Source organism: Castor canadensis, chromosome 12 (genome assembly GCF_047511655.1).
Source record: "Castor canadensis chromosome 12, mCasCan1.hap1v2, whole genome shotgun sequence".
Classification (NCBI taxonomy): domain Eukaryota; kingdom Metazoa; phylum Chordata; class Mammalia; order Rodentia; family Castoridae; genus Castor; species Castor canadensis.
In genome coordinates, this window is record NC_133397.1 from 81,092,150 (window position 1) to 81,148,637 (window position 56,488).

Here is a 56,488-nt window from a genome sequence, read left to right on the forward strand (position 1 = left end):
TTCTGAGTACCTGTTACAGTCTGTGATTGCTAACAGGAAGTCAGCCACCATATCCACATTTCAGACTGGGGGATGGCTGGGAGGGGTTGATATCTTCCCAGCCTAGCTGAGGCTCCTTTCTTTAAGCAACCTTCCCAAAAGTTGCCCCCAGACCTCAAGCTTTTATCTCATTGGCCAGAACGTGATCATAAGGCCACACATAGTTACAGATAGTCTGGGAAGCATGGTCTCATGGCTGGGCACTTGCTGCCTGGAGTAAAGCTGCTGTTCTGTGGCTCAGGAAGGAGAGGAGTTTGTGGACATTGTGGGAACTACATAATTTGGGACTTCTAGCTCTCATTCTTACTTTACTCTGCGGGTGTTCACGTGCAGCCCAGCATGTGTAGATCATTTTGTGTGACTCTGGAGGAGGAGGGATCCCTGAGTCTCTGCCCTGAAGCCTATTGCCACCAGCCATGCCCCTGGATGTGCTTCCTTATAAAGCAGTTTCCTCTTCCAGAGACTGGAGTCAAAGCAGGCCTCTCTCATGTCCTCTTGCCCCAACCTTTTCTGCTGGTCTTTTAATCTGGAATCTGATCCTTTTACTGTGTGAGGGTCTTTTTTTTTGTACTGGGGATTGAACCCAGAGTGCTTGCTAGGCAGGTGCTCTACCTCCACAGCCCTGTGTGACAGTCTTTGACTAGTGGTTAGAAGGTGAGGGAAAGTGGTTGCCTCAGAGGAAAGAAAGCTTCACATCGAATGTCACATCCCTCCAGTCATTCTCAGCCTCTGCCAAGGAGGGATTCTTCTGGCTCTGTCCTGGGCAAGCCCTCCTATCTGCATTGTTGCCTTGGTCCCTTGTGCTGAGACAGGTGCTTTATAAAGAACAGAAATGTATTTCTCACAGTGCTGGAGGCTGGGAAGTCCAAGAGCAAGGCGCTGGCTCAGGTTCACCTTCTTGCTGTGCCCTCATGTGGCAGAAAGCAGACGAGAGCAAACCCTCACCTGAAAACCCTTTTCATTGTTATTATTTTCTTGATTGGAGTTTAGAGGTCATTTCCATGAGGGCCTTTCACAAGGGAGGAGCCCTCATCACCTCTTAAAGGTACCCTCTTAATACGCTCACCATGGTCTTTAGTTTCATTGTCTGAGTTTGGGAGGGATACAGCCAGCCACAGCAGTTGTCTTGTCAGGAGTCTCCCCCCATCTCGGAGCCTGGCACTGAATACCAAGACTCGTAGCCTGACATGATAGGGAGTTCTGTTTGGGGCTAGCATTTGAGCAGCTCCATGTGCACAGCTCTTTGTTGTCACTCCAGGTACTTCGAGGACACAGTGCACTTAAGAAAGAACCATCCTGGGTCCAGGCTAGCCTCTGCCTCTCACTTCAAGTTCACTTGCCTCAAGAACGTGGCCTTGTTAACCTCAAGGCCCTCAATTTCCTCAAATGCAGAAGGAAGGTTTGGCCTTGCTGACCACTGAGGTTGACCCTTGGATCCACAAATTGACTGCCAATCTCCATTGATTGAATAGAAAGGTCAGCTGCCCACACAGGGGAAGGCTGAGTTCTGTCCAGAAAGATCATTCTCGCAGATGAGGTGGGGCCAGAAGCACCAAGGCAGAAGTTAGGGACAGGCTTTTTGCCTTTACAGGCAGGGTCTTCCTGGCTACAGAGGAAGAGGACAAGAAGCCAAGAGACTGGCTTCAAGGTCAAGGCTTTGGTAGATGGCCAACTGGGCTCAGGCCAATGCACAGTAGGGGAGCTGTGGTGTGATTTACTGCACCCTGGAACAGCCTACTCTTCCAGGCCCAGGAATGCACTCTGGTGAGGAAGGCATGGGTCCAAATGGGGCCATTGATAAGGGGGTGTGATAAAGTGGGGATTATGGGTGCCGGCAGAGCAGAGCCTAGAGAGGAATAGCTATGGGATATGCTGGAATTAAGGATCTAGCCCAGTCAGGGAATGGGTTGGGAATAGGATAGCCGGGCATACATCATTTCCAAGTCAGTGTGAATCAGTGAGGTGAGGTGCAGGCCAATGGGTGGACAGAAGTTTGGCTTAAAGGGGTGGCAGCAGTCTGAGCAAAGCAGGAACTAGATAAGCAGGTGATACCAAAGCGCTGTGAATGCAAGTCTCAGCAGGCAGCAGCCTGGAGAAGCTCAACAGTAAAGAGAAGCAATGCAGAGGCAGAGTAGCAGGAAGGAGGAGGCCTCTGCTCTGGGGCATTGGGAGCCCAAGCATTAGGGTCTGGAGGCAGAAGCTTCTGATGTCAGCTCAAGGAACCAAGTTCTACCAAACCATAGCTCAGTTCCCCCACACCAGGTTCAACAGGGTTCCTCTGGATGGGTGGACGTCAGGCACCTCTGGAATCCCTTTATGATTCTGGCAGGAAATTCTGAAGACTTAGTGGTACCCACTATAATGTGCAGTATCCCTGGGCCTCTGCACTTCCCAGTAAGCCAAAGGCAGTGACCTGCCTGTCCAGGAGCCCAAAAGCTCAAGTTCTGCCTGTATCATCATGAACAATGGCCCACATTTCCCTACTTAAAATACTTTAGGGCCACTCCATGTCACCACAATAAAGTTCTGTCCCACCAGGTATGGCGGTGTGTGCCTGTAATCCCAGCACTTGGGAGTCTGAGGCAGAAGACTCTTGAGTTCAAGGCTAACTTGGGCAACATAGTGAGAATCTGTCTCAAAAAAACAAGGGCTGAGGATGCAGTGCAGTGGTAGCATACTTGCCTACCATGCACAAGGCCCTGGGTTTTGATCCCCACCACTGCAAAAATAATATGATTAATTGAAAGTAAATAAAGAAAGTTCTATCCCAAACATTTGGTGACCATGACGGCTGACAATGCACCATGTTCACCAACCCCCCATTTCATTTTCCTCTCCCAGCAGCTGGGGAAGATTGCACTTTGCAGCGGGGTTGGGCCGTGTGACTAATTCTGGTGAACAGGCTGTAAGTGAAGTAAAGTGGTTGCTCCCTGGCAGAAGCAATGCAAAACAGGTGTGAGGTCTGTATTAGTCCATTTTCTCTCTTCTCTCCTCCCTCCCCTCCAATCCCTCCCCTCCCCTTCTCTCTTTCCTTTCTTTTCTCTCGCTCTTTCCAAAACAAAATCAAATTTATTCAGCAGACTCTTTAATTAAGAAATCCTATAAATCAGGACTACCACAGTTTCAGATACTCCCTTGCAAAGTGTATAATCAATAGCTACATCTGGAGGATGAACAAGCCATGGATTCTTTTAAAAGTTGGTTTAGCTATCTTAAAGTTGGGGGTGCACCCTACTAAAATACTATCAAGTGTCACAAGGGTAATTTTCCTCTGGAGAGTCACATTTTTTAAAAAACAGGTTTCAGTCACTCACAAAAAACTGGCAGTTGAGGAGCTGCAGAGGTCCAGGCCCACGGCTCCAGAGGCCACAACAAAAGAAGAGTCCAGGGCTTTCACTTAACCTCACAGACATCAGAAATAAGGAAAGTGGATTGAGAGGACAGATTATTTATGACCATTTCTGAGAAAGCTGGTGGCATGGCCAAGAGTGGCCTAGCAGGAAGAGGAGTTCTGGAAAGAGTAAAGCACAGACAAAGCATATATCTCTCCCAAGTCCCTCTTTGCCTGAGACAGGACTCTTCTTGGAGCAAGAAAAAGACACCTGGGTGAGTTAGCTCTCCCAGGAACCCCACAGCCTCCCATTTACTGCAAACCTGTCCTTGAACCACAGGAAGCAAGGTCAAGTCATTTAAAAGTCCACATTCAAATTCAACTCTTTCTCACCTTTGAAATTCTCTACCTCTCTGCAGTACCCATCTCTGACCTCCACCAGCCACTAAGTAGGAAAAGGGGGTGAAGCCAAGGCTTTGACATTCTTCACCCCAGAATTTCTTTGCGCAGCAATTGTAGCACCATTTTCAGGAAGCTCTTCTACCAGAAAATAATGAGCAGATGTATGCTTATCATTAGTTTCCAAGTATTGTTAGAAAGCTCTCAGGATTCCCGCCCCTCTGAGCCCCATCTTTAAACAATCCAAGCACGCGATGTCCCAAGGGCTAAGAGTCGAGTACAAGTGAATGCAAGTAGCTGCCATAGTTCTCCCAGTTTATCCCAGGTCCTTGGCCTGTGTGGCCAGGAAAATCCTCATGCAAGCACCCTGGCCAGTGTACTTCTCCATGCTTTATGTTTTCTCTTACAACTCTGCAGGCTTAATGTCTCTCCCCAAATGCCTCCCAGCAGGGTGGGCTGTTGCCCCAGGATGTAGACAGGGGCTTCTGCTCAAGGTTGATGGACTTTCCTCCTCCAGGAGCCTGGATGAGAGCAGGTGCCTGAGATGGGCAGGGTGGGATCTGATCCCCTGTGGCCACCCCCGTAGTCTATTTTCTGTTCTGTTACTGTAATGAAATACCTGAAGCAAAAAAGAGGTATATTTAGCTCACAGTTTTGGAGGATGAAAGTCTAAAGAGCATTGCGTTGGCTCTGGTGAGGGCCCCTTTGGCTGTGCTACATCATGACGGGTGGCATCATGGTGGGGAGCACCTGTGAGAGGAGTCACGCAGCAAGGCAAGAAGCCAGGGAGTGGGAAGGGGCCAATAAAAACCTCCCACCTCAAAGGTCTTACTACCTCTTAACATGACCATATTAGGGACTATGCTTCTAATATATGAACCTTTGCGGACCAAACCACATCTGAACCAAAGCAAGGTCCCATGGCTCCCTGCCCCTGCAATGGGGACCCAAAAGCCGTGTGATGTTATACTATACTGACACCTCTATCAGTTGGATTCCTGGGTCTTGGCAGAACTGCAAAATCTAAATGTCCCAGGCACAGCAAACATACACACTTCAATTCCAGTGAGTGGTAGTAGAATATGCCACCCCAAAATGTGCCACTTGGACAAAAGGATTACCTTCAGCTAATAGCAACTTGAAAAACAGCAAATACATGAAGGGACATCTAGGCTCACACTGTAATCCTAGCTACTTGGGAGGTAGAGATAGGAAGGATTGCTGTTAAAGACCAGCCCAGGCAAAAAGTTTGTGAGACCCCCTATCTCAATCAATAAAAGCTGGATGTGTGTTAGTGTGTACCTGTCATCCCAGCTATGTATGAAGCATAAAGGGGGCAAAGTGCAAGGCCCTATTCAAAAATGCCTCTGGGGCTGGTAAAGTGGGTCAAGTTGTACATTGCCTGCCTAGCCAGCACAAAGCCCTGAGTTCAAACCTCAGTACTGCCAAAAAAAAAAAAAAAAGAAAAGACAAATGCCTACAGCAAAAAGGGCTATGGTGTGGTTCCAGTGCCTGCCTGGCAAGCACAAGGCCATAGTACAACCAAAAAAGGAGGGCATTCTAACTCCCCTTTTGTTTTTGTTCTTGTCTTGAAGACAAGAACTCCTATGTGAAAGATGCCCTCACTTAGCAGAAGAAAAGGAACATTCTTCAAGGAGGAGTCATAGCTGAGAGAATACAAACAGATCTTGTTAAAATGCTTCTTATCTTTCTTTAACCTCCCCACATAACTTGGTCTCTTTTCCAGTTATGTATTATGCTCAACATAATATAAAACATGGAGGTTTTGTCAGTTCTTTGGGTCTTTGTTTTCTTTCAAAGGCTCTTGTGTCATATGAAACTTACACTAAATTTGCATGCTTTATTCCTGTTCATCTATCCTGTATCAACCTAATTTTCAGGCCCAGCTAGGACCCTAAGAGGAGAGCGAGAAAGTTTTGGCTCCCCTTTACCCATAGCATCAGATGTTGACCAGAGTGAAAAATAAATCATCATGGGATTAAGGCATTGAAGGCTGGAGTTAACTTGTTACTGAAGCGTCACCCACACAGTACTAACTACAGCCACTGTTGGAAGCACTCCAGGCTTCTTCACACGCTCACATGGTCAGACTCTTACAATCAGGCATCAGTTGTGTCCAGTGACATCCGCCATATTTCTCCAACCCCACAACATAGCCCATGGAGGTTGTCTCTGCCCTCAAAGTGCTACAGTCCTTCACGCTTCTTCCTCTCTATGGATGTACATGCTGTTCCCTGAACCAAATGTCCTCCCATAGTTTTCCACCAGCCAAGCCTCCAACTGTGCCACCCAGACTGGGGCCCCAGGGCACTTGAATATCTATCTGCTTGGTTGTGCTGTTCCTCTGACGGTTTATGTTTTCTGTCCATGTTTCCACTTGACTGTGTGTTTCTGAGCAATGAGTCCATGTCACTGGAAGCACTCAGAGCAGGCTGGACAGGCTGTGGCTCAGGGCAGGTTTCCTGTGGAAAGGCCTCACTTGGGATAGGTCCATCTAGAGGGTACATGTGCTAGCCAGTTTTCTTTTATTTAACAAACACCTGAGATAAATCAACTTATAAAGAGAATAGGTTTATTTTGGCTCACAGTTTGGAGGCTTCAGTCCATGGTCACTTGGCCATGTTGTTTTTGGGCCTGTGGCAAGGCAGCACATCATGGTGGTCACATGAGGCAGAGGAAGCTGCTCACTTCATGGTGACCAGGAAACAAAGAAGAAGAGGAGGGGCTTTCGAACTGGAGTTTCAATATCCCCTTTGAGGACATGCCTCTCCAGTGACCTAACTTCTTCCTCTCCCCGCCCCCAGCCCTCTTCCTAAAGGTTCCACTACCTCCCAATGGCACCATGAGATAGGGACCAAGCTTTCATCACAGGGGTCTTTGGAGGACATTCAAGATCCAAACTACAGCAGTACATTTCCAGGCAAGAGGTCTCAAGCCTCACCATGAACAGCCAGAGGGAGCTTCATGAAGATCCTCTCACTTGGGGATCCCAAAGACTTCCTCAGACCCTTCCCAGGGTGCCTCCCATGAGCTGTCCCCTCTGACAGGCAGGGGAGGGGTCAGTAAGATCTCTCCACTCTAGGCCCCAATCTGCCTCCCCATCCTGAGGCCTCTGGTTGTTTCTATGGCAACAACTTTACAGCTTAACATGGTAAGGAACTAGGTGATGAGCTGGGGTGCCAGCCATGGGTAGTGTCTAGTCTCAGACTAAGGGCTGCAGGAGCATGAAGCAGCAGCAGCACCTAAACAGCCTGCTCTAAGCTGTGTATTGCAAAGGAAAAGGAATAGTTAAATCCTCTCTTTCTCTCTGTGCATGTGTGTGGTGTGTGTGTGTGTGTGTAGCTAAAATAAAGAACTATAATTTGGAGTTCTTACAAAAAAACTTGGACAAAGGTGACTTTTCCTCCCCCTCCCCTGAAAACAAAAACAAAACAGAAGCCACGAATGTGACTTGAAGTTATCCCTGCATCTTTTAAAAACAATTAGTCCAACAGGTAACAAGACATCACACATAATGAGGCAAATGAGAAGCACAGAGCTAAAAATAATTCCAGGCGCATTTTGCCAAGAATTCAGCAGGCTCTTCAGTCCACACACCTTCACTGAGGCACCCACCATGTATCCACCCCGTGCTACAGCATGGATGAGTGGAGAGACGGTTCTGCAACTCCATTCCTAAAACATAAAAAAGGAGCAGCTCACATCAGCAACAGCTGTTGAAGGGATCAGAATGCAAAGACACACTAAGGACAGGAAAAGAGCATCATTTTCATGTTGCTTTTGTCCGTAGACCTGGCTTCTAAAGAGACCAGCCACCTTATTCTCTTCTGAAACAGGTTGAATGGAAATCCTAGCTCACACGTCAAGGTATGAGCTAAGAAAACAGACACTAAACCTGTAAATCCTCCCACGAGTTTTGAAGGGATGGAAAGCAAAATACTGAGATGGCAATACTGGCCAAAATATGTATCCTGTTGTTCTGCTCGGACAGTTGGCTAGGAAAGTCCCAGGTTCCCCTGCCCGGATTGCTGCCCTGGAATCCAGCTGGTAGGGTCATGGCCAGAGGTCTTCTCAGCAACACTGGGACATCACAGAGCCCTTGGTTATCTGTATCTTCACCTGAAAAGTTGGGATGTTAGTAGTCCCTACCTCCTCAAGCAGAAAGGATAGCAAGTGTGTTCAAAAATTAAAACCTTGCATGCATGTGGCACATACTCCACAAATGCTGGCAATTGTCAGGAAAGCCCAGTGCTCTCTGACACAACAGAAGGGGAAAGCCACTGTGCAGCGGTGCCTCTGTGCAGGAGGAACCATCGAGGGGTGATCTTTTCCAGACACCTCCACAGGGCACCGGCTACCCACACACTGCCCATTCCAGGACAAGGCTACATTTCAGCAGCACTGGGAACTTGAACAGGGCCTACAACAAAGTCTTTTGGATACTGCAATGGTGCTACAGATGCATCCTACATATGGTTTTTTTTTTTTGGAAACAAATAAAAATGGTTTCCAGATGAGCCTGGTGAATTAAATAGATAATCCAGGCAACACTGACTATTCGAAGGTGACGGTGATGACAAACTACCCTACTTAGCAACTCAGGGGCTGACTGGGGCCTGATTGGCTGACCAACACTGCCACCTGGTGATGATGGCCATAACTACAGGGAAGTTCTTAAAGAGAAACAAACCTCGAAACAGAGCAAAATCAAAACTGAGTCCCTGAACATCAGCCCTGGAGTCCCAAAAACTGTAGGCAGTTCCTGTTTACTGTTTGCCAAAAATTTCTCCTGTAGTTCAGCTAATTTTATATATTCAGATAACTCTAAGCTTTTGCTAGACTGTTAATAGTTCTTTTTTTTTTTTTTTTGAGACAGGATCTCACCATATTGCCTAAGCTGGCCTCAAATTCATAAACCTCATGCCTCAGCCTCACAAATGCTGGGATTACAGGCATGAGTCACCACACCCAGCTCTTTAATTTCTTTTTAAACTCAGAGACATAAGTCATATGCACATTCACATCTATTTATATTAATTTTAGGAAAATTCTATATTTGCATACATATATGTATAGTCTTAACTATATGTTTCTGACAAACAGATACACATATAATCCATACCTGGAAAAAGATAAGGAACATTCTCATCTCCCTAGAAAATGCCCTGCTCCCTTTCCCAAGGAATCCTTCCCTAAGAAAAAGGACTTTGCTGCTTTCTCTCACCATCAATTGGTCTTGCCAATTTAAAAGGCATCATATAAGCCGAGCACCAATGGCTACACCTGTAACCTAGCTACTTGGGAGGCAGAGATCAGGAATATCACAGTTCAAAGCCAACCTGGGAAAATAGTTCATGGGACCCTATCTAGAAAATAACCAACACAATAAAGGGCAGTGGAGTGGCTCAAGTGATAGAGAGCCTGCCTAGCAAGCTTGAGGCTCTGAATTCAAACCCTACTGTCACCAAAAAAAAAAAAAAAAAAGCATATAACATTGTACTGTGGTATTCTGACTTCTTTCACTCAACAAGCAGTTTCTAAAATTCATCTGTGTATCAGTATCTTATTCTTTTTATTGTGGAGTAGTTGTTTGTTGTGTGAACATACTATGATTTGTTTTTCTATTATACTGCTGATGGACATTTGGACCATTTCCAGTTTTAGCTACTATGAATAGCAGAACTAGGAACATGCTTGCAGAAGCCTTTTTGTGAACGTGTTTTCATTTCTCTGGCAAACATCCAAGAGTCAGACTGCTGGGTCAATGGATACCTTTAAAAGAAACTGTCAAACCATTTTCCAAAGTGGCAGTAACAATTTTACCATTCCACTAGCCGTGTATTAAAGCTTCCTTTTAGTCTGAAAACTGGGAGGAATCCAATTGTACAGGAGCTGCAAAAGAACGATAATAAGTGTTAACACAAACAATTATGTCAGTGTTAGGTGAAATAAATATTCTCAAAAGTTCACCACACTAAAAATGGAAATACTAAGGGAAACACAATAAATGTGTGCATGAAAAGGTAAAAGACTCCCCTAGGTCAAAACCTAAAATAAATAAATAGTCAGTTCTCACTAGAAGGAATCAAGGATCCTCAGAAGATGACTGATTCCAGATTCGGCTCAAGGAAAGTCAGCTGGGTACCTCAACAGTCTCAGAAAACAAGGAGGTGACCAAAGCAAAGGACATAGGAGCCAGCATAAAGGGCTCATGCTTTCCACATTTTGCTATAGGTGAATGATGGGAGACAATATTCCAAAACAGACACAATAGTCCCTCCCTTACCTGTAATTACACCTTCTGCAGTTTCAGTTACCCATAGTTAACCCCAGTCTGAAAGCATTAAACAGAAAATTCCAGAAATAATTTGTGCACTAATCTGAGCAGAGTGATAACATTTTGTGCCATGCTGCCTGCTTCATCTTGCCCTAGAATGTGAAGCATCCCTTTGTCCAGCGTTCACACACTGTATACACTACCTGCCTGTTAGTTACTTAGTAGCCATCTTGATAGTATCAGCTGTTGAGGAATTCTAGCACATAAAATAACATTTATTTTACATAACCATGGTTCTAAAGCACAAGATTTGTGATGCCGAAGAGAAACTAAAAAAATCAAATAGCTAGGGTTTGGTGCCTAAGACTTCAAGCATCCACTAGGGGTGTTGGAACCTGTTCCTGTGGATAAAGGTATCTACCAAAGACTTGTATCAAAAATATATCTATAAAACATCCACAAATGAATTAAAAGTTGGTATTTTTTGGTGGTGCTGGAGGGGGCTGAACTCGGGCTCTTGTGTTTGGGAAATGATCCACCCCACTTGAGCCACACCACCAGCCCTTTTGCTTTAGTTATTTTTGGAATAGGGTCTCAAATTTGTGTCTGGGATGCCTGGATAGGTATCCTCCTATCTACGCTTCTTGTGTAGCTGGAATGAAAGGTGCTCACCACCATGCCCAGCTATTTGTTGAGCTGGCGATCAATAACTTGTTTCCTAGAATGGCCTTGAGTTGTGATCTTCCTGATCTCTGCCTCCTGAGTAGCTGAAATTATAGGCATGAGCCATTGCACCTAGGCCAAAATGGAATTTTTTCAATGAACAAATTGGCATAGCTATTGGAAAACTGTCTGACATTGCCTTTCTGTGCCCCAGAAATTCTACTCCTAGGTGTGTGTGTGTGTGTGTGTGTGTGTGTGTGTGTGTGTGTGTGTGTGTGTGTGTGTGTATATCTCCAAGAGAAGCACATATGCCTACTAGGAATTGTTAGGGCAAAAATAAGGACTCCCATGTTAGGACCATACCTCCTCCCTCTTAAGGGAAGCTTATTGGAAACACTCTACTACTTACTGGAAAGCTCATACCTGGTCCCAAAGAATGATAGAAATCCATTGTAACTGGGGGGGGGGTCACAAGTCGGTTGAGCAACTGGCTGACCTAATCACCACCTATTTCCCTTACTACCCCTAGTCATAAGCCCATCACAAAAATTTTCTTGGCCTTACTGGTTTCCTGCACTTTCCTGTTATACCCCTATAACTACCCCCGGCCTGTAAGTGACATTGGGCTCTAGCTCTCTTGCTGGAGACCCCCTCCACAGGTTTCTTCTCCCCAATAAAGCTGTGCTGACTTATAGAGCTATCTCCTGCTTTATCCTTCCATGCCTTTTTATTCAGACTGACAGGCATGTTTACAGCAGTTACACTAATAGCCAAACACTGGAAACCCCTCAATTGTCCATCAACAGTAGAATGCATGAACAAACTGTAGTATGTTCATACAGTGGGATTCTATACCAACAGAGAAAAAGAATAACTTACACATGCAAAATGGCTGAATAACACGAATGGTGGAGTGAGAAAGCCAAATGCAAAAGAGTACATATTTTATGATTGTATTTAAATGATGTTCAAGAGCTGATCAAAGAGGATAGAAACAAAAACAGTGGTTACCTAGGGGGTGGAGAGTGAGGAGGAGGGGTGGGATGGGGTGGAGTGACTTAGAAGGGGCACAGAAATGGTGCCCCATTATTTCAGAATAATGGAAATGGTCCATGTCTTGACCTAAAGCTGGTTGGTGGCTCCATGGGCTCTACATATGTAAAAATGGATCAATTAAAATATGTTTAAAAAGGAATCCATGAACCCACAGTGATGCTGAAAACAATGGGTAGAGATGGGAAGCTCTTCTTTTCACAAGGATGCCAGCTACCAAATGTGGAAGGGAATACACAAGACACACCAAATTGTACATTTTAAGTGGACAAATGTTATGCTGTGGAATCTGTTACAAAATATTCTTATATACAAACATACAAAGTAGAACTTGACATGATATATTGTCAAATAGAAAGTGAAAGTAGAAACATATAAATTAGAAAAGAAGTAAATTTTGAGGACTTATATTATCTCATTTTGTCTTAATATAAAGCTACAGTAATCAAGGCAACAGTATGGATCAATGGAACAGAACGAGAAGTCAGATAGACCCACACAAACATAATCAACTGACTGTTGCCAAAGGTGCAAAGGTAATTCAACAGAGAAAGGATATTTGTTTATATAAATGATGCTGGAACAATTGGATAAGCATATCCCAAAATTAACAGCTTGTACAAAATTTCACTAAAAATGTACTACAGATGTAAATGTAAAACATTATCATTAAACTAGTAAACACTTCCTAAACTTTAACTAGGAATAGAGTTCTTAGATATGACACCAAAAGTATGGTCCATTAAAGGAAAAATTTATCAACTGGACTTCATTAAAGATATAAAGCTTTGCTCTACAGAAGGCACAGAAATAAAAGGAAATAAAAGGACAAGTCACAGACTGAAACTAAACTAGGAAAACAAACTAGAATTCCTTAAAAATGGCAAAAGACTTTAGCAGATACGTCTGTTAAGAAAATAGGTAAATGGACAATAAACATATGTAGAGATGCTCAACAGTGGTTAAGAAAATGCAAATCAGAGCCACAATGAGATACCACTATACATATACTGTAATGGATAAAATAAAAATGCCAACAACCATGTGCTTGCAAGACAGGAAACAACTTCATCTCTCATACACTGCTGGTAGAAATACAAAATTACACAATCACTCTGGAAAACAGCTTGATCTTATCTTACAAACACAATAACTCACTTACCATGGATTTTCCCATAGTAAATCACTCATTCCCATGTATTTATCCCAGAGAAATGAAAAAATTATGTTCACACATTTATATGCAAATGTTTTCAGTAATTTTATTCAGAATCACCAAAAATTAGAAACAACTCAAGTGTACTTCAGTAGATGAATGTATTAAAATATTGTGATACATAAAATGGAAAACTACTCAACAATAAAAAGGAATAAATACTACAGAGCTTATATGGGAGTGGGAGGAGGAGCCAGTCTAAAAAGAAGCAGCAGCCTAGGGAACTTTTTGATGTGATGGAATTGTTCTGTACTCTGATTGTCATGATACTAACACAAGTCAACACAGGTCTTCAAACTCATAGAACTGCAGAAGGCCGGGTCCCAGTAGCTCAAGCCTATAATTCTAGCTACTTGGGAAACTGAAATCAGGAGCATCAGGGTTCTAGGTTAGCCCAGGCAAATCGATTGTGTGACTCCCAAAGTCCAAAATAACAAAAGCAAAATGGACCTGAGGTGTGGCTCAAGTGGTAGAGTGCCTGTTCTGCAAGTGCAAAGTCCTGAGTTCAGCCCCTAGTCCCACAAAAAACACTCAGTGAGTGAATTTTATTTTATGTAAAGTATACTTTGATAAAGTTGGTTTTAGAAAAGCAAAAAATGTTATTTTAAAAGACTAGTAAAATTGACAAACACCTGGAATACAGAATCAAGAGGAAAAAGAAGCTGGACACTATATATATATATGTTCATGCATATACTTTTAGCTACTCAGGAGGCAGAGATGAGGAGGATCACAGATCAAAGCAAGTCCTGGGGAAACAGTTCTCAAGACCCTATCTTGAAAATACCTAATACAAAAAAGGGCTGGCAGAGTGGGCCAAATGGTAGAGCACCTGACTAGCAAGTGTGAGGCACTGAGTAGTGACTGCAGTAACACCAAAAACAGAGAGAGAGAAGAGAGAAAACGTGTGGGGAGCCGACAGGTGCACTGAATAACCTTTGTGTTTGATTTTGGCACAGCCCCAAGCCACAGAAGGGAGCAATTATAGTTATGCCCAGTAAAACTGCATGCTTGATTGGCACAGCCTCAGCTGCAGAAGTGGGCAAGATGCAGTACAGCTGTTTTTTCCTTTAATGTTTATGTTTGGAGAGAGGCTGTCACAGGTTCCTCCTGTTCCCGAGGATCAAGGTGTCTCCGCCCCTCCTGTGAGAAATGCCTCTCTGCCTTGTGTTGCTATTGTATATAATAAACAAAGTAGAGTTTCTGGCGGGATGGGGATGGGGATGGGGGTGGGGGTGGGGTGTTTCCATCAGAGCACACAAGCCTACCTGGCCCCAGCTTTATGCATGTTTTGCTTTCTGTCTGTCTTTTCTTGGCATCTCTCATTGCCCCCCAGTTAAGGTTTTTAGGAAAAGCTCATGCAGGATGTGAGAAAAAAGAAACAGTATCAGGAAATAAAAAAGGGTCACAAGTACAGATAAATCAGGTACTAAAAGGAAAATAAAATACATTGAACAACTTAATGACAAAAAGATAATAAAAAAACTAATAAAACTTCCAAGAAAAAATGCACAATCTTACTAGCACCTAAAACCAACAAAACACACTCTACAAACACAATAATCCCAGTTTAACAGGTAAATGCACCTAAACATTCAGGGAATACAAACTCTTCCAGAGATGGGGAAAATCACTACATTTGATGACTTCCAAAAATGTATGGTTTCTTTAACATTAAAAAAATGTACCAGTATTGCAAATAATATTAAGAAGGGTTAATCTATGTAAGAAGAATTAGTGTAAAATCAAAATCAAATATAAATATGGTTTTCAATCAGAAAAAAAAAAAAAAGTACCAGTGTAGAGCCAGGTGTGGTGGCACACATGCTTATAATCCTAGCACTCAGGAGACAGAATCAGGAAAATCTCAAGTTCAAGGCCAACTTGGGCTACATAGCAAGACCCTGTCTCAAAAACAAAATGAAGCAAAACAAAGCAAACAAAACAAATATATATTAATGTAATTAACCGAATTAATAGATTACAGAAAACCATAGGGATATTACAAAGGACACATGTTTTACTATTGCTCAAAAAACTTATTTAGAAAGATTTTTACATTATACTCAGTCATTTTTATTGAGCTATACCACCATAAAGCACACATGATGGACAGGTCACATTTAAATGACTATGTCAATGATACCTAACAATGATGTATACTTGACAGCTTACGAATCACTTTCACATTCATTTTCAACTTACTCTAACCAATCTCAAGTTGGTATTACATTTTGAAAGAATATATATATATATATATATATGAGAAAACAGATTTTAAAGGAGGAAGTGACTTTTCCCAAATCTCAACTATTTTCACATTTATACAACGATATTCTATGTTGTACATTAGATTTAAATGAACATATAGTTACATATAAATAACACGTAATTGGAAAAAAAAATCCCAAATTGTCAATTCAGTTTTCCAGTGGTTCTCACATGCTCTTAGAACAAAGATACAAATAAAAAAAATTAACACAGTTTATATTCTTAGACAGATCTCTCTTTTCTTCTGAGGTCTGTAATTCACAATTAAACATTGGCGTTTCCCCAACTTAAAAGAGTTAGTTTCCTCAAAGCTAGATGAAGCAGTCTGTAGTTTCTGTCTACCAAACGGGCAGACTATCTTTGGGAAACTAGTGAGCATTCCTCTCAGTACTCATTCCTAACAGGCTAAAAATGATCTCTGTATGCTAGAAACCTTTGGCTTATAATCGACACAGTCTGATTGCCATTTCAGTGTTGAATGAAAAGATGTCAAAGGAAACATGGAGTAATGCTTGCCCCTAATGGTCTAAGTACAGCTAAACGTCCTCTATTTTATATATAAGACAAACACAGAGTGTTCCAAAAGGTGGTGAGAGGATGGACTGGCTGGGGCCTAGGAACCTGAGGTACATTACAGCAATTAGTTTCTTGGCATTTCTTTTTGCCTTTTGTATGCCAGACCACATTCCAGAGATTATAACTTAGAATGCCGGATTTTTGAAAGACCCAAGAAAAATTTACCCTTTCTAGCAAAAGGATCAGGAAGGGAGCAGTCCAGCAAGACAGAAAACTTTTAAACAATAGCATCCTATTCCAGCAAAAGAACTCAGGAAAAATATGAAGCCATATCCCTACCAACAAAGACTAGTGGGGAGCCTGCACTATCTACCCTCACCAGACTATAACAGGCTCCTCAACTTCCCACCCTGCTACCACCATGGGTGGGATCAGAGGAAGACCAAGGTGACAGATTTTCAAACCCCTCTCTGGTCTGATCTTTACCCTGGCAGAACAGTAGAGACTCCATGTAGGAACTAGGCCCAGAGAAGTCTCTCTTCAGCTGTACTAATGTCAGTAGAGGCCTAGTAGAGAGTTAGGACTTATACTAATGCCCCATAGTAATGAGGTCACTCCACAACAACCTACAGTGCCAGTGGGAACCATGGTCCTCCCAGCCAGGGTGGCAACAACAGAGGCCTAGTAGGGAGCCATAAATCCCACTTCCACCCAGCAGTATTGAGGATCCCTAGCCTGGTATCAAATAGAGGCCCATGATGTAACTGTACTTTCTCCACCAGAGTGGTGTCAGAGGAGACCTGCCAAAATGGAAGATTTAAAGAGGATACGGAGTCTAATAATACTTGAAATGTCCCAATCAACACAGAATCACTCATCATACCAAGAAACAAGAAAATCTCAACTTGAATGGAAAAATAATTCACAGTTGCCAACACATTGAGATGATGCAGATGTTAGAATTGCCCAATAAGAATTTTAGAGCACAAATTTAAATATGTATAATATATATAAAACATATATATGTATATATATAATATGAACACTGAGAAAAGAAAAAAGAATAATCAAATGGAACTAAATAATACAATTAACTGAAATAAAACTCAATGACAGGTTCAATAGCACAATGGCAAGGGACAGAGGGAAGAACTCTTTGTGAACCTAAAGACAGAATAATAGAAAACATCCAAGTGAACAACAGGTAAAATTACTATGGACTGAATTGTGTCCCCCCAGATTCATTATGTTGACACTCTAACTTCTATATGACTGTATTTGGAGATAGGCTTTTAGGAGGTAATTAAGGTTAAAAGAGGGCATAAACATGCAGTCCAAACTCAATAGAACAGGTGGCCTTACAAGAAGAGAGCTGGCTCTCATCCTACCCACATAGAGGTCAGGGCATATGAGGGCACAATAAGAGGGCAATGTCATCTTCAAGTAAGGAAGACAACTTTCACCAGGAACTAAACCCTGCTGAACCCTGACTTTGGACTTTTAGTCTCCAGAACTGCAAGAAATAAATTTTTGTTGCTTGAGCCACCAAGTCTATTGTACTTTGTGATGGTAACCTGAACAGACTAAGATTTTGGAACCAAAAAGTGGGATGTTGCTGTAACAAATGCCTGAGGTATAGAAATAACTTTGGAACTGGGTAGAAGTTACAAGAGTTTTGAGGTACATACTGGACACATGGAATTTAAAGGCCATTCTGGTGAGGTCTTACGTGGCTATGAGGAACGTGTTACTGGGGCTAGAGGACAGATAATCCTTGGTATAAGGTGGCAAATAACTTTTATGCTAGTATTTTGCAGAAGGTGGAACTTGGGAGTAATGAAATTAGGTATTTAGCAGAGATTTGCAAACAAAGTACTGAAGGTGCAGTTGGGGTTCTTACTGCGTTGAGAGAAGACAAATGAACTAAACAATGGAACGTTAAGCAAGAAGGAACCAGAACTTGGATTTGGGGAATTCTATTTATATGGTGGGGGTAGGGAAGGAGGGAAATTGTTAGGAAATACTAAGGCTGTGGCTGATTAACCATTTGATAAAGAGATCATGGGTGTGCCCCATGGGTTTAACCAGTCTTTTTAACCTTGGCTTCAGCAGGCCAGATGGTCTTCAAACTGAAGACAAGAGGTGAGACTGCCTTGCAGAGCCTTAGGAGTGGGGCCATCTTGGCAGAGCTGAGAGGCAGAGGCAGGATTTTGATTGTAGCAGGTTCAGAAGGCTGTGCATCAAGCAAAAAAGGATTGTTCTCAAGTCTTAAGATCTAATGGAATCTGCCTTGCTAGGTTTTGCCCCATACTAATAGGTAATCCCTACCCCAACCTACAGTGGTAGTGGGAGCCATGTGGGGAGTAGTAGAGATATTCATGGCCCTTGCAGCCAAGGTGGCAACAGCAGAGGTCTAGCGGGGAGCTATAAATCCCACCCCAGCCCAACAGTATTGAGGGTCCCTATCCTGGTGTCAATAGAGGCTCATAATGAAACTGAACTAACACAATTTAAAGCAATGAGGCAGCATCCTCTAACCCTTTCTCCACCAGAGTAGTGTCAGAGAAAACTTGCCTTTAAATAGGATACTGAGTCTCATAATGCTTGAAATGTCAGATCAATATAGAATTACTCATTGCTTAGGAAACACCACCCATTCCCTCTATCCTATTTCTCCCCTTTTGGTATGGAATGTCTGTTCTATATCTGTCTCACAATGGTATATTAGAGGTACATAACTTGTTTCATTTCATAGGTTCATGACTCTGAAGGAATTTTTCCTCAGGTGAATCATACCTCATATCTCATCCATATCTGATTTCAGTAATATTTAGGTGAAAGTGAGCTTTAGACTTTACAGTTGATGCTAGAATTAGTTAAAAGACTTTTGGAACCATTGAGATGGAACAAATTAAATGTCTTTTCAAGCATGAACATGAGTTTGGTGGGAAGGTACAGGGGTAGAACCGTATGGACTGGGCATGTTGTATGTTGCATGTTAAAGGCCTACCCCTTAATGTGACTTTACTTGGAGATAGGGCTTTCAGGAGCAATTAAGAAGTGAGGTCTTAAGTGTAGGGTTCTAATCCAATAGGACTGGTAGCTTTATAAGAAGCCTGTATTTGCACTAAGGAAAACCCATGTGAAGATCACATGGATGAACCAGGGAGAGAAGCCTAACTAAAAACTGAGAAAGATGACATCCCGATCCTAGGCTCTCCATATTTCTTGAGTCACACAGTCATTGAAATTTTGTTACAGAAGATGGAGCAGACTAAGATAAAAATAGACTGGGAAAAAAAATGAACAGAGTTTCAGAAACTTGTGGGACTACAAGAAAGATCTAACAATTCTGTCATTAAATCCAGAAGGAGAAAAATGTATTACAAAGAAATAATGGCTGAAAACTTCCTAAATTTGGCAAAAAATATAAACACAAATAGATTGAAGAAGCTCAAGAAAACCCAAACAGAAATCCAAAGAAATCCACACCAAGACCCCTCACAGTGAAACCTGAAAATCACACTCACTCAACAATGGTTCCAATAACCTTCAAACTTTCAATTTCAAAAAATATATATACAAAGATGTCATCTGCCTCTACCCAAGAGTAAAATGGAGAAAGGCAAGTATTTCAAAGTCTTTTCAAGTTTTTCATAATCTAATATGCAATGTCAGTGCGAGCCTACAATTAAATTTTAATGTATAAAAAAATTCAAAGTACAAACTACCTACCACTGAGGTAAATCTTTATAAATAACATTCTCAGGAAACTCAGATAGCTTAAAAAATGGATTGAACACATCAAAGGTCTCCTCTGTATCCTAACTTTCTAAGGATTTGACCCTTGGGCTTGACATGATTCTTAGTAAGCCACATCTCAATAAGCAAAGCCTGTAGGACAAAAAGTGCAGAAGCAAACTCTAGGCCAACATTCTTCAGCTTCAGGGTAGTTGCCCTCACAGGAACTCTGCAACTGACCAACTAAGAAGTCTAATAGTTTTCCTACTTATGAATACTCAGTAGAGTAGTTATCTTAACTAACACTTCTTCAATTCATTATCCCCAACTCTTTTTCTCTATTCTTTCCATCTATCATCTTTGTGGCCTTGTATTTAAGGCTGAAGAACAACTTCTGTTCCTCCCTCACTCCTGACTCTGGACAAATTCATTGTGGATTCTCAATCTCTTATTTTTTCCCCTGCAATTTCCCTGAAAGAACCACTAAGCTCTTTAGAACTCTGTCTCTTAGCATTATGAGACTATCTACTCCAGCCAAGATGTTTTCTTTCTACAGTAGCACACATGCCCTACTTCTTTCTCAAGGATTTGGTAGCTTATGTACACATTATGGTGTTAGAAATAAATTTCCTTTTCCTCAGGGAAATTCAGTGTCCTCCATTAGGACATTTTAAAAAAATGCAAAACCACCTTTTCACAGTCTCTGAGAGCTATATTCCACATCAATAATGACATCTCAATAATTTTTTATAAGTCTTAAATTTTTTATAGCCCTCATAGCATGTATGGTAAATGCTCAACAAATACGTTCTGAATGCATATTTATCCAGTGTGGATTCTCTTTTGTTGGCCAAAGGCTGAATACTCACTACAGGCTTGTCCATATTCCTTGATTTTCCCTCCAGCATGAGTTTTCTGATGCTGAGAAAGAGATGAACTCTGGCTGAAGGCTTTTCCACATTCCTTACACTTGTAGGGTTTTTCTCCAGTGTGAGTCTTCTGATGCTTTGTAAGGGATGAGCTCTGGCTGAAAGCTTTCCCACAGTCCTTACATTTATAAGGTTTCTCTCCAGTGTGTGTTCTCTGATGACGAATAAGGGCTGAGCGGTCACTGAAGGCTTTGGCACAATCACTGCACTTATAGGGTTTCTCTCCAGTATGAGTTCTCTGGTGCTGAGTCAGGGCTGAACAGTAGCCAAAGGCTTTCCCACACTCATTACACTCATAAGGCCTCTCCCCAGTATGAGTTCTCTGGTGCTGAATAAGGCCTGAACGGTCGCTAAAGGCTTTGCCACACTCGTTACACTTGTAAGGTTTCTCTCCAGTGTGAATGACCTGATGTTGAGTGAGGAATGTACTTTGGCTGAAAGCCTTCCCACATTCATTACACTCATAAGGTTTCTCTCCAGTGTGAATTCGCTGATGTTGAGTGAGGTACGAACTTTGATTAAAGGCCTTCCCACATTCGTTGCATTCATAAGGCTTCTCTCCAGTATGAATTATGTGATGCCGAATAAGGGCTGAGCGGTGGCTGAAGGCCTTCCCACATTCATGACACTTGTAGGGTTTCTCTCCAGTATGAATTCTCTGATGCAGAGTAAGGTGTATGCTCTGGCTAAAGGCTTTACCACAATCATTACACTTGTAGGGTTTTTCTCCTGTATGAATTCTCTGATGCAAGACAAAAGCTGAGTAGTAACTAAAGGCTTTCTCACACTCATTACACTTCCAAGGTTTCTTTCCTGCACAAATTCTCTCATGCCTAATTATATCTGAATTTTGTTTTAAGTTTTTTTTCAATGAATCACGATTATGAAGTCTCTTTCTTTGTTGTTGAACAAGTAATGACCGCTGACTTAAATTTCTTCTGAATTCATCACATTGGTAATTTCTCTCCCCAGAAAGTTTCTTCTGAGGGACAATCTCTTGTATCAAACGTTTCTCATGGTTTTTCTGTTGGCTTTCTAAACAGTCTTCACATTCACTGGAACCTTCCACTGGAAACCTTTCTATTAACACACCAGAGGTTGATTCCTCCTTGGAAAAGTCCTTTTCTGGAGTTAGCTCCTTGCTTTCTGGTATTGTCTCCCAGCCTGAGAGAAGCAAAAATACACAGTTATCATTTCTTATACTGAGAGAAAAATAACTGCAGTGGTAGAGAAATAATAAAATAAACAAAAACATGCTTACAGGAAACACATGAACTTCAAAGCTCTCAAAAATAGCCTTGAGAGGACATGAGAAAACTAAGTAACTGGGCAAAGAAGTACAGTTGTGTGAAGGGAGAAAGTGAGCCTCTATGTTACTAAGTGGGGGATGAAAAAGAATAACAGAACAAGATGAAGCAGAGGTGATTTGGGGAAATGGCAGACAAAAACGGGGTGTGGAGGTAGGACTGAGATCAGAAAAAGATGGTCTCTGAGGATTAGTCACTGTACCATCTCACAGAGCCCCTCCCATGTGCTGCAAGAAAGGTCAAGTTTAGCTGATCTCCTGGCCACTGATTTTTTCCTACTCCATTATGTCTCACTCACTAGTAACAGACTAATTTTTCAAAGCCATACCTCATCTACAAGTCTCTGTTGCTACTGTCTCAAGATGAGACACAAGTTCTACATCTACATATTCAAATTATCATAAAGCTTAGTAGTTAGGAAGCAAATAATCATTTTGCTTAACATTACCCCACATCCAGCAAAATGGAAAGAATCTAGTAGAATAAAACTTTAAAAGAAGAAGAGAACTGGTGGAGTGGCTCAAGTGGTAGAGTGCTTGCCTAGCAAGCATGAAGCCTGAGTTCAAAACCTCAGTGCTGAGATTCCAAGATGGCAGCTAGAGGGAGGAAGCATAAAGCGTGCTTCCTAAAGTAAAATCTTGGAGAGACGCTGGAGATAAACCTTACAGGAAAAACCACCGAGAAGAGGCAAAACTTTGACTTCTCACCACCTCCAGCCTGCGCATAGCCATCTTCACTTCACGTTAAACGGAGAAACAAGGAGGGCTCCCATGCCGTCACCAGACTGCACACCCAGACGGCTTGGAAAGACGCAGACTACAAGCTAAGCGGCATGCGGTACTCCCACAGACAATCCTGGGCCAGATCAGCATAGCCCCATGGACAGACCAACCCCCACCCAGGAAAAAAAGGAAAAAAAATGGAATAATAAGCAGTAACAACAAAAAAGACATGTAGCAAAGACGGTGGGGTGCCCTGAGCGCTGAAGAGGGGTGGAGGGGAAATCCCTCCCAATAAGCTGGCTGGAGAAGGCAGGAGCAGTGGCACACGCCCAACAACCAGGAGCAGGAAAGCTTGTAAAAGTGGTGGTGGGAGGAAAACTCCACAGGAGAGGGGGGGAAGACCCACTTCCCATGTGAACTGTAAATAAACACGCAGGCCTGAGAAAGCTGGTGCAGTGTCACCTCCCCAAGTATGCTTGGAAAGGGGAAAGCTTGAAGCAGTGGCAGACGCGCCCAGGAGAACTCTTAAGTAAACAAAACCTGAAGGGCTAGGTGAGAGTTAAGCTCACTCCTGAGATCTGCATAAATAAAGCCTCCAGCCACAACAGGCTGACAGGAGTGGGCAGGTGAGCCGCAGCCTCAGATAGCCATTCACAGAACAGTCTCCAGACTCTTTTTTTTCTTTCTTCCTTTGATGAGACAACAACCAAACTACACCTGCATGCTGAAAACCTTACTGAAACTGTATTGCATTTGAACTTGGGACACGTTGTGGTGTTTTTTTGTTTGGTTTGGTTTGGTTTGGTTTTTTTCCCCTTTGATAAGACAATGACAGAACTACTTCTGAGACACCATCTCCAGGACTGGAGGCTGAGGGACTAACACCAAAATTATTAAGACTGAAACTTTATTGCATTTGAACTTGGAGATTTTTTTTTCATTTATTTTTTTTTTTTCAATCCTCTCTCTGTCTCTCTAATGCCTGTTCAGCTTACTGTCGATTAGTACACCATCTCTCCCTGTTTATATCTTTGAAACATTTTTTTATTTGTTTTTTTGTTTTGTTTTTTCCTACTTGTTTGTTTTTCCCCTTTTCTTTAACTTCTTTGCTTTCCATCTCCTCTTACCCTTCCATTCTAAATATCACCATTGTTATTACAAGCTAGAAAATACTTAATTGCACACAGTACAGGGACAATAACAACACCAAGGGCAATGATGGGAAGACAGAAAAAACAGGGAAAACGGATTCACCACAGAAAAAATTACTACAGGAACCAGAGGGAAATGAAGAAAACAGATACTCAGATCCAGACTCCAACAAAATGAAGATAAACTATGCCAAAGAACTCAATGAAGCCCATGAGAACAATCTAAAAGAAGAAATTCTACAGGTACTCAATGAGAATTTTATAGAGATGATACTGGATATGGTCAACCAAAATATACAGGAGACACTCAAGAAATTCCAAGACAACAAAAATAGAGAATTTGGAAAAGCACAGGAAGAAATAAAAGAAACCATAGAAGCACTGTATAAACACGAACTGAAACAAAGAACACGATTAATAAAGAGATAAATGAACTCAGGACAAAAATAGACAACATTAAAGAGGAAATGACTCAGGATAAGGAAAACCTCAGAAAAAAGAACAAAACAGAACCACAAATCAAAACAGAAGGCCAATCCAGCAGAATAGAACAAACAGAAGACAGAATCTAAGAACTTGAAGATGAAATGGTAATTAAAGGAAAAACTGAAGAACTATTAATTAAACAACTCAAGACTCGTGAAAAGAAAATGCAAGAACTCACCGACTCCATCAAAAGACCCAACCTGAGAATCATGGGCATTGAAGAAGGAGAAGATGTGCAAGCAAAGAGAATGCGTAATATATTCAACAAAATAATAACAGAAAAATTCCCAAATCCAGAGAAATCTATTCCTATACAGGTGCAAGAGGCCTCCAGAACACCAAACAGACCAGACCAAAATAGATCTACCCCATGGCATATCATCATTAAAACAACAAATACAGAGACCCGAGAAAGAATACTGAAGGCTGTAAGAGAGAACAAATAAATAACATACAAAGGTAAACCCATCAAAATCACAGCAGACTTCTCAACAGAAACATTAAAAGCAAGAAGTGCTTGGGGTGAGATCTTCCGGGCACTGAACGAAAATAATTTCAACCCCAGGATACTCTACCCAGCAAAACTATCATTCAAAATAGATGGAGCAATAAAAGTCTTCCATGATAAGCAGAAACTAAAACAATATGTGACCACAAAGCCACCACTACAAAAGATTCTTCAAGGGATTCTCCACACAGAAAGTGAAACCCAACTTAATCATGAAAGGACAGGCAGCACCAAACCACAGGAAAAGAAAAAGCAAGAAAGTAGAGAGTAACCTCAACTTAGGTACACACAATCAAACCTTCAAACAACTAAGACAACTAAATGACAGGAATCACCACATACCTATTAGTACTAACGCTTAATGTTAACGGACTTAATTCACCCATCAAAAGGCACCATTAGACGAAATGGATTACAAAGGAAGATCCAACAACAGGAGACCCATCTCACTGACAGAAATAAGCACAGGCTTAGGACGAAAGGCTGGAAGAAGATTTACCAAGCCAACGGCCCCCGAAAACAGGCAGGAGTAGCAATACTTACCTCTGACAAAGTAGACTTCAAACCTACATTGATCAAACGAGATAAAGAAGGACATTCCATACTAATAAAAGGGGAAATAGGCCAAAAGGAAATAACAATTATCAACCTATATGCACCCAATGTCAACACGCCCACTTTCATCAAACATACCCTGAAGGACCTAAAAGCATATATTGACTCCAACACAGTGGTTGTGGGAGACTTTAACACCCCATTATCATCAATAGATAGGTCATCCAAACAAAAAATCACTAAAGAAATCCTAGATCTAAAATATACAGTAGATCAAATGGACCTAGTTGATGTCTACAGAACATTTCATCCAACTTCTACACAACATACATTCTTCTCAGCAGCCCATGGAACCTTCTCCAAAATAGATCATACCCTAGGGCACAAAGCAAGCCTCAGCAAATATAAGAAAACAGAAATTATACCATGCATTCTATCTGATCACAATGCAATAAACTAGAACTCAACAACAAAAGTGAAGACAAAAAACATGCAAACAGCTGGAAACTGAATAACTCATTGCTTAATGAACAATGAGTCACTGATTAAATAAAAGAGGAAATTAAAAGTTCTTGGAAGTCAATGAAAATGAAAACACAACCTACCAGAACCTATGGAACACAGTGAAGGCAGTCCTGAGAGGAAAGTTTATAGCTATGAGTGCATATATTAAAAAGACTGAAGGATCCCAAATCAATGACCTAATGATACATCTCAAACTCCTAGAAAAACAAGAACAAGCAAATCCCAAAACAAATAGAAGGAGAGAAATAATAAAAATAAGAGCTGAAATCAATGAAATAGAAACAAAAAAAAAATTCAAAGAATTAATGAAACAAAAAGTTGGTTTTTTGAAAAAAATAAACAAGATTGACAGACCCTGGCAAACCTGACTAAAATGAGGAGAGAAAAAACCCAAATTAGTAGAATCAGGAATGTAAAAGGGGAGATAACAACAAACACCATCGAAGTCCAGGAAATCATCAGAGACTACTTTGAGAACTTATATTCAAATAAATTTGAAAATCTTAAAAAAATGGACAGATTTCTAGACACATATGATCATCCAAAACTGAACCAAGAGGATATTAATCACCTGAATAGATCTATAACACAAGATGAAATTAAAGCAGCAATCAAGAGTCTCCCCAAAAAGAAAAGTCCAGGACCTGATGGATTCTCTGCTGAATTCTATCAGACCTTTAAAGAAAAACTGACACCAACCCTCCTTAAACTGTTCCACAAAATAGAAAGGGAAGGAAAACTGCCTAACACATTTTATGAAGCCAGTATTACACTTATCCCAAAACCAGGCAAAGACACCTCCAAAAAGGAGAACTACAGGCCAATCTCCTTAACAAACATTGATCCAAAAATCCTCAATAAAATAATGGCAAACTGAATTCAACAACACATCAAAACAATCATTCACCACGACCAAGTAGGCTTCATCCCAGGAATGCAGGGGTGGTTCAACATACAAAAATCAATAAATGTAATAAACCACATTAACAGAAGCAAAGACAAAAACCACTTGATCATCTCAATAGATGCAGAAAAAGCCTTGGATAAGATCCAACACCATTCCATAATAGAAGCTCTAAGAAAACTAGGATTAGAAGGAAAGTACCTCAACTTTATAAAAGCTAATATGACAAACCTACAGCCAGCATTATACTTAAGGAGAAAAACTGAAACCATTTCCTCTAAAATCAGGAACTAGACAAGGATGCCCACTATCTCCACTCCTATTCAACATACTACAGGAATTCCTAGCCAGAGCAACTAGGCAAGAAGGAAAAAAAGGAATACAAATAGGTAAAGAAATTGTCAAAATGTCCCTATTTGCAGATGACATGATCCTATACCTTAAAGACCCAAAAAACTCTACTCAAAAGCTCCTAGACACCATCCATAGCTATAGCAAGGTAGCAGGATATAAAACCAACATAGAAAAATCATTAGCATTTCTATACGCTAATAATGAACAAACTGAGAAAGAATATATGAAAACAATTCCATTTATAATAGTCTCAAAAAAAATCAAATACCTAAGTGTAAACCTAACAAAGGATGTGAACGACCTCTACAAGGAAAACTATACACTTCCGAAGAAAGAGATTGAGGAAGACTATAGAAAGTGGAGAGATCTCCCATGCTCATGGATTGGTAGAATCAACATAGTAAAAATGTCTATACTCCCAAAAGTAATCTACATGTTTAATGCAATTCCCATCAAAATTCCAATGACATTCATTAAAGAGATTGAAAAATCTACCGTTAAATTTATATGGAAACACAAGAGGCCATGAACAGCCAAGGCAATACTCAGTCAAAAGAACAATGCTGGAGGTATCACAATACCCAACTTCAAACTATATTACAAAGCAATAACAATAAAAACAGCATGGTACTGGCACAAAAAGACATGAAGACCAGTGGAACAGAATAGAGGACCCAGATATGAAGCCACACAACTATAACCAACTTGTCTTTGACAAAGGCGCTAAAAATATACGATGGAGAAATAGCAGCCTCTTCAACAAAAACTGCTGGGAAAACTAGTTAGCAGTCTGCAAAAAACTGAAACTAGATCCATGTATATCACCCTATACCAATAGTAACTCAAAATGGATCAAGGATCTTAATATCAGACCCCAAACTCTAAAGTTGGTACAGAAAAGAGTAGGAAATACTCTGGAATTTGTAGGTATAGGTAAGAACTTTCTCAAAGGAACTGCAGCAGCACAGCAACTAAGAGACAGAATAGATAAATGAGACTTCATAAAACTAAAAAGCTTCTGCTCAACAAAAGAAATGGTTTCTAAACTGAAGAGAACACCCACAGAGTGGGAGAAAATATTTGCCAGCTACACATCAGACAAAGGACTGATAACCAGAATACATAGGGAACTTAAAAAACTAAATTCTCCCAAAATTAATGAACCAATAAAGAAATGGGCAAGTGAACTAAACAGAACTTTCTCAAAAGAAGAAATTCAAATGGCCAAAAAACACATGAAAAAATGCTCACCATCTCTAGCAATAAAGGAAATGCAAATTAAAACCACACGAAGATTCCACCTCACCCCTGTTAGAATAGCCATCATTAGCAACACCACGAACAACATGTGTTGGCCAGGATGCAGGGAAAAAGGAACCCTCTTACACTGCTGGTGGGAATGTAAACTAGTACAACCACTCTGGAAAAAAATTTGGAGGCTACTTAAAAAGCTAAACATTGATCTACCATATGATCCAGCAATACCACTCTTGGGGTTATACCCAAAATACTGTGACACAGGTTACTCCAGAGGCACCTGCACACCCATGTTTATTGTGGCACTATTCACAATAGCCAAGTTATGGAAACAGCCAAGATGCCCCACTACTGACGAATGGATTAAGAAAATGTGGTATTTATACACAATGGAATTTTATGCAGCCATGAAGAAGAACAAAATGTTATCATACACTGGTAAATGGATGGAATTGGAGAACATCATTCTTAGTGAGGTTAGCCTGGCCCAAAAGACCACAAATCGTATGTTCTCCCTCATATGTGGACATTAGATCAAGGGCAAACACAACAAGGGGACTGGACTTTGATCACATGATAAAGCAAGCACACACTTGGGAGGTATGAGGATAGGTAAGAAAGACACCTAAAAAATTAGATAGCATTTGTTGCCCTCAACTCAGAGAAACTGAAGCAGATACTTTAAAGCAACTGAGACCAATAGGAGAAGGGGACCAGGAACTAGAGAAAAGGTTAGATCAAGAAGAATTAACCTAGAAGGTAACACACATGCACAGGAAATCAATGCGAGTCGACTCCCTGTATAGCTATCCTTATCTCAATTAGCAAAAACCCTTGTTCCTTCCTATTATTGCTTATACTCTCTCTTCAACAAAATTAGAGATAAGGGCAAAATAGTTTCTGCCAGGTATCGAGGGGGTGGGGGGGTAAGGGAGGGGGTGGGGGCAGGGGGGAGAAATGACCCAAACATTGTATGCACATATGAATAAAAAAAAAAAACCAAAACCTCAGTGCCAAAAAAAACCCACAAAAAACAAAACCCAGTCCTACCACACAACTACAAAAAAAATAAATAAATAAAAGTAATGCCAAACACAAGGGGATTGGACTTTGATCACATGATAAAGTGAGAACACACAAGGGAGGTATGAGGATAGGTAAAACACCCAAAAAACTAGATCGCATTTGTTGTCCTCAACGCAAACAAACTAAAGCAGATACTTTAAAGTAACTGAGGCCAATAAGAGAAGGGGACCAGGAACTAGAGAAAAGGTTAGTTTGAGAACAATTAACTTAGAAGGTAACACACATGCACAGGAAATCAATGTGAGTCAACTCCCTGTATAGCTATCCTTATCTCAACTAGCAAAAACCCTTGGTCCTTCCTATTATTGCTTATACTCTTTCTACAACAAAATTAGAGATAAGGGCAAAATAGTTTCTGCCTGGTAGGGAGGGGTTGGGGGGAAGGCGGGGAGAAATTACCCAAACATTGTATGCACATATGAATATAATAAAAAAAGAAAAAAAAAGTAATGCATAAAACAGCAGTGTTTGTGGAAGGGGAGCTCAAGCTCTATTTGCTCTGACTGATCCCCAGCCTGCCAGAGTACCTGCCCAAAGATCCTGGGCTGACAAGTTTCATTGCTAAAAACATTTAAGTACTTCCAGGCTTAGATGGTGCTATGGTTTGAATATTCCCCAACAATTCATGTGCTGGAAGCTTGAATCCTAGTGTGGCACTGTTGAGATGGTGGGGGAACCTTGAGGAGGTGGAGCCTAGGATATGGCTCAGTGGTAGAGCACTTGCCTAGAATGTGTGAAGTCCTGGGTTCCATCCCCAGCACCCCCAAAACACAAAATAGGTAGGATCTAATGGAAGGTGAATAGGTCAGTGGGCACAATGCTCAGAAGGGATTTATGCCAGTCTGAAGGAAAGGAATTAGTTCTTGTAAGAGTGGGTTGTTATAAAATGAGGCCACCCGTGACCTTGGTCCCTTCTATACATGACTCTTTCTCTTTCTGTTTCTCTGCTATGCTGTGATGCAGCCAAGGAGGCCCTCGTAAGGGTTGAGCCAATGTAAGTGCCATGCCCTTGACTCTCTAGAACTGTGAACTGTGAACCAAATAAATTTTTTCTTCTTCTTTTTTTTTTTTTTTTTTGGTGGGACTAGGGTTTGAACTCAAGGCTTTGCCCTTGTAAAGCAGGCACTCTACCACTTGAGCCACACCTCCAGTCCATTTTGCTCCAGTCATTTTGGAGATGGGTCTCAAAGTATTTGTCCAGGCTGGCCTTGAACCATAATCCTCCTGATCTCAGTCTCCCAAGTAGCTAGGATTACAGGTGTGAACCAGCAGTGCCTGGCTTATTGAAAAGAAGTTTATTTAAATAAACTTCTTTATAAAGGACCTAGCCTGGGGGTATTTTGTTATAGAAACACAAAACTGTCTAATACAGATATCTAACCATGTCTCTAAATGAAACAAATCAGTCTAATGTTAGAAACTATATACCATATGAGAAGGGCCTGGGACTTTAAAGGACAAATAGGTAGAAAAAGGTCAAATGCAAATGGACATCCAGCTAAGGGAAATGGAAGAATTAAAGCCCCCAATATTTATGAAAAACACATGATGAGTGGAGAATACTAAGGGACTTTCCTATCTGGTACTAAGGTTCAAGTTGGAGAACAAAGAAGGCAAAATATTTGGGCAGGTAGACTAACAAAGGCCTTGAAAGTAGGTAGAGAAATAGGCAGAGTAAGCAATCCACTAGAAGAATCTAGCAATCTTATTTTCTGGATTACACAAGGATAAGACCAAAGAAAGTATAATTAACTGCAGTCTATTGCACTAATCCAGTTTGCCAGAAGTAGTAGAGTCAAATCCATGACATTTTTCAAAAATAAGTTACCACATTTTATCAATAGTATTCATTTGCTTAGCACATAGGGTGGTACTATTCTAAACATTTTTCTTGGATTATTTCATTTGATCCTCAGCACAGCCTATGAGTTAAGGCTATCATTATCCTCATTTTACACCTGGAAAATGTGACTCACAGATTTTCCACTTGTTAAAGATCATGGAGCTACTGAGTAGTTATGATCACCTTTGAACCCTGGAAAACTGGTTCCAAAGTCTGCACTCTGAACCATCATGCCACACTACATCTATATGGATAGGGATAAACCAGAAATCAACTTAGAGTCATTGAGCTGAGACTCAAAAAATAGCATTACCCTACAGAGATAAAATAGTATATGTGAGCCAGGTGCTAGTAGCTCACACCTGTAATCCTAGCTACTTGGTAGGTTAAGATTGGGAGGATTGAGATTTGATAGTTTGTGAGACACACACCCCCCCCACAGCAAAATGGAGAAAAGAAAAAAACTTAAAAAAACATCCAGAGCAAAATGGAGAAAAGAAAAAAACTTAAAAAAACATCAAAATGGACTGGAGGTATGGCTCAAGCAGTACAGCAATCCCCAGAACCACCAAAAAAAAAAAAAAAAGAATATGTGAATAAGACTGGTTTAGTCTTAGACCCAAGAAAGTTATTAGCATTAAAATGTTGGTTTTGTTTTACTTTATTTGGGAGAAAGTAGTTTGAAAGGGTAGAAAAGTATTTACTCACTAAAAAACAAATCAAATTCTGACTTTATCAACAGACCATCTCCACAGAGCTGGAGTGTGGCACAGGAGAGACAGGAGCTCCAGTTTCATGTTTCTATGGGTCTACCGACCTCTGGAAAGGCTCCTCCACAAGCACTTTCAAAGGACCATGTAGGTTGTGGTCCCAATAGTCACTCACCTGGACTGGCTGCTTCTGAGACTTCTCTCTCCAGCTCCTCCCCATGCTCCAACTGAGAGATCACATCAGGCTTGGAAATTGGAAGCCCTGTTCATGGGGAAAGAAAAGAGAGTCTGGCACAGAGTTCAGTGATGACTCCTGGGTCTTAAGGGAAGACAGTATGAGAGAGGTCAGGTCTGGGTTTTTTTCTCAGCAGTGCTCAGGAGAAGGCAGGAAGATTGCAATGGGGTTTATTTGAGTTTAGAAATTAAGTCACTTGTGTTTACCTCTTCCTAGTCAAAGAATAAGCATTCATTCTCTTAAGAGTTGTTTTTGCTAGAACTTTGTCTTGGCATCCTTGGTTAAGGTGTAGAGCAAAAGGATGCTGCATGCCCGTATTATAACAGTGTCCATTTCTAGCTCTAGGAGCATTAAAACTATATCCAGGAACAAAAAGCACAAGCTGCCTGTGTCAGGCTTTACAGAAATCAGTTAAGACCTTACAGAATTAAGGCCCTCAGAGCTTCTAGGAACTGAGGAAGTAAAGGTACCACACTGGGTAAATTCACAGGGACGGGGACGCCATCCTTACCCAGCAAGACCAGATTCCTGTGCTTCTCAGGCACATCTCCCTGAGGAGGCTTCAGCTGCCCCCAGTGGGTGAGAGCCTCAGCCATATCCCTGATCAGCGATTCCTGAAAAACCAAACAGCAGTGCTCACCAACGGGCCTCCTTCCAGAGGCCTCTGGAAGGGACCCAAACTGACAGCACAGGAGATGAACAGGAAGGGAAAGAGGGCTAGACAGTGGCTCTGAGAGTCCTTTCAACACCAAGATTCTCTGGCATATTTAAAGTTTATAGACTCACTCTTTGCCTCTTTGCATCAGAATTGCATGCAACCTGCAGGTATGAAGCAAAGCACCCTCAATGTAAAACCCAAAGGTACAAAGTTTGTAATTTATATATCAGTAAATTAAATTATAGAATTCTTCACTATTTATACATGAGAAAGGGGAAAATTTTAATTGTGAGTTAAATATTTTCTCTCTCTTTTTTTTATTTTTGGTGGTTACTGGGCCTTGCACTCAGGACCTGCTTGCTAGGCAGGCTCTGTACCACTTGAGCCATACCTCCAGTCCTTTTTGGCTTTTTAGTTATTTTTCAGATATTCTTGTATTTTATCTGACCTTGGACTATGATCCTCCTACCTATGCCTCCTGAGTAGTTGGGATTACAAATATCTACCACCATACCCAGTTTGTTTGTTGAGATGGGGTCTTGCTAACTTTTTGCCTGGGCTGGTCTTGATCCATAATCCTCCTGATCCCTATCTTCTGAATAGCTGGGATTGCAGGCATGTGCCACCATTCCTGGCCCTATTTTCTTTAAAGTATGTTTTTAAAATATATGAGTTCATGAAATAGGAAGTATCTTCTCTTTACTTTCCCTTTCAAAATTAAATGAGTCCTGTATATGTTAAAGATTAAGATGTTTGCTGCATGTGCTACAGAATATGGACTTACTAAAGCCCGAATTATTATGGAAGTTCCTGAAGTACGCTCATCATTTCTCACAACTGCCCTGCTGGGCCTTCCCCACCCGCTACTCTATTCCTCATACACTGACCCTTGTGTGTTCTCCAGTCAGTAGCTATATGTCAGCTCTCCATGTGCCACATTCCCTTTGCCCCTTTATACATGCCATCTCCTGTTCCTGAATGTTTGCCTCCTTTCAGCTACTTGGGTCCTACTCACACTCTAGATCTCCACTCAGGTTTTCCCCCAGGAAAGCTTCCTGAGTCTCCAGTTGTGGCACCTGGTCCTTCCTTTCCCTGGAGTCACATATGCTGAGGGACTCTTGAGATTAGCATCTGTCTGTCCCATTAGGTTCTAAGCTCCATGAGAGAAGAGTCCAGGTCTGTTTTGCTAACCAAAGCAGCCCTTGTACCCAGTACAGAGCAGAAACTCATTCAATATTTGTTGAATAGTTGAATGAAGGAAAGAACAAATGAACAAGAATCAGTTGAAACAAGATGAAATTTTCTTTGGGAAATGTGAGCAGTGTGAAATTTCTTGGGTGTGATGGTGCATGCCAATAATCCCAGAACTCCGGAGGCTGAGGCAGGAAGATCATGAGTTCAAGGTCACCTTGTGCTACATAGTGAGTTTTAGGCCAGCCTGGGCTAAATAGTGAAACCCTGTCTTAAAAAACCAAGAACCAAGACTGGGTGCTGGTGGCTCAGGTCTGTAATCCTAGCTACCCAGGAGGCAGAGATCAGGAGGATCACAGTTCAAGGCCAATCTGGGCAAAAAAGTTTGAAAGACCCCATCTCAACCAATAAAACAAAAACTGGGCACAGTGGCATGCGCCACTCAAAGATGCCTACAGCAAAAAACAAATAGGGGCTAGGGGCATGACTCAAGTGGTAGAGTGCCTGCCTAGTACAGGCAGGGCCCTGAGTTCAAACCCCAGTACCACACACTCACACACACACAAATAGTAGAAACAAATCTCAATAGGGTGTTCTAAAAAGTGTGCACAGGAACAGAGGTAGGCAAGGGAAAAGAGAAGTGAATTAAACATTGAAAACACTGCAGGAGTGCTCGCGGTAGTCTAACCTTGATCAAGATGGCAGGCACAAAGTGTAGTTGTTTACTAAAATGTGGGAGGAGGGAGCAGGATGGTAAAATGTGTCTTTGAAACTGTTTACTATGGATAAGACAAGTGTAAAATAATCTTTCTAACTCTTTAAAAAGAATTTCTATACAAGTACAATTTAACTGAGATACACTCAAATAGACCAATTCCTGGGCTGCTAGCAGTGAATGAGCCTTACCCCTCTTTGAACTACCACTCTTACCATGAGCTCTGACTTTATACCGCCACCTGTCATTTTCTGACAGGGTATAGTCTGAGAAAAGTACTGACAGGCAATTTCATCCTGGAGTGAACATCACAGAATGTACTTACACACACTAAGATGATGACTGTGCCATCACTAGGCCATATAATCTTTCAGGACAGCCCTCATTTATGTGGTCCCTTATTAGCCGGAATGTTATTATATGGCCCATGACTGCACTTGAGTATAATGGTAAATATTGTTTATATTCAGCATTCTAATGTATATGATATGGCCCTCCAAAACAACTGATAAAACAATGTATAAAATGAATAAAGATGAAAGAAAATCCCCTGGCCAAAAATAACCTCTTTACTCTAACTCTTGAAGTTTTAAATCATATACTTCAAAAATTTATATTCTCTTAAGGGCCTCAAGAGTAGTCAACACAAGGAATATAATTTGCAGTCTTTTTTCTTTACAAATAGTGCTAACACTAACAGAACAACTGGCAGTTCTTTTCAGACTAGTTTCTCAAGAAAACCTCCACATCAAACTCATTAAGTGTGCGCACTATGGCTGGAGGGCACAGGGAGACTAATGAGACACTGTCCAGCTGATGCTATTGACTTTTTCTCCCCTCTTCCCTCTGAAAGAGATCTACAAATTTACAGCTCAAAACCAACACAGAGTGGACTGGAGATGTGGCTCAAGTGGTAAAGCACCTACCTAGCAAGCACAAAGCCCTGAGTTCAAACCCCAGTACCATAAAATAAATAAATAAATAAAAACCAACACCGTTTGAAAGGCAATAGCAGTGGTGCATGCCTAGAATCCCAGCTAGGAGGCAGAAGGATTGTGAATTTGAGGGCAGTGGGGCAAAGTTGGTGAGACCCCATCTCAAAAACAAAATAAAAGCAAAAGTGTTGGGGGCATGGCTCAAGTGGTAGAGTGCTCGCCTAGCCTGCACAAAATCCCCAGCACTGCAACAAAACAAAACAATAACAACAAAAAAAGAAGAAGAAAACAGATTGAGTATCCCTAATCCAAAATACAGAAATGCTCCCTAACTGGACACTCTCTGATCAGTGATAGGACACCATACGTGGAAAATTCTACATCAGGAAACTTTGTTTCATGTGCAAAATTATTTAAAATATTATATAAGATGATCTTTAGGCAATGTCTACAAGGACGTACAAAAAATAAAAATGAATTTCGTGTTTAGCTTTGGTTCCATCCCCAAGACATCTCATTATACACATGCAAATATTCCAAATGTCTTTAAAATCCCAATCAGAAGCACTTCTAGTCCCAAGCACTTCAGACAAGGAACACTCAGCCTCTCATCACTCCAGGCATCGTCAGCATCCACACACTTGGAGTCCTGGTGTGATACAGGTAAGTGGCGCCAGCACCTGCACAAAAAGTGTTCCCGTGTCCTGGCCAGGTCCCACAAGGGCATCCTAACTAACTTTTCTCCCCGATCAGTCATTGCATGTTCCATCTTGCTGGGCCTCTAAAATCCTTCAGGGGGCCTGTGTGCCTCAGGAATAAGACCCGGGGCAGATTTTCCTGCAGGCTGGCTACAACACCTCCAAGTCTCTCACCACATTCTAACTCACCTCACAGCAACTCACACACCTCTCGAACTCGCTCATCATTTGGGGATATTTTTTGTTTTGTTTTGCCAAAGCTGGTCTCCTGGAATATTGCTTTAATCTACTTTCAACTATCTAATATCCCTTGTTTTTAAAAGTGAAGCTTTTATCACAAACCTTTTTTGAATATTCTAGATCATGGAAAACCTTCCAGAGCCATGTTTATGACTTGTCCCTCTGAGTTCTTCATGCTGCTTTTTATGCTATTTTATGTATATATGTTTTACTGCTTCAGGAAACTCCATAGCAGAGCAAGTGGTATGATTAATTTGCATCTCACAAGGCCAATTACAGTACCAAGTAAGCAGCAAGCACTCTGTGGGTGAAAAAGTGATGCTGAGAAAGAAAGTCTGTGCAAGTGAGGAGCATTTCCTGTCAGGTTCATCACTCAGTTAATCTGGATGAACCCACTGGTCCAGGAATAAGAGTGGAACAATTTCTTAACAATGGGGGAAAACACATCCATGTTGAGAAAAGAAGAAATCTAAACTTACCTGGGACCCAGGAGTCAGCAACACATCAGTTACGCCATTTTCTTTTGGGTTTCCAGCACCAGGAATATTCGATTCTTCAAAAAGTGATCCTAAAAGTGGAGATAGGAGCTGTGACAATGAACTCTGGCCTTACAGTAAGCTAGTAGAAAGTGCCACATGCAGTTACTTCACCTAAGAGGGAAGTAAGGGACAATTCCATAACATCCTTGATGCAAGACAGCTGTGACCTTTGCTGCTGCAAGCTCCTCCTGTCCTCCTCTGCCCTTATACTCCACTGGACATCTGTCTCCTAAGACAATCTGAACACACAAACTAAATACATATTTCTGTCTCTCTTATGCTGAGTATTCAAAGCAATGCTCAAAGTCTTGTGTATCCACCTGTGCCTCAATTACTGATTTGTCTCTGTTGCATTTCAGGCTCAAAGGATGAATGAAAACTTCTTTATGAGCACTTGCTTTTCTTTTTGGTGGGAATGGGGTTTGAAATCAGAGCTTGGCGCTTGCAAAGCAGGGGGCTCTACTGCTTGTGCCACTCCTACAGTCCATTTTGCCTTAGTTAGTTTGGAGATAGGGGCTCATGGCCTATTTGCCCCGGCTAGCCTCAAACCTCCATCCTCCCGATCTCAACCTCCCAAGTAGCTAAGATTACACTCATGAGCCATCTGTGCCCAGCGAGCACTGGCTTTTCAGGTACATTTGCTGTCTCAGAAGAGCAAAGGGGTCTTGTGCGAAAACATTAAAAAAAAACAAACAACAAAACCCAAACCAACCAAGGAACAAAAAAATAGGATTCGAAACAATTCCAGGGACTTCTCGAATCCTCATTTTGCCTATCTGCCAAGTGGGTTAGTCTCCTTTCTACTGTCTTTCGGGGTTACTGTGAGGACAAAAGGAAGTCATTACCAAAAGCCAAACACTCAGGACTATTGATTTGAGGGGGTAAAGCAGACACCCATCATCCTACAGACCAGCAGGCAATGGAAGTGGCGCCAGCTATGGCTCTGAAACCCAATGAGAGGCAACTAGTAGGAAGGGCTCTCTCTGAGAGGACGCGATGCTTCTCCCGCCTGCGCTGCCCCAGCCAGAGGGCAGCCTTTCTCCTCGTCTCTTCGCATCACTCCCATTCTCACCTCTGCCCCCACTCTCCATGGCGACTCCCTCCTCCGCCCCACGCTGGGGACCACCGCGCGCGCGCACGGGGTCCAGCCAGAGGCCGAGAACGCGCGCGACCCTCGCCTGGCGGCCCTGCGCCCCCCGCCCTCCTGCCACCAGCCTTCCGGGCACTCAGACTCTTAAGGACCCGTGCTGAACCCTCTTTCACCCCAGGCCCGACCTCACGCACGACACGGAGACAGCCTGGGCCAGGTGACAATGGCATCTAAGAGCCCGCGGGGCCCAGTCGCGCCGGCAGACCGCGAGGCTGAACTACAACTCCCAGAATCCCCCGCGGGGGTGCGGCTCGTGTCCCGGATGCCGCTTCCCAGAGGACTCAGCGGCGCGGTTTTCTACTAGCCCCTGGCCGTCTCCCGACAGGGTACACGGGGATTGCCCCTCCATCGGTGCCAGGTTGGAGTGCATTAAACCCCACCGAGTGTGGGGCATTGTTCCCCGTAACCTTAGCCCCTGAGTGTGGTGCTCTTTACCCAAGCAGGCTTTCCATCTTGCATTGCCCTGGACATAGTGGCCTGGAAAGGGGTGGGATTCTTCCTTCACCTCCTATGAGGCCTGTAACATTCGTTGTTGCCACTTGAAAAAAACATGACTGGAGGACAAGTTGTTAGGGCAAGGAAAAACATTTATTTGGAAAGCTAGCAAACCATAGAAGACGTTCACCAACCAAGACCTCATCTGGGGACTGTAGGTGCAAGTCTTATATAAGGAATTGTTGGGATCCATATCAGATAGGCAAGCACTAGGTAGTTACAAATTTCAGGTGGTTGCTTTTCTGTCTCCAAAATTAATGACTTTAAAAAAAACAAATAAAAGCAAGTGGTTATAAGAGGGTTTGGTTAGGTCCTCCTTCAATAACAGGTCCATTGTAGCTGTGAGCCCGATGATTGGCAGTATCAGTGTTATCTGAAGGTCAGACAGCTATCAGATTTCATGAAAGATGTGAAAAGTATAGTTTATTAGAATAGAAAAGGCACTTTCAGAGGTGAAAGTGGGTCAGAGAATGTCCCTCACATCTACTTCAGAAAAGATTTCATTAAAGTTTTAGAGATTTGGAGTGTAAGGTGCCTCCCCAGGACCAGCCTACAAGAATTTATTGATACAAAAGTTGTGAAAGAATCACAACATGTCTCAAGAATCACTCTGCATGAGATTACCCATGGCCAGCTAAGAAAACCCCACTGGGTGGGGAGAGGATTTTGCAATGGAATGAGATTATGACATTATGAGATTATGGTAAAAAGGCAACTCCTAGTCAAAGAAGGCCACCTTAACCTGTTTAGACCAGAACTTGTTTTCATTTGGGACCAGGGACAAGAGGATATAATGATGAGTTACATTCCAGAGCAAAGTTAATCTTGAGGAGGATCTGGCCACATCAGGCCTTCTCTTTATTAGTTTGCACCAAGCATCCTCCCTATTGATCATATTGGGTTTTATAAGAATGTGTAACCAGAAGCCTTGGTCTAGAAAAGTTTAGCTTGCAGCATGTAAGCAAGCAGGCCACGAGACACAGAGAACAGGGATCTTAACACATATACATTGAACCAGGGATTCTCCATTTTACAGTTCCCAGTGATTGCACTGGGATTAGGACTGCATATTCCAGTCACATCTAACTGCTACCTATCATCAGGGGAGACAGATAACAAGTCCTTGGTCTCACTGAAGAAATAATTCATGGGCAGATACAGAGCAGATTTATTTAAGCAAAAACTAGATTTTATTAAAGCAGAAGAGATTATAAAGTGTTAATCCCTCCCCTCCTCAAGGAAACTGAGGATGGGCAGTTTGATCAAGTGATCAAGTGTCCTGAGGCACACGCCCCAAGTTAGGCACTTTTATGGATAGGTTTAATGATTATGCCTAAAGATATGTGCATAGTTATGGAGTTTCCCAAGAAATGGGAGTGTATTTCCAAGAACTGGGAAATGGGGAGTGGTTTACCTAATAAGGTATCCTCAGAGTCAAGATGGTGATTTTATACACAGAGAAGGTATGTGTATGAAACTGCAGCTATATGAGATATAAATGAGGCCGCTGAACTCTTAGAATGAGAAAGTACTTCAACTCTGGGGGGATTGGGCACTGTTGGCTACTGTACCAAGAAGCACTCTCAACCATAGTCAACTCTTACTCCAGGACAATGGTAGAGCACTTTGGCAAAATGTACAAGGATATGGTCTTGCACTGTTCCCCAGATCCTCTGTGTTATTATTCCCTTTCTACCTGCCTACTCCATATCAGAGGAACCCACTTCTCCCTGGTGCACTAGGGTAGGAGTTAAGTATTATTAAAGCACTCTGAAAAACCGTCAAATCACTGTTAACATTAATGATAACCTTTATTGTAAGCACGCCTTTTAATGTTTATGTTTCCTTTAAATAAGCTAAGATGCTGGTGGCTGTATTTAACTCTCTAATTGATAGCTATTGGAAACTTCCCTTGTTCCACTGCCTTGAGTGAAGGAATATCAGCCAAATAGACAGCTGGATTACCCTCATGCCAGCACTGGTTACTTTGAGCACTACATGGATGCCTTGAGGAAGCTACATGACAACCACAGCTACTTGCTGAAGAAGCACAACTCTGGCTCCTGGAGGCACTGTCCTAGCCACAACTGCTTCAAACAGCTCATACTGGACTTTTTGCTATCGCAAGTCTCAGTGAATTCTAGATGACTCTGCAGCTATTTCCACCCAAGTCAGAGAGGGAGCACTTCCTCTGATGGTCCAGTGGCAGCAGACATTGCCCTGGCAGCAGCACTGGCAATAATGGCAACAGCAATGAGAGGGCAGCTAAGAGTTCCAGAGAGCAGCCAGGGCAGGAATGATGGGGAGGAGAGGCGACAGAAACAATGAAGGCTATGAAGAGCTGAAGATGAGTAATTGTAGGTCCTGGTCTTTGGAAGAGCTCCAGAGAGCTGCCAGCCCTTAAGAGCCAAAGTCTCCAATACCCCAAGCTCAAGAGCTGTAACACTGTCACTGTCAAGACCTCTGGGAATCCTAACCAGGTTCAGGTGGCTCATGCCTGTAATCCTAGGTATGTGATCCCAGACATTTGCTAGCCAGTTTATATTCATGGGAGAGAAAAATCTAATTACTTTAATTAAGTATGTCTCTGAGTAAAATTGTCCTTTCTCCAATATAATGCCCAAATTTTAGCGAGGCTTTAGACTTCACAGAGTAAAGATTTCATTTCTCATCATTCCTGCCTCTTGCCTGTGGGCTGAGAGAAAAAGTGTTTCTTGAAGAGGAGAGATTTCCTCTTGCACCCTCCTCTGTTCTGGCTGAAACACAGACAAATCATCATGGGCCATGTGGATGAGGTTAACACTCTGGGAATAGTAAACAAGATAGAAATGTTACCAGAATCAGGCCAAGGGGAGCCTTACTTTGGGGAGTCCTAACAAACTGGATCTTACGGTTCACCCTAGATACCAAGTAGAAATAGTAATGGTAGAGAGCAGAAAAAGGAAATTTATTATCTTTGTGGCCTCACTGGGAAGATAGTGGGTCTGTCTTTGGGTGTCGCTGGTAGCCATGAGATTACATATGGGAAAGAACAAAGGAAAGAACTGAGGAGTCTACAGAGCTAAAGATCCTGGTTCATAATGGGGCTGATCACACAAAGGAGATTGCTCTTGTGGCTGGAAGTAGGAAGGGGCAATTTCCCTTTCCTTCACATCATGTTTATTTTTCAGACCTGTGATCCTGGAGTTCAAGATAAACTTTGGAAAAGAGGAATTCAGAAAAGGACAGGTAAGGGAGAGACAAAATGGAATCAGTTGGGCTAATTGGATTCTTCAGAAGGAACTGAGCCCCTGAGAGATTGTTGAAACAGAGCTTGGGCTTTAATAAGAAAGAGATGTAAACTTCTATAATGTATAAGCCACTATTACTTGGGAAGTCTCCTAACTGGTCTTCCAGATTTTTGCTTATTCAGCTAGGTCTGGGGGAGAAAGGGCCTGTGGTTGAGACACAACACTGCCAGCTCAAACAGCAGCTAGAGAATCTCCTTGCCTTTCCATCAGCAGAAGATAAAGGGTAGAAGTTTCCTTTCAAAGATGGTTTATTTGAAGGGTACTCCCAGCTGACCTGTCTGGAACACCAGGGAATGCCTTCCTGTTGCTAACCATCCCCATTACAGAAATCCTTTCTTTTGTTACCAAACCAATGGTAACAATGGTCAGTTCTCAGTCTTCATCTCACTGTGTCAACAGCTGATGGGAAAACTTGACTTGCTGTAGAAACACTGGTTTTCCACCTCCTTCACTGCTCACTCCTTCTCAGGCTTATGCATTTCTTCTACTTCCTGGCCTCTGAGCCAGTGATTTTCCATTTCTATCACCATCAGAATCACCTGGAGAGTTTGTTGAAGCACCCCTGCACTCCACCCCGTTCACCTGGTCTGAAGTGGGGTCTGAGAATTTGCATTGCTAACAGTTTCCCAGGTGACCATGAAGCTGGTCATCTGGGAATCAACTAAATGTCAGAAATTCCCAGAGCCCAAACCCTGGCCTCTTTCCTCCTGTCAACACTTAGGTGATCATTGTGAATTTCAGAGCTTCTGATTGATAAAAGAATTTACCAGAGATGAGGCAGTAGGAGAAAGCAAAGATTCATTAGGGTGCCTTTAAAAGAGGAAAAATGGCAGGCAGTTAGGCAAAGGAATATATAGTGTGCTAAGACAGGGTTGAGAATAGGTTTTATACTTTAGGTTAGGCCGCTTTTTCTTTTTCTTTTTTCTTTCTTTCTTTTTTTTTTTTTTTTGATGGAACTGGAGCTTTAACTCAGAGCTTCACTCTTGTAAAGCAGGTGCTTACAAAGCAGGTGCTCTACCACTTGAGCCATGTCTCCAGTTGATTTTGCTCTGGTTATTTTGGAGATGGAGTCCGGGGATTCTCTTGAGCTGCCTCCCTGGCTAGCTTTGAACCAGTATCCTCCAGATCTCAGCTTCCTAAGTACCTAGAATTATAGGCCTGAGGTACCAGGTGCCCAGGCCACTTTTGATTGACCGTCTCCCTTTTTGTGGACCTTACTGATTGGTTGTCTCTTCTGGGTCTCATCGTTTGAATTTCACACAGGAAACATCTCCTCAGCTGGGCCACATCTTCCTCATTCTCCCTGGCTCTTGGTATTTTGTTCCAGCCATGTCTCGGTAAGCAGGGATACGTGGGTGTAGGATTTCCCTCCATTATCATCGTCGGTCTAAATGCGATAAATGGCACTTAAACGCGGTCAATTCCCAATTTCTGCCTCCAGCCTGGGGTTCTCCAGGCTGTCTCTTCAGTTTCTTTGCTAGATATTTAATAGTCTCTAATGTAATTTGTTCAAAACCAAACTTGTGCTGCCCTCCCTCCCCCACTGCCATGCCTCTTTCACCTGCAGTTTTCAGTTTTACTGAAATGTAAATGTAAATTTTCAGTTTTACTGAAATGTAAATGGCAACTCCATTCCTCTGCTCCTGGAATCTAAGGTTCAAACTGCTTGATGTTCTACAGGAAAACCAGGAGACAAATTAACGGAAGGAAATCGATTTATTCAAGGCCAGCCCTGAGGAAAATAGAGACTTTTCTGTCTATTAGAGAGGAAAGAGCACAGTAACAGTCCCTGCTTTCTGTGTTACACTTCTTGTTGCTCAGTTGAAACCCTTGGACTCATCCTCCTCTTTATCTCATAATCCACATCCATTTCCTTAGCAGATCCTGATGGTTACATTCTGCTTTTTAAAAATTGTACAGTGGGGTTTATTGTGATGTTTCCATACATGTATATAATGTACTTTGATCATACTCCCACCCATTTCTTAAAATATTTCCCACTTTCTTAAAATATTATGAGGAATATGATTGCTTCCTACCACCTCTACCACTACCACCCTGGTCCCAGTCTGTATCATCTTTTGCCCAAATCACTGCACATATCTGCTAATTAGCTTCATTCTGACTCTTGCCCTGACATTCGATTCTCCACACAGTGGCTCCCAGAACTACAGCCTGAGTACTTAGAACGGTCCATAGGCCCTTCATAATCTGTACACTCTCTGGACTCATCTTCCATGACTTTCCCCTCGCTTGTTCTAATGCAGCCACACTGGCCTCTTTGTCACTCTTCAGCCAAGTGAAGCATGTTTCACCATGGAGCCTTTGTGCTTGCTGCATCTGCCTGGGTCTCCTTCCCCAATGCCCACAGTTTTCTCTTTCACCTCCCCCAAGCCTTTGAACACATACTCTGTGAACCCTTCTCTGACTATATTTTTTCCATATCACTTATCTCTAATATATAATTATTGATTTTGTTTTTTGGGTTTCCCCCAACATACATGCGCCACTCCACCCACATAAATCGATGCCATGCAGCACTAAAGTGGAGTTGGAACACCTTAAAATAAAAATCCATTGTGCCCAGCAAGTCCCTACTGTCTCTTGCAGGTGCGTTGTCCTTGAGTTTTTCTAAATTTAACAGGGGGCTCTTTCTCATTTCAGTTTGTCTTTGTGTTTGCATGTCCTTGAGGACTGTATATAACTCTGAACGCTAATTACCAGATATCTAGATTGTTTTCATTTTTCACAATTTTAGGCAAGGTTGAGATCAATGTTTATGTGTTACTCCTCCCACTTGGAACAATCCCCAACAGAGAGGTTGTGCATTTTCAGTTTTACATAGTAACCTTCTTTACCGAATAGTCTAACTCCATCCTTCACTCATCTCACAGACTCCACTCCATCAAAAAGTCATTTTTTCTTTGCCTGGGCTACTTTGCCTCTCTTGCTAGCACCCGCCCTCAGAAACTTCTGGGACTCAGACTCAGCAGCCTCCCTTAAAGAAGTCCAGTGTCCCCTTCTGCTTGCTGTTCTTTTGGCCAGTTGACAGTGGTCTAGGAGATACTGGCCTAATCTCATGGTTTCCTCTCATTTAAGAACTATCTGTGGTTCCTCTTCCTACCAGTTGTTTCTCATTCTTTGAGAACTTCATAACCACATCCTTAAACTTGAGTGGGGTTTGAACTCAGGGCCTACACCTTGAGCCACTCCACCAGCCCTTTTTTGTGATGGGGTTTTTGAGATAGGGTCTTTTGAACTGTTTGCCCAGGCTGGCATTGAACCTGATCCTCCTGATCTCTGTCTCCTGAGTAGCTAGGATTACAGGCATGAGCCACTAGTGCCTGCCTGACAAACTCATTTTTGCTCAACTGTGTCTTGCTTACATTGGGGGAAAGATCACAGTGCTGGAAGACATATGGGATAGAAAGATGGTTTTTGATAATGTTGTGGATGTGGGAAGAGGTGCAGGTCTGTGACCCTTCGTGCCATCTACCCTTGGTGGAGCCTGCAAGTTTAAGGGACATTGTTACTTATCTTCAGTGTTTCAACTATAAAGTGAGAGAATTGGACCAGAAGATTTTTGGAGGGTTCTGCCTAACAAATCTTTCTTTAAAACTATTTTGTATTAGCACATATTAATTGTCCAAAGGGGATTCACTGTTACATGTTCATACATTTTTTATCATGCTTTGATCAAATTCACCTCTTCTATTTCTCTTTCTTATCCCCCTTTTAAATAATTTTAGTGAGTTTCGTCATTATATTTTCATTCATGAATATAAAGTAATTTGATTATATTTACTCCATCACACTCTCCTTTTGCCCTCCTCCTTCCTGTTGCTTTTCTCCCTCCCAAACATCCCATTTTTATGTTCATGTCATTTGCTTTTTAGGTCTAGGTTCCACATTATGAGAGAAAACCTGTGATTTTTGTCTTTCTGAGTCTGGCTTATTTCACTTAGCATAATCTCCAATTCCATACATTTTTCTGCAAACAACAGATTTTGTTTATTGTTAAAACTCTTTTTCTGGGCTTGGTGGTACATACCTGTAATCCCAGTTACTGGGAGACAGAGATCAGGAGGATCCCAGTTTGAGGCCAGCCTAGGCAAAAAGTTAACAGGATCCCATTTCAACAAATAATCTGGGCATGGTGGTATGCATCTGTAATACCAGCAATAGGGAAGGCTATAGTCAGGAAGATCATAGAACAAGGGCAGCTCCTGAGCAAACTTGAGACCCTAGTCAACAAATAACTAAAACAAAAAAGAGTTGGGGGCATGGCTCAAGCAGTAGAGTGCTTGCCTAACAAGCATGAAGTCCTGAGTTAAAACCCCTGTACTGCCAAAAGAAAAAGATTTTTTGGTGGAGTCTTAGGGACTTTTGTATATTGGATCACATCATTTGCAAATAGGGATAACTTGGCTTCTCTCTTTCCTATTTGTATCCCTTTTATTTCTTTCTCTTGCCTTCTTGCTCTGGCTAAGAATTCAAGCACTATGTTGAGTAAAAGTGGAGATAGTAGACACCTTTTTTCTCATTCCTGATTTTAGAGGAAATGTTTTCAGTTTTTCCCCATTTAGTATAATGTTGGCTAAAGGTTTGTCACATACAGGTTTATTATGTTGAGGTATGTTCCTTCTAAGTTTCTTCAGAGATTTTTGTCATAAGGAATATTGAATATTGTCAAAGGTTTTTTCTGCATCTATTAATATGATCATGTGATTTTTGTCCCCAATGCTATTTATGTGCTGTATTCTATTTATTGATTTGCATATGTTGAGCCATTTTTGCACCCCCTGGAATGAAACCAACTTGATCATGGTGTATAATCTTTTTAATGTGTTGCTGAATTTGGTTTCCAAGTATTTTATTGAGGATTTTTGTGATTATGTTTCTCAGGGAAATTGATCCATAGTTATCTTTTTATGTTGTGACTTTAGGCAGTATTGGTATCAGGGTAATGCTGGCTTCATTAAATTAGTTTGGTAGCAATTCTTCCCTTTCTATTTTATGGAACAGTTTGAGGAGTATTAATGTTAGTTCTTCTTTAAAGATCTGGTAAAATTCAATAGTGAATCCTTATAGTCCTGGGCTTTTCTTTGCGGGAGATTCTTTCTTACTGCTTCCCTCTCATTGCTCATTATATATTTGCTTATATGGTTTATATACTCATGATTCAATTTTGGAAGACCATGTGCATCTAGAAATTTATCCATTTCTTCTAGATTTTCCAGTTTATTAGGCTCTAAGTTTTTTAAGTATTCCCCAATAATCCTCTGAATTTCATTGGTATTTGTTGTGATAGCCCTTTTTTCACCTCTAATTTTATTAATTTGGATTGTCTCTCTCCTTCTTTTGGTTATTTTAAATAACCAATCATGTTTATCTTTTCAAAGAACCAACTCTTTGTTTCATTGATTCTTAACATAATTGTTTTAGTCTCCATTTCATTAATTTCTGCTCTAATCTTTTATTATTTCTTTCCATATACTCTAATCTTTATTATTTTTTTCCATATACTGTTTTGAATTTTGGCTTCTTATTTTCTGTGAGTGTAAGGTGCATTACTAGGTTATTTATTTGAGATCTCTCTGATTTTTTAAATAAAGGTACTCATAGCTATAAACTTTCCTCTTGCACTGCCTTTGCCATGTCCCAAAGATTCTAGTAAGTTGTGTTTTCATTTTTGTTTGCTTCTAGGAATTTTCTGATTTCCCCCCTTATTTCCTTGATGACCTACTGATCATTCAAAAGTGAATTGTTCAACAAAAACAGACATGAAGACCAGTGGAACAGAATAGAGGACCCAGATATGAAGCCACACAACTATAACCAACTTGTCTTTGATAAAGGTGCTAAAAATATATGATGGAGAAAAAGCAGCCTCTTCAACAAAAACTGCTGGGAAAACTGGTTAGCAGTCTGCAAAAAACTGAAACTAGATCCATGTATATAACCCTATACCAATATTAACTCAAAATGGATCAAGGATCTTAATATCAGACCCCAAACTCTAAAGTTGATACAGGAAAGAGTAGGAAATACTCTGGAATTAGTAGGTATAGGTAAGAACTTTCTCAATGGAACCCCAGCAGCACAGCAACTAAGAGATAGCATAGATAAATGGGACTTCATAAAACTAAAAGCCTTCTGTTCATCAAAAGAAATGGTCTCTAAACTGAAGAGAACACCCACAGAGTGGGAGAAAATATTTGCCAGCTACACATCAAAGGACTGATAACCAGAATACATAGGGAACTTAAAAAACTAAATTCTCCCAAAATTAATGAACCAATAAAGAAATGGGCAAGTGAACTAAACAGAACTTTCTCAAAAGAAGAAATTCAAATGGCCAAAAAAACACATGAAAAAGTGCTCACCATCTCTAGCAATAAAGGAAATGCAAACTAAAACCACGCTAAGATTCCACCTCACCCCTGTTAGAATAGCCATCATTAGCAACACCATGAACAACAGGTGTTAGTGAGGATGCGGGGAAAAAGGAACCCTCTTACACTGCTGGTGGGAATGTGAACTAGTACAACCACGCTGGAAAAAAATTTGGAGACTACTTAAAAAGCTAAACATTGATCTACCATTTGATCCAGCAATACCACTCTTGGGGATATACCCAAAAGACTGTGACACAGGTTACTCCAGAGGCACCTGCACACCCATGTTTATTGCAGCACTATTCACAATAGCCAAGTTATGGAAACAGCCAAGATGCCCCACTACTGATGAATGGATCAAGAAAATGTGGTATTTATACACAATGGAATTTTATGCAGCCATGAAGAAGAACAAAATGTTATCATTTGCTGGTAAATGGATGAAATTGGAGAACATCATTCTGAGTGAGGTTAGCCTGGCCCAAAAGACCAAAAATCATATGTTCTTCCTCATATGCGGACATTAGATCGAGGGCGAACACAAGGTGATTGATCTTTGATCACAAGATAAAAGCGAGAGCACACAAGGGAGGTGTGAGGATAGGTAAGACACCTAAAAAATTAGTTAGCATTTGTTACCCTCAACTCAGAGAAACTAAAGCAGATACCTTAAAAGCAACTGAGGCCAATAGGAGAAGGGGTCCAGGAACTAGAGAAAAGGTGAGATCAAAAAGAATTGACCTAAAAGGTAACACACATGCACAGGAAATTAATGTGAGTCAACTCCCTGTATAGCTATCCTTATCTCAACTAGCAAAAACCCTTGTTCCTTCCTATTATTGCTTATACTCTCTCTTCAACAAAATTAGAGATAAGGGCAAAATAGTTCTGCCAGGTATCGAGGGGGGGAGAGGGAGGGGGCGGAGTGGGTGGTAAGGGAGGGGGTGGGGGCAGGGGGGAGAAATGGCCCAAGCATTGTATGCACATATGAACCATAAAAAAAAGTGAATTGTTCAGTCTCCATATGTTTGAATATATTGTATAGTTTCTTACTGTTCAGTCTAATTTTATCCCACTGTGGTCTGACAAAATACTGGAAGTTATTTCAATTTTCTTGGATTTGTTAAAACTTCATTTATGTCCTAAACTATGATGTGGAGAAAGTTCCATGGGCTACTGAGAAGAATGTGTGGAACATTCTGTAGATGTCTGTTAAGGTCATTTGGTCTATAATATTATTTAATTCTGAAGTTTCCTTGTTGATCTTTTGTCAGGATGATCTATCAGTGAGAATTGATTATTAAAGTCACCCAATATTATCATATTGGAATCTACCTGAACTTTTATGTCCATACTGTTTATGAAATGGAGTGCACCAATGTTCAATGCATATATGTTTACAATTTTTATATTCTCCTGATGGATTATTCCCTTTATCAATATGAAGTGATCTTTTTGCCTCTTTTGACAAATTTTGGTTTGACATCTACTTTGTCAGATATGAATGTAGTCCCTCCTGCCCCATTTGCTTAGAATATCTTTTCCCATTCTTTCACTTTAAGCCTGTGTTTGTATGTGCCAGTTAAATGCATTTCTTGTAGGCAACAAATGGTTGGTTTTTGTTTTTTAATCCTGTCTATTAGTCTGTGTCTTTTGATTGGAGAATTGAGACCATTAACATTCATAGTTATTATCAAATGGTATCTAGTAATTCCTGACATGTTGTTGTTTTTGTCATGTTTGATTCTTTCCTAATCCCCATTTTCTTATCTACTTATCTAGTGAGATTTATTTTTCCTGGTTTTTCATGGTTTTATTTATTTATATATTTATTTTTGCAGTACTAGAGTTTGAGCTCAGGGCCTATACCTTGAGCCACTCCACCAGCCCTTTTTCTTGATGGGTGTTTTTGAGATAGGGTCTTTGCCCAGATTGGCTGAACTGCAATCCTCCTGATCTCTGCCTCCTGAGTAGCTAGGATTACAGACATAAACTACCAGTGCCCAGCTTCATAGTTGTATTTAATCTTACTCTTTTGTGTATAGGATTCCTTTTACTATCTTCTGTAGTGCTGGCTTAGTGGTCATGAATTCCTTTAGGTTTTGTTTATCACGGAACGTTTTTATTTCTCCTTCAATTATGAAAGATAGCTGTGCTCAATACCCTAATCTAGGTTGGCAGTTCTTTAATTTTTGGGACTTGAAATACATCATTTCATGCTCTCCTTGCTTTCAGAGTTTCCATTGAGAAATCTGCTGCTATTCTGATGGTTTTGCCTCTATATGTGAATTGGCATTTGTCTCTTGCAGCTTTCACTATTCTTTCCTTGTTCTGTATACTTACTGTTTTAACTACAATATTCCATGGAGAGTTTTTTTTTTTTTCCTGCTCTTGTCTGTTTGGTGTCCTAAAAGCCTTTTATAGCTGAATGACTGTCTCTTTCTCAAGATGTGGGAACTTTTCTATGGTATTTTATTGAATTTATTTTCTATGTGTTTGGCTTGCACCTCTTCTTCTATGCCCATGATTCACAGGTTTTGTCTTTAAATGATGTCCCAGAGATCTTGCATGTTTGGTTCATACTTTCGTATTTTTTCCTTTATCTTGGGATCAGATGATCTTTAAAGCCCTTCCAAGCTCTAATATTAATAGATCCATAAGACTCAGGCTGACCAATTCTTTCTAGAGTTAAGGGAAGAACTGTGTGAGTACACAGGGAATGGAGGACATGTTAGGGCAGAAGAATCATTACTGGAGAGATGGGATCAAAGATGCAGTGCCCCTTTGAAAGGAAAGAGAACATCTTGACCAGATTGGAGGATTCAATGTTTTCATATTGTCCTGAAAGTTCTCTAACAAACTACTTCTTGAACCAGTGGGCTCAGTCCTCTGCTCTCCAACCCATGCATACAACTTATGTTGAGGCTAGAGACCATTTGGAAGGAGGGTCCCTGCAGCTATGCTGCATGTGAGATAGGAGAGTCTGGAGCCAGAAAGGGCATGAGTGAGTATTCTCTCCAGAGGCCAGCTTCCACAGGGACAGAACCAGTCTTTAGGCATCCATTCCCTGGCTGGCAAGGAAGGACCATATTGGCAAAAATCCAACCCACCTCCCATCCAGTTGTCAGAGGTGCAACTGCCAGCTCCTCCTCTCTGTGTTCTCTTAGAAAAGACATAGGCTAGAAATGGCAAAGCTAGGAGGAAACCTGGAAGAGACCAATCCCATTTGTAGATGTCTGAATCAAAGCTAAAATCTCCACCTATAGACTAGGTATGGAGCAGCCCTCACTCCCAGTACCCTAAGGGTAAAGCAAGCCTGGGAGTAACCCATCCTCTCCAAGGGGTGCATAACCACAGATACTGCCACCACTTTGTGACCAGGTTAGTAGATTCCTGGGAACAGTACTCTGTTCTTTACTAATACACAGTTGCCTATTTTTTTTTACTTTGTTCTTTTTGTGTGTGTGTTTGACCTTATAAGCTTAACATTTCTCCTATTTAAAAAAGTTAGTATAGGTATCTTCCATCCAAACTGAATTTAAAAGTCAAATTAATTTGAACAAGTTATTAAATTGATTATGTCAAAACACTACAGAATAGAGAGCATGGTATAATTATTGGTTTATAAAATGGAATAAAACTGACTTGGTGAGAACTATTTGATTTTTATTTTTTTTTTATTTAGAGAATACTTAGTTTCTGTAATCAAACCCACGTAGATAAGACCTTACATATTTAATACAGTGCGTTACCCCTGTACAAATGGAAAAAAAAATTAAGTTTAACGTTTCTAGACCAATATGGCTATTAATTTCTGTACAATGCCAACTCAACACAGTAAACCGGGATACTTTTTTCCAAAGTTGACAGCACAGCTAAAGTTTCCAAAAATTCAAATTATATATATATGTATATATATATATTTATATTTATATAAAAAGACCAATAATAGCAGTATGTTATGCATCAATAGCAGCAACAGCTTTTCCAGGTTCTGCAGTCATCTGAACAAAATTATAGAGACATCTAGCACACTCCATTAAAACAACAAAAAAACCAAACCAAACCAAACCAAAACAACAACAAAAAAAGTGAAAAAGTAAAAAAAACAAAACTCCAGAAAACAGCAATTTTCTGTTACTGTTGTGGTACCTGGCACCATTTTTTTTTATTAGCTTCTCAATCATCATTTAGAAAGAAAACATTCTAGAGTAACATCATTAAAAACAGCTCTGATAAAGCACAGTCACTACTACGTATCATAAAGCAGGTGCAAGATACTTTACATTCACAGAGGTATGATACAGTACTGTCCTACATCTATAATACTAGAGGATACAACTATTTGATTTTTAATAGAGTCTGATGTTGAGATTGATGCCACACACACACACACACACACACACACACACACACACACACACAAAGAGAGTATGAAAAGGGAGGGAGGGAGGGTCCCTCAGCAAGGCAGGCCCCTTAGCAAGCAGGGAAGGGGGCCTGGGCTGGGTGTCCTGTGGCTGGGAACCTGGGATGAGGGTTCCCATATATCCAGGGATAGGGCTTGGGTGGTTTGACTCTCCCACAGCACAGAAGGAAAGAACATGAGGCTTTTTGATCAGTGTATCTAGATGTAGGGCACCGCAGCAAGAGAGAGAGGTGAGGCCTAAAAGCTGCCAGCAGTCAGACATCAAAAAGTGGAGCAGAATACATACAGCAGCTAAACACCCAGGGCAGGATGAGAGAATCTGCTTTTCATTTTGCTCCTCCGTTCTTCTCCTCCTGGGTCCCAGTGTAGAGACAACTTTGTGATTTAAGAAGTAGTAATGTTCTCCAGGGAAATGTTTACTCATCTAACAGAAGGGGTTTTTTGTTTTGTTTTGTTTTTGAGACTCAAAAGACCCTTCTAGGAGAGGAGCCAGTTAATGATTTCCCCAGACGTGCCCACATGGAATGCCAGAAAAATATTCTCCTGGGCATTGATCACAACAGTCTTCATCTGTTGCAGGATGGAGCCAGGATCCATTAGGGAGGGCAGAAAAGCAGAGAAAGAGGAAAGGAATTAGTGGTAAGGAACCCATCAGGCCATTCTGAGGCTGGTTCTACATGACAGATTGCTACACAATCCAGGGGGTAAGTAAGTTACATTTGGCACCATCATTTGGATTTCAACTATGATTGTGATCCACTACCAATCAGATTTATTACTTTTTTTTTCTTAGCAAACCTGCACACCCTGCTGTGTACTTTATCTCTTGTTCCTTGAGCTCTCTAGACAGAGAATCTGGTTCAGTTATCTCAAACATTTAGAATGGTCAATGCAAAGGCCATATTTATGCTTTCTGCATGTGTTCAGGACATATGTCATGTGACAGATGACCACAAATGGAAACTAGGCTGTAACCAAGGCTTTCTCAACAGCTACCGAGAGCTACATGGATATGCATATCTTCATCCCTCAGGAATATCATGTTCTCATTCTCCCCTGCACAAGCAGGGCTCCAGGAGGTCTTTAATTCCCAGTCCTCATTGACCTACTCACCCAATGTGCCCATGATCAATTGGCCATGGTCATTGTGTTTCACACTTGGAGTTCTCAAGACAGTTTTTTGTTGGCCATTGAGAGACTAATGAAATTACATCATGTATCTGCCTAGGCCCTATCAACTGTGGCCAAGGAGCACAGATAAGTTGTCAGAGAGTGTAACTGTGACTATGCCAGGCATATTGCTTTAAAGTTTTCTTAACAGCAATATTTCGTGGTGAGTAACATGCAGCAAGAATCACTAAAGTTCTGCCAATAGTTCCTGCTTTTCGAGGAAATACATTCACCCCCATCCACACGATAATAAAAAAAAGATTCTACTTCCTGGTCAAAGCTGATTGGCATCTGACCCAACCAGAGTCCTTCCCCTAGAATTTTGGAAGTTGAATCAAGAAAAAAGAGATCAGTCTCCCCTACAAAGGTGCACTTGAAGCATGTTAACATGGAGACCCTCAATAGTAGTATTTCATCATGTCCTCTTTGGAGCAGAAAAGGACAGGGGTTAAGAGAAGGTCCAGAATTTGTTCTGTCAAGTGTTCTGGTTTATAGCTACACCTGCAGTCTTCTTGACTTTCATGACCTACCTGCATATCCTCAAAATAAATCTTCCTTTTACTAGTTTGATCTCAGTTTGTATCATTTGCAACCCAGAGAAACCTAAGACAGGTAGCAAAAGCAAGCCTTTACTCTTCTGGACTTTCATTGTTCATATTCTGCACAACTTCTCCTTGGGGCCTTAGGGGTGCATGGGAGAACACAGGATCCAATGTGAGTGTGTCACAGAAGCTTTGGAGTTTATTAGTCTTAAGGTACCCACAAGGGTCATAAAAATAAGCTATGGATGGTTCAAGAAGGCACCCATGAGCGAAGTTCCTGAGAAATTTATACAGCCTATAAACTCTTGCTTCACCCTATAAATTCTTTTCCAATCCACACACAAATGAATCCACATCATGTAATAGTTAAGGTCATTGTTTTCTTTTAACACTCTGATTTGTGTCTCATTCATTCGTATGTACTCTTACTCTACATTTATTTGTATCTTTGCTTTATCCAAGTAGATGATGAATCTTGGAAGCCCCAAACTTGCATTCCTTCTATTGAAGAAAGTAGGTGTTCAAGAAATATTTGCAGACAAATTGTAATACAAATTTTACAAGAAAGTCTGGCTGGTGTTAGAAAGCAGTATTACCAATAGGCTGTATACAAAGCTGGGTGGAAAAGGGTGGAAACTCTAGACTGAGCCCAGGGAAGCCAGAGGAGCTTTACGGATTTGATGTAGTCATTTCAATTCAAGGGAAAGAATGGCAAGATGAGCAGCTTAAGTCTGGGAGGCAGGAAGGGAAGATGCCATTCCATTTCACGGATGTGTCATATGGAGTGCAGCCCTATATACCCCAAAGCGCATCAGGTACCAACTTGTTCCCAGCTATAGAGACCCCAAGACTGCAGTAAAATGTTCTTGAAAAACTCATATTCCCAAGGCCTCAGGTGGGCTGGAGGATTCCAAGATCCCGCCCACTTTCTGAGGCCCCGCCCCCTGCAGCACCAGCGGGTTTTGGAGTAATATGCCCCTGGTGGCTCAGGCCTGTCACCTTAGCAGACTGGAGGCTGAGACAGGAGGATGGCAAGTTCAAGGTCAGCCATGGGGAGTTCAGGCTAGCCTGGGACTACATTGTGAGACCTTGTCTAAAAAAACCCCAAACCAAAAACCAACCAACCAACAACAACAAAAAAGCGATTCGCGACGCCTAGAGTAACAGTGGAGGAAGGCCTACGAGTAAGCAACCGAAGCTAACTGCTGAGCTGTTGGGCTGTCCCAGATGGATCCGCCCCCCTACTGCAGATGTCTCTTTCCTAGGCTGCTTCGGATTCCGTTCTCTAGGAAGAGATCCCAAAACTCTGAAGTCTTCTCACGCCTGCTACTTCTTTCATCTCCCCCTGGCTTGGGTTTTGCAACTATAGCAATCAATAGGCTTTTTGAGTGAGATGCCGTTTTCTATCTCTGCACGTACAAATGTTAGTGACTCCCTATTCCCTGGAGTATCTGCACTCCTTCCTCTGCCCCTCCCCCATGAACTTGACTCCAGGTACCTCAAATATAAAGCATTTGATTTATTTCTCTTCCTTCCTTCCCTTCCCTTCCTTTTCTTTCTTTTGTGCGACTGGGGTTTGAACTTAGGGCTTCAAACTGCTTGCAATGCAGGCCCCTCTACCTTCAACATTTGTCTTATTTCAGTTAACAGTCTTTGGGGCTTATCCATGTTGTAGCATGGGTCAGAATTTCCTTCTTTTAAAAGGCTGAATACTGCTCCATTGTATGTGTATGCCACATTTTGTTTATTCATTCATCAAAGGCCACTTGGGTTGCTTCTACTTTTTGGCTGTGAACATGGATCTACACTGTCTGTTCAAGTCCCTGCTTTCAATTACTTTGGATATATTTACATAGAATTGCTAGATCATATGGTAATTCTTTCTGAGGATCTGCCATGCTGTTTTCCACCAACATTGTGCAAGAGTTCCAGTTTCTCCACA

The 56,488-nt window shown here is 41.5% G+C and overlaps 1 protein-coding gene across 2 annotated transcripts; it reads right to left on the bottom strand.

Moving 5' to 3' along the window:
• Nucleotides 1–8,838: 8,838 nt before the first annotated feature.
• Nucleotides 8,839–38,438, bottom strand: Znf892 (zinc finger protein 892). 2 transcript variants are annotated; one of them, XM_074050235.1, is made up of 6 exons: nt 38,351–38,438; nt 37,016–37,104; nt 32,611–32,713; nt 32,040–32,126; nt 20,397–21,620; nt 8,839–9,682 (listed from the first exon to the last, which is right to left on the bottom strand). In XM_074050235.1, exons 3-6 carry the CDS (start codon nt 32,693–32,695, stop codon nt 9,645–9,647), a joined length of 1,434 nt encoding a protein of 477 aa, XP_073906336.1. In that variant the 5' UTR covers nt 32,696–32,713; nt 37,016–37,104; nt 38,351–38,438; the 3' UTR covers nt 8,839–9,644. The 2 variants fall into 2 exon arrangements, with proteins under 2 accessions (XP_073906336.1, XP_073906335.1); XM_074050234.1 differs by lacking the exon at nt 8,839–9,682 and having other exon boundaries at nt 14,279–21,620.
• Nucleotides 38,439–56,488: the final 18,050 nt, after the last annotated feature.

What these genes read in the sequence shown, in the direction of transcription:
- Znf892 (XM_074050234.1), bottom strand. Translation starts at nt 32,695, where the DNA reads ATGGCTGAGGCTCTCACCCACTGGGGGCAGCTGAAGCCTCCTCAGGGA. An exon ending in CAGGAATCTGGTCTTGCTGG is followed by an intron (nt 32,127 to 32,610) that starts GTAAGGATGGCG and finishes CCCCATGAACAG; the next exon opens with GGCTTCCAATTTCCAAGCCT. An exon ending in CTCAGAAGCAGCCAGTCCAG is followed by an intron (nt 21,621 to 32,039) that starts GTGAGTGACTAT and finishes TGCTTCTCTCAG; the next exon opens with GCTGGGAGACAATACCAGAA.